Genomic DNA, 65,110 nt, shown 5'->3' on the forward strand with positions numbered 1-65,110 from the left:
TTAAGGTCATACTTGACTATAGAGATAGTTGGAGAGGAGGCTGGGCTATAGAAAACCTTGTCTAAGAAAAAAAAAAGAAGTAAAAACAAAACACAAAGATCCCCACCCACTTGACGAATGGGGAAAGATTAGCGTGAAATACATTCATGTCCTGAAGTGATGGTGCCAACCTGTCACCCGCTGTCCCTCTACAGCCTAAGAGCAAGCAGATTAGAGCTGCGAGTGGGCCCCAAACTAAGCCGCATAGTGGAAGCTTAGCGGATGGCCGAGAGGTGACCACCCCGCCTCGTGTTTTGTCTGTCCCGCAGGGCCTGCCGCCGAGGACAGCTGTCATGTCCTCCACCGTCAACAACGGGGCTGCCGGCATGCCATCCCCGCCCGACGCCGCCAACGGCTTCCCGCAGCCCGGAGCCTCGTCCGGGACCTGGCCGCGCGCGGAGGAGGAGCTGCGCGCCGCCGAGCCCGGCCTGGTGAAGCGCGCACACCGGGAGATCCTGGACCACGAGCGCAAGCGGCGCGTGGAGCTCAAGTGCATGGAGCTACAGGAGATGATGGAGGAGCAGGGGTGAGCCGGGAAGGACGAGAGGGGCGGGGTCAGACCACGTTCGAGACGCCGCGGGGAGCTGTCAGGGGCGGGGCGGGCCCGTGGTGGGCGTGGTGGTGGGCGGGGCCAGGACAAGGAGGGGTAGGACCGCGGTTACGCTACACTCCGGGACTTGGCGCAGCAGGGCGGGGCAGAGACAGACAGGGGGCGTGGTTGGATATAGTAAGCGGAATCAGAGACAGGTGAGGCGGGGCGAGGCGGGGGACTGAGTACCTGGTGAGGGCGAGTCCAGAGTAGTGGCGTGGTTGGTTTATGCTCTAGTCATGAAGAAGCGGATAGGGCGGAGCTAGACAGGGGATACCGTTGGTATGTGGTCTCGATGGGCATGGCCGGTCTATGCAGCGGCTCTGACCAAGGGATGGTCAGGCAGTGCCCAGAGACCGGATACAGAGGAGAGGCAGGACTAGTCAGAGTTACTGGCTGGGGAGAGATAGGATGAAGCCAGAGTAGGGGTGTAGATGTAAGTGGTCGGGCTGTGCTTTTGAGCTTGGTGAAGAAGGGCGGAGTAGGAGTGCGGCCAAACACTGCAAAGGGGTGTGGACAGGTGATAGTCGAGTGTTGCCCCCGGGAGGAGTGCTGAAGCTATTAGTCTGGACTGGGGAGCGGCTGTGTCTAGAGTGCGATGTGGTGAGACTGTGAACTTGGCAGTGGTAGAGTTGCACCCAGGGACTTGGTGTGTCAGAGCTGCACTACAGAGCTTAGTACACCAACAAGGGGCTTGGCTGTTCTAATTGAGGCAGTCTGACTGGATATGGTGGAGCTGTGCCCAGGATATTGGTGCAACAGGATAGGGCATGTCCGAGACCAACACTAGGCAGGGAGCTTGGTCTTGCATTGTGAGTGGATCTAGAAGCAAGACTGGGATGTGGCCAGGGCCTGATCAGGCTTGTGGCAGGTCCCATGTCTGATGAGACTGATTGAAGGTCGATCTTAGTCTGCAACACTGGTATGGGAGGGACCAGAAACGTCTGGCAGAACAAAGGCAGGGTTGGAGTAGGGAGGGGTGTTCAGGGAGACCTAGGTACCTGAGTTGGAGTTGAATCTAAAGAGCACTGGGAGCCAACAACCTCATCTGGCAAGGAAGCAGGGTCTGGACCAGCTAAGTGGAGCTGCAAGCCCAGGTCACCTTCATTTATCTGTTAGTACAGACAACTTAGAAACTGTCTCTGAAGATGTAGATTAAGCTCCAACTCACAGAAGCCACAGAGACGAGGTGCATTCTCCATGTCCTAGATATATCCAGTGTTGTGAAGCATATATAAACATAAATGACAGCTCAAGGCCTCCATTTCCACAATCTATTAAATGGATAGGGATGCCAAGCCAGGCAAGAAAACACAAGGGTCCTTCTAAGTATGCAGGCTTCCTGCAGCTTCTGCTAAGTCATCATGACCTTTAACACTGCAAGCTGAGCTTTCCCCTTGAACTAGTCACTGGGATGAATAATGCTGGGATGGGAAGTCACTCCTGTCGTCAGTCACACACACAAACTCACACACACCCTTAAGCACTCACACACACACCAGCACGCACATACACAAACATACACAGGATCACACACACAGGCATACACCCAGAGACACTCTTGCACTCATGGACACACATGCCCCAGTAAATACACTCACACTCACAAATACACACACATGCATGCAAGCACACACAACACACACACACACACACACACACACACACACACACACACACACTCTTTTTTGTTTTTGTTTTTTTGAGACAGGGTTTCTCTGTGTAACCTTGGAGCCTATCCTGGCACTCTGTAGATCATGCTGGCCTCAAACTCACAGAGATCCACCTGTCTCTGCCTCCTGAGTGCTGGGATTAAAGGCATGCACCACCACCGCTCAGATCACACATTTTAAAAAATAAAAAGAATAAATTTAAAGTGCTAGGTGGTGGTAGTGCACACCCTTAATCCCAACACTTGGGAAGCAGAAGCAGGCAGATCTCTGTGAGTTCAAGGCCAGCCTGGACTATAAAGTGAGTTCCAGGACAGCCAGGTCTACAAAGAGAAACCCTGTCTTGAAAAACCAATAAATAAATATAAATAAAGGGCATGCTTGGGTTTTGCTTTAAAAAATAAGCTTTTGAAAGCCATGTTAGTCTTGTGTAAAATGTTTGTTGAAGAAAAGATAAGCAAGAAACAAGAGGGAAAGGCATACCATTTCCATGAGCAGGCTGAGTGGTGAGGGCTGTGCCTGCCATAGGAAGAGGCAGTGGATCCTGAGCAGAAGACAAAGGAAGATAAGACCCTCTCTCCTCCCCCATTCCTATTCTGTCACCATGTCTTCCATTATGAAGAATGAAAACCGAAGATTCATTCACTGACAGCCACGGACATCTGTTAGTGCTGCATCAGACATAAACTGTGTGTACACAGTCATGCGGGCAGCCTGTGATTCCAGCTCTGAAATGCTAAGGCGGGAGTATAATAGGGTAGAGAGCAGCTTAGATTACAAGTGAGTTGCAAGCTAGCCTGAACTACATAGCAAGACTCTATCACCAAAACAGATAGATAGATAGATAGATAGATAGATAGATAGATAGATAGATAGATAGTTGAGGAGCTGGAGAGATGGCTCAGCAGTTAAGAGCACCAGCTGTTCTTCCAAGGACCTGGGTTTGATTCTCAGCATCCTCACAGTGGTTCATAACCATCTGTAACTCCAGTTGCAGGGATCTGTTGTCTCCTAGAATCTGGCCTCTTAGGGCACCAGACATGCATGTGGATCTCAGATATACATACAGGCAAAACACTCACACATAGAATAGTAATTCAAACTTTTAAATGTTTGTTAGATGAGCCTAATAAACATTATTAAGAAAGGTGAGAGGGAGAAGAAAAATACAAAATACAGAGAGGAAAGGGGAAGGAATGGAGAAAGGAAGGAGAAGAGAAGAACGTGTGGGGAAGGGGGGAAGGAAGGAAGGGGAAAAGGGAAAGGAGGAGGGGAAGGATGGAGAGGAGAAGAGAGGAGGGGACTGAAAGAAAGCAAAAGATAGGGTGAGGAGGGGAGAGAAGAGAAGGGAAGGGAGGGGGTACATTGAGAGAGAATAACAAAACTCCTACAAAAAAAAGTTACCAATGAGAGAATGCACTGTGACCAAGGACTGGAGAGCAGGTGGGAGGGAGCTGAAGTGGTGACCTAAAATTAGCAGCAAGCCCTCACGGTCCCCGTGCCCACAGGTACTCAGAGGAGGAGATCCAACAGAAGGTGGGGACCTTCCGGCAGATGCTGATGGAGAAGGAGGGAGTAGTGACCAGGGAGGACCGGCCTGGGGCCCACATGTGAGTATTTGCCTGGGTGACAGAACGGGCATTTCATGCTGCAACTGGGTGTCGGCGGGGGGCGGGGGGGTTGTCCAGATGTACTATTAGAGGTTGGGGTGAGTGAGGGAGAGGTCAAGGACTCTGTCAATTGGAAGTTCTGGCCTAGCCCAGAGTACAGGTATGGACACCTGAGGTCCCAGAGGGCCATTTTCTGGGTCCTGTATATGGGTCAGCAGTAGGAGGGCCCAGATCTCAAATCAAGGATGATATCAACAAGCCAGGGTGCTTCAGAGATGTTCAGACCCCAACATTACCACTGACTTGTTTGACCATGAGCAAGCTACAAGTTAACCTGTGGGTTAGTTATTCCCACCTGTGAAATGAACTCCAGGGGAAGCATGTGACGTGCCTTAGATTGTAGAAACCCAAATGCCAATGGGAAGGGGGCTAGCTCAGCTGTCAAGCACCTGCCTAGAATCCCCAATGAGGGGCTGGGGTGTGGCTCAGCTGTCAAGCACCTGCCTAGAATCCCCAGTGAGGGGCTGGGGTGTGGCTCAGTGGTAGAGCCCCTGCCTAATGTGGCTCAGCATTAGAGCTCTTGCCTAGCATGTCGAAGGCCCTAAATTCAAGTCCCAGCATAGGAAGGAAAAAATATGTGTAGAAAATGGTTCGGGTTGAATTAGGGAGATGGCGAAGTGTAGCCCATCCCCATGCCACACAGTGTACTCAGCTAATTCTACAGGCTACATTCAGAGGATAACCCCCTTGGTAACAGTCCTTTCCCTGAGGTTGTGCAAAGAGGCTGTGGGAAAGGCTCCTGCTCTTTCTCTTCGCAGTGGGACCAGCTCAGGAGTAGGTACCTTCCTGAGTCCCCAAACTTCTGTACACTTCTGTTCGACAAAAACTTGATCAGTGATTCTAGATTCTGAAACAGGAGGACTGTCAAACTACATAGTGAGTTCAAGACCAGCCTGGGATACTTGGGAGGCAGAGGCAAGTGGATCTTTCAGTTAAAGGCCAGCCTTGTCTACAGAGTGAGCTCCAGAACAGCCAGAGCTGGAACACAGAGAAACCCTGTCTCGAAAAAAACAACAAATAAGAAAACACTCTCCAAGGCTCTATGAGCAATTATGGTTGCTAGGGAAGGAAGAAACATTTTGGTTTTGTTTTAACATTTATTTACTTAGTGTGTGTGTGTGCTCACATGCTTACACAAGTGTGTGTGCATGTGCATGAGTATGTCAGTGTACGTGCATGCCCGGGTGTGCTTGTGGAGGTCAGAGGACAACTTATGGGAGTTACTTGTCTCCTTCCACCATGTTGGTGCTGTCCGTGGTACTGAAACCGAGCTTGTCTGCTTAAGGATAGAAGGGTAAGGAAGGGCTTGCCACTGTCTGGCCACATATGAACCTGGAATATGAGCCAGTTTTCACATCTTTGATGCCTAGGTAAGAGAGATAGACACTCCATACATCTCTCAAAATCTCTAAGTCCAAGGATACCATCCTGGCTGCTGGATCCCAGCTGTATGACTTGGGCAGACCTTGACTTTTCTGGATTTTCATATCTTTATATTTAAAATAAAGGTACTGATGCCCACCACATAGGCTATCCCAGTGGTAGAGCACTTGCCGAGAATCCCTCAGGGAAGATCTGGGACATGAATCAGCTGTAGAGTGCTTGCCTAGAGCACCCCCACAAGGCTCTGAGGGTGTGGCTTAATTTTGAAGCCCTTTGTAGTATGCAGGAGGCTCTATTTCCATTTCCAGCATGAGAAAAACATAAATGAATGTAAGTGTGTGGATCAATACCTGGCACATGGCAGACACGCATCACTGTGCTGGGTGGCCACTGCCATCATCTATGTGCTGCCAACAATGCCATATGCTCAATTATCTTTGACTTATTCCCTTCTGCCTGGCTGTCTCCATGCTGCCTGCCAACTGCCAGACTCCATAGAGCCCCCAGTCCCTGCATTTATGCCTAGGTCTCCAATCTTGACCTTCCATGATTTATAGACTACTGTTTGGGGGCATGTTAGGTAAGTTCTCTACCACACAAATATGCCCCTGGCCCCCAAATTTGGAATCTCCTAAGTTAAACACTAAGAGGAGATGGCTGGGGAGTTGGCACAGTGATTGGAAGCACTCGTTGCAGAGGACCCAGGTTCAAATCCCAGTACCCACATGGTGGCTCACAGCCATCCCTAACTCCAGTTCCAGAGGACCTGATGTGCTTCTCTGACCTCCATGGGCTTAAAGCATGTACATGGTGCACATATAGACAGGCAAGCAAAACACACACACACACACACACACACACACACACACACACACACACACATAAAATAAAATAAATAAAACTAATTACAAAATTAAACAATGGAGGCACACCTAGAATGAAGAGGCTCCGCCCTGAGAACCTTTGAGGGTCACTAGGAGCTCACACTGGCTTCAGGACAGAGGTGGTATCATCCCTAGAAATCGACCAGCACCACCACCACCCCACCCCCCACCCTTGGGTTAACGGACTGATTTGAGCGATTGTTTCTCTCCAGACTACCATCAGAATATTATACTGCCGCCATGTCTAGAAATGACCCTACAGAATCCAGAAGAAGGCTTTTGACAGGAAGCAGAATATGATCACATGTTATTTAGAGATGTTTCCCTGGAAACGTTGGAAGGTGGATCCCTTGGGTGTCGGGAACACAGTGTTTTTCCCTTTCCAGACCCGAGGTCAAAGTATGTGACACAGACAACTCGGGCTGTTTTGTTCATAGTATAGGAGGTTTAATCATTGTGGCAGAGGAAGCATGTAGGAATAGATGGAGCCAGAAACTAGCAGACAGACAGGGATAGAAAAGGACAACGTAAGTCTATCAAAGACATTCCCCACAATGACCCACTTCCTCCAGCTGGCCCTGCCTCCCAAAGCTCACGACCTCCCAACAGCTTACTTATTCATACTTTTAATTTTTGGTTGTGTGTGCGTGTGCATACGTGTGCATGCAAATGTGCATGTTCCATGGCATGCATATGAAAAACGACTTGCAGGGGTCAGCTCTCTCTTTTCACTATGTGGGCACCAGGGATTGAACTCAGGTCATCAGACTTGCAGCCAGATATTCTGTTTCAGAGAGAGAGAGAGAGAGAGTTTCACAGTTATATAATATAGCACAGTGTTTGGGGAAAGCAGGCTTGCAGAAGCAATGTTTACAAGCTACTTTCTAACACAGTGTGAACAAAGTCTAGTCATTTTCTCCACACGTCTAATTTTAGACGTGGTGTGACCTCCCTGTACCTCATCATTTTATCTGTGAGATAGGAATTTTAATGATGACTCCCATGTCAAAGGCTTGTTCTGAATACTCAATGATTAAATGAGATAAATACATGGAAAGTGCTCCCAATACTGCCTGGCCCCGGGACTAGCAATTATCATAATAGACATAGGATCAATGTTTGCCCTGCACTTCGAGGCACGAGATGAAAGAATACAGGCCTGATTCTTCCCTGTTTTTACTGCCGTTGAAGGCCCGTGTAAGGCCAGGTGGCATGGTGACTGAGTGTATGAGGAGAGAAGAAATATCCTTTGCCCAGAATCCCACCACTATTTTGGCTTGCTCCTCTTCTGCTTGGACCAATATGCTCCTGGCTAATGGAAAACAAAAGCAGTTAAGTAAACAGTGTTGACATCCCAGCCAGTGGGTAAAGGTGTTTGCCATCAAACCTGATGACCCGAGTTTGATCCCTGGGACTAACATAGTGGATAAATAGAATAAAGTCCAGCAAGTCATCCTCTGACCTCCACAGGCACAATTGTAGCACATATGCTCACCACACACACACACACACACACACACACACACACACACACACACACACACACTAAATGTAATAAAAATTACCCCCAAAGTCTCTTTTTGATTAAAAACAAAAGTTGGCATGAAGAACAGCCAGTGAGAAGCAAGTGTGTGTGTGTGTGTGTGTGTGTGTGTGTGTAGGCCACAGATCAGCATTGTTATCTTCCTCAGTTTCTATCTACCTTGTATTTTGTGACAGAATCTCTCACTGACTGGGAGCTCACCATTAGGCTAGACTGTCTGGGCAGCACATTCCAAAGGTCCTCCTGTCTCTCTCTCTCCTCAATGCTGGGCTCATTTGAGCACATCCTTATACCCAGATTTTTACGTAGGTTCTGGGGTTGAACTTGGGTTCTTATGCTTACATAGCAAGTCCCTTACCAACTAAGTCATCTCCCCTTTTCCCTCTCCATTTTTAGTTTCTTTAAGAATAGGTTTCAAGGGGGCTGGAGAGATAGCTCAGAGGTTAAGAGCACCAGCTTCTCATCCAGAGGCCCTGAGCAACCACATGGTGGCTCACAACCATCTGTAATGAGGCCTGGTGCCCTCTTCTGGTGTGCAGATATACATGGAAGCAGAATGTTGTATACATATTAAATAAATAAAATTTTTTTAAAAAGAATAGGTTTCATGTAGCCTATACCGGCCTCTAACTTGCTGACCTGCAACTCCTGATCCTCCTGCCTCCACCTCCCAAATGCTGGCATCACAGGTAAATGCCGCTGCATCTGACTCAATACACCCTTTCCCTGCATAGCCAACTATCTCTGCCTATGGTGGTCACCTGTGTGGTGGGACGACACTCCCATCCTCCCATACCCATCTCCCTATTCCATAGACACAATGAACCATCAACTAGGGGACAAACATGGATTTAAGAGCAAGACATGTTAAGTAAATCTGGTGTTTGGTACACGAAGCAACAGCAACACAAAAAAATAAAAGTTAAAAAGTAATGATAAACGGGGGCTGGGGAGATGATGGCTCAGTGAGTAAAATACTTGCTGCAAATGTGTAAGGAACTGCATTTGGATTCTCAGCATATCTCTGCAAGATGAGCACCAGAGAGGCAGAAACACGTGGGTCCCAGGGGTTTGCTGGCTAGCTAGTTAGTTCTACCAGTGAGCTCCAGGTTCAGTGAGAGGTCTTTGTCCCCAAAAACTAAGGTGGAGAAGCTGGAAAGATGGCTCAGAGCACTTGATACTCGTGCAGAGAACTGGGATTCAGCTCCAGCACCCACATGCTAGCTCACAACCATCCCTACCTTCAGTTCCAGGGAATCCAACGCCCTCTTCTGGCCTCTACAGGCACTGCATGCACATGGTGTGCAGGCAAAACAATCACACAAAATAAATTTCTTCAAATACAGTTGAGAGTTATAGAGGAAGACATCCTGGAGATGGAGCCATCAGAGAAGGAATCCCAGAGAAGGGAGAAGAAGCAGAGAGCAAAAGGTGCATGAAGGACTCCAGTGTCAACCTAACTGGGCAGTTACAAAGACCAGAAAGGTCCTGTATCAGGCATTGCCCAAAGGGAACCACTTGGTTTTGTAAATAACCTTCATCATGTTCAAGTCTGTATCAGATGAAGCTCCCTCCTCCCACCAGCTCACCCACAAGCTACTTGTGATGCCCTTACCTTTAGCTAAAGACTGTTTTTTACATGCCAGGCATTTGTGTGGCTGAGGAGCTGTGTGGGTGGTGATGGACCTTAGAACTCAAGAGGGCTGGACATGTTATTGGAGGGAGACAAGGACAGATGGGAGGAACCCACCAGCTTCAAGATGAGCAAGAGCAGAGAAGTTTGAATTAAAGGATGTGGGGGTGTCTGGTTCTGTGGAGGCAGGAGGATCACATTAGTCTATCACCCCCCCAAAAGCTTCCCAAATATCTGTGTGGTGGCTCCAAGGCTGTCAGGGACAGCTTGGTGTTTCCAAGTTGGATCATAATTATTGTTACTCAATTTGCTAGGGACTGATTTCAGGGCCTCACACTAAAGAAGAGCTCTACCACTGAGCCATGCCCCCAGCTTCTCACTGGGGGATTCTAGGCAGGTGCTCTACACTGAGTCACACCCCAGCCCCTCACTGGGGGATTCTAGGCAGGGGCTCTACCACTGAGTCACACCCCCAGCCCACTCACTGGGGATTCTAGGCAGGGGCTCTACCACTGAGCCACACCCCAGCCCCTCACTGGGGGATTCTAGGCAGGTAATCTACCACTGAGCCACACCCCAGCCCCTCACTGGGGGATTCTAGGCAGGGGCTCTACCTCTAAGCCACCCTCACAGCCCTGTTTTTACTTTTTAGTTTGAGACCAGGTTTCCTCTAAATTGCCAGAGATGGTATATGCATGTGTATTCATGTATGTAAGCATATGCTCACACCCATGTGTGTACATGTGAAAGCCAGAAGACAATGGGATGTCTTCCTCTATTTTTCTCTACATGAGTTTTTTTGTGGCAGGGTTTTTCTGTACCTGGTACTCACCACTTCTGTTGGACAGGCTGGAGCCTCAGGGCTCTTCCTGTCTCCAACTCCTACCTCTAGGATTACAGGTGTGTGCTATCATGCCTGGGTTTTTATGTGGATGCTAGAGATCCAAACTCTAGTCCTATTGTTGTGCAGTAAGCTATCTGCTAAGCCTCAGCCCTTTTATTTCTTACTTTTTACATTTATTTTGAGAGTGACAAAGGGAAAGAGAAAGGGGAGGGGTAGAAAATGTAATCTCAAGCATGTGTATGGAGGTCAGAGGTCAGAGGACAGTTTGCAGGGGTCAGTTCTCTCCCTCCATCATGAGGGCATTGGGGATCCACCTCAGGTCCTCAGGGTTGGAAGCACATGCCTTTACCTACTGAGACATTTTCTCAGCCTTTAGTTATCTGTTTATTTAGTTAGTTAGCTGTCGAGACAGGCTTTCTATAGATTGGGTCAGGCATACCCTGAACTTGTGTGTAGTCCAGCTGACCTCAAACTCGGGATCCTCCTGCCTCCTCTCCCTGAATACTGGGATTACAAGTATTTACCCCATGCCTGGTGTAAAGCCTTTCTTTACCCTGTCACCACAGTCAGCCTTTGTATGCTGTTTTTGAGTTCCTTCCAGGAAGAGGCATCTGTGATGTGTAAATAAGCCAGAACTGATGCCCCCTGTGAAGTAATCCCTACTAGGGAATGCCCTCCCTGGTCATGGACAAGGCCTGTGTGTCTGGAGCTTCAGAAGGAGTCTTCCTTAGTCCTCTGCTCCAAGCCAGGGGTTCTCTCTTCCCCCCTGTGGAGATAAGGTTCCCTGCGGTCAGCCAGCACAGGCATTTCTGGATTCAAATCTATTTTGAGAATCCAAAGCTGGTACCCTTGTCTTGGCCTCTCGCCTCTGTACGGGAAAGGGCAAGCTGTGTGTGGGTGGCCCGAGAGAGTGTGGGTGTGGGTGCTGAAGCCAGGGCACTGTCTCCACCAGCATGGAAGGTGATGAAGGTGGGGATGAGGGGGAGGGGCCACCACCCTGGAGACAGGTCTGTGGAAGGTCATTTGTAGTCTTGTTCAATTAAAAAGAAAGAATGGGGGGGAGAGATAAAAAGAAAGAGAAAGGAAAGAAGGGAGGGAGGGAGGGAGGGAGAGGGAGGAGAGAGAGAGAGAGAGAGAGAGAGAGAGAGAGAGAGAGAGAGAGAGAAACGGGGCTACCGACATGGCACAGAGAGTAAAGTAAGGGAGCTTGGCACTAAACCTAACGATCTGAGCTTGATACCCAGAGTTCACACTGTGGGAGTAGAAGTGATGATAACAGGCTCTGTTCTGACGGTCATATTCACAGTGGCGTATGTGAGCCCCACTCCCATATATAAGTAAATAAATAAATGTTTAAAAATGTTTTTAAGAAAAATACTCAAAAAAAAGGAAGGAAAAGAGGAAAAATAGTCCATTCTTAAGTTGAAGAAGAGGGTCGGTCAGGGGTCTAATCAGGCCCCAGGTCACGCTGTAGTTTAGGGACAGAATCCTCACGACGACAAGGGCTCCTGTGCATCCCTGAGAGGATGCCTGGGGTGAGGCTCTGTCTGGGGAGTTGGGAGCAGGGACAGGAATTGTCACGCTCCTGCTGGGCGAAATGGAGAGTTCTGAGATACTGTGCGGGGTGGGGAGTGGATCCAGGGCTGGAGGTGACAGAGAGCTGAGGCCCCCACCCTCACCCTCCAGGCGCCAGCCGAGATTGATGAAGACAGGCGGCAGCTGGAGCTTCGAGGTGCGGAAGGCCTCTGGAGGCTGTGGAGGGGAGGGAGGGTGAGAGGAGAGGCTATGAATATTTCAGAGGCTGAGGCCAAGGCTGAAGGGAAGGGAGGTGGGGGGTAGCTCAGGGATCTGGAGAGGCAGATGCCAGCCATGGGGGAGGGGCCCTTTGAAATAGTAGGGAATCCAGCAGAGGGGAAGGGAGGACAGTAGGGACACCAGGGTAGGACAGCGGTGCTGACAGGTACGGGGAGGAGACGTGGTGAGGGATAAGGGGGGGCTCAATGAACAGAACAGATCTAATTGTTTTGTTGTTGTTTGAGATCTCATGTAACCCAGCTGGCCTTGAAAGTCCCATGTATCTTCATCCTGCCTCCAGCCCCAAAGTATTGGGATTGCAGGTGTGCCTACCACACCCAGTTTAGGTGGCATTGCCTCATGAAGACTCTACCAACGCTGCATCCCCAGTATTTGGTTTGGCGTGTGCGTGTGCGTGTGTGTGTGTGTGTGTGTGTGTGTGTATGTGTGTGTTGTGTGTGTGTGTGTGTTACTGAGGATGGAACCCAGGGTCTCCCTATTGCTCAGTGCTATGCAGTTGACACTGGAAGCTGCATCCCCAGCCATTTATTTCTAGTTTGTTTGTTTGTTCTTAGCTAGGTTGACCAGACAGGCCTTGAACTTGAAATCCTTCTGTTTCAGCATTCCTGGTAGTGGATGTAACAAGCCTGCACTACCGAGCTTAGGGTTTCTTTGTCTTTTGCAAACCACTGCCTCAGAGTCTGGGCTACTCAAATCTTCATCAGACCCTTCAGGGCTGGGGATGGCAAGCCCCCTGGTCTGCAAGCACAGCCCTCTCTCCCCAGCCGCATACAACCCAGAGGACATAGGGCAGGCCATGGCCAGGCTGCAGCAGCGGGAAGGCCATTCCTCGGAGGCGGATGGGCAGCGTCATTGTTTCTCCTTAGCGTGGCAGAGACCCCGAGGAGAATGGACGGCTTGGAGCCGGGCCTGGAGTACCCACCCTTCGATGAGGAGGACGGCCCGGTGGATTGCGACTGCCCGGTCGCCTGCTACCGCGGGCACCGGGGGTACAGGTGAGCGGCCGCCGCGGCAGAGGGGAGGGCAACACGGGGCCGCCTCTCTCACCGCCCCCGCCGCCCCTTCTCGCCCAGGACCAAGCACTGGTCCAGCAGCTCCGCATCGCCCCCTCCCAAGAAGAAGAAGAAAAAGAAAGGCACTCATCGGAGGAGCCGGTGAGAGCGGCGCATGGTCCTAAGGCGAGGCGGGGAGGGGCCTTGGGGATACGGGGGACACAGATGCTACCCACCCGCTTGGATCCCTAGCCTGCAGCATAACCCCTCCACTTCTCAGTCCCGCCCATTCGATAAGCCCCGCCCCGCTGTAAGTCCCACCCCCACTGGGTATGACAGTCCTCCCAGGGTTCAAGTAAACCCCATTCCAAGTGTGGGTATTCCTGGGAAGGGGGTCATTACTGGCCCTCAACTACAACTCCCCCGTTTCTATGTCCTCTCCCTCCTCTGTCCTGAGGTACAAGCTGGGGCCACTAGCTAACCCGGTCCATCTGTCTGTCCTTTCTTTCTGGCATTCACCTTCAGCAAAAAGAGGAGACTAGAGTCAGAATGCAGGTCAGTGATGGAGGGGACAGGGACAGGGTGGGGGTAGGGCTGGGGCCCAGGGGGGAAGCACCTGTGGGTGGGGAAGAAAAGGCCATCTTCCAGAGACAAGAGGCCTGGCACCTTAGGGGTTGGACACAGGACTTTCTGGTGCCAGTGTTTGCAAGGGCTGGAGACATCTCAGAGCTGGTGAGTTTGCCTAGTGCAAGGCCCTGGGTTCTGTCTCCAGCACCATAAGAAAACCAGATTCGAAGAAGATTTCTTCCCGAGTCAGGCATGGTGGCACACACCTTTAATTCCAGCACAGGCAGAAGCAGGCAGATCTGTTGAGTTGGAGGCCAGGCTGGTCTACAGAGTGAGTTCCAGGACAACCAAAGATGCACAGAGAAACCATGTCTCAAAAAAACCAATAAATAAAAAAAAGAAAAAACCAATAAATAAATAAATAAATAAATAAATAAATAAATAAAATCTTCCCTTCCCCTATACAAGATAGGGGGCACACTCTTGTGATCCCACCACTTGGGGGGCCAAGGTAGAAAGACCATGAATGCAAAGCTAGCCTGGGCTACACAGCAAAGCCTGTCTCCAAAACAAGCCAAAAATAACCAAGCCAACAACACCACAAAGGAACTGAGGAGCTGGGCTCTCTGGCCCGCCTAGACAAGGTGGCATGTCCCAGAAGTCAGTGAAAAATCCTGACTCAGAAAACACAGGGGCTGGTGAGATGACTCAGCAATGAAAGAAACTGTAACCACCCCTGACGACCTGTGTAGAGTCACCCTGATGACCTGTGTAGAATCACCCCTGATGACCTGTGTAGAGTCACCAGGACCTACCTAGTGGAAGAAGAGAACTTTTCAGAGGCTGTCCTCTGTGTTCCATGCATGCTCCATGTCATGTGTACATACGCAATAAATAAACATATGTGGTTAGTACCTCATAAATGATGTCCAAGGTTGACCTCTGGGCTCTACGTGCTCACACACACACACACACACACACACACACACACACACACACACGAGAAAGGTGGATAATGAGTAGGCAGTAGTATCAATTTTAGGAGTCTTTGCCAATCTGATCTGTAGGCTTTCTATACAAGGTCATTCTATGCAAGGGACTATGGGCTTCATAGCCTGCCACCTCTTCCCAACTTCCACACCCCAAGACCCTTCAGCCATACCCATCCTCTCCCCTCTGCCCCCAGCTCACTAGTGGCTCACCCCTGTGTCCACAGCTGTGGGAGTGCTTCCCCCCTGCGCAAGAAGAAGAAGGGTGTGAAGAAGCACCGCCGAGATAGGTAATTTGACCTCTCTCCTTCACACACCCCTGCCTCCTGCGGCCTGTCTCATTCCCTAGGCTGTGCCCCTCAGGTGCTGTTCCCAAGGAGACTCAGAAGAATTTGTCTGTCACTCCACAGGTCTGATTCTGGGTCCCGGAGGAAGAGACGGTACAGGTGAGCTGTGCACACAGAGGTTGCCAGACTTTTCTAGGGACCAAAGCCACTAGAAGGGGGGCGGGACCTGAGTCCAGTCTGGCTCCATCCTCCACTTCAGGGTTCTTTCACTGAGGCAAACGGGGCCGGAGGACAGGCCAGCCTTTGCCTGCTTCAGTTCAACTTCCATGTAAAAGCCCCAAGGATTTCCAGAAAGAACTGCAAGCCCTGATGTGCCCTCTTCAAAGGTGGAAGCATCAGGACCCCGAGCTGGGGTGGCTCAGCAGGTAGAAGATGGGGGTGGCCAGGCTAGAGCTAGAGGTGGAGTCTCTGGCAGACAGATTGTTAGCCCTCTACAGGTCTGACTGCCTGGCTTTAGGGATGGCTGGAGGAAGAGGGGCCCAGGCAGAAGTTAGTCAACTCAGTGTCAGGGATCAAAAGGTGTAGGCCAGTTGCACCCTTACCCTGGGAGCCAGACTCCTCCCTGCAGTCCTAGCTATAGTCTCCAGGCTTTGGTAAATTCCAATTACCAAAGGCTATTTGTACCTAGTAGCATGGAAGCTGGAAAATTTTTCACCCTACCCTTCCTATTTTCCCTATTTCTGCCCTCCTCCCTCCCAAGATGGAAGGATAGTGTGGGCCTTTGCTTCCCCCTAGTGGCCACCATCCTATGTACAGCCCTATGACCAGGACAGGACATGTAAGGGAGCTACTACTGCCTACATCAGTTTTCCTTGTGAAACTGAGACCCAAAGCAAGCTGAATGAACCCTTCCATCCGGCCCTTTCCTAAATTTTGGTGTTTGTTTTATTTGTTTGGGACTTGGAAGGATTTCATGCCATCAGAGAGGTTGCTACCTGGGGATGAGAGATGGAGTGAGATCCTGTGTTTTTATGGAAAGCAGAAGGTTACAGACTGGGCATGTGTGGCTCAGTGATAGAGGGCCCCAGCACCACATACATACACACTCCTCTTCATGAAGCCTAGCTGTACCCTGTGGGGTGAGATGGGCAGCCAGGGAGGTTTAGGCCTAAGAGAAGAGCAGATTGAAGTTCCCTATCTGAGCTCAGCTGGGCCCCAGAGCACTATGGTCACTCTCGTGCCACAGTGCTCAGACCTGGTCTCTGCTTCCTACAGATCTCGAAGCCTCAAGAGCAAAAGAAAAGAAAAAAACAAAGAGCGTAAGAGGTAAGAGCACTCAGCTGTACTCCTCCCCCATCCAGGAACCTGGGCCTCTAGCACCCCAAAGCCAAGCTCTTGAACTTACCTCAAACCAAACCTCCAAGGGCAACTTGAGCTAAAAAGGATTGTCCCCTAATCCTGCCAGATAGACAAGTAAAAAATGTGCTGAGGAAGCCTGTGAGCCAGTGGCCACTGAGGACTGGTGGAGCCTAGGCTCCTTGCCCCAATCTGTCCTTTCTGCCCTTTGACCTTTTCACCCACACCCCTCCATTCTAAGAAGACCAGGGAGAGATGAGATTTGTAAATTGGGGCTGTCTCCAGGAAAAGACACATTTCCCTAACTCTCAGAGATGAGTTTTGGGGACCCCACACCCAGCCCCAGCCCCATTCAGGTAATGTTTTGTAGGAGACTGTGCTGGGGGTGGGGCTGATCCCACAGTGTTTTCCTCAGTTACTTACCCCAAATCCCCGAGGTCAGGCCAGGCAACACCATGGTCAAAAGAGATAACATTTCAGTCCGGCTGACTCCCTTGCCCACACCAGGCCTCACACTGAATCCCCAGGCAGAAGGTCTCACCACCACAGCAGCGTCAGTTCCCACAGCCCCTCGATGACATCACACTACAGCGACTCCGGATCACCCAGCAGGTAGGCTGAACCCCGGGGTAGGCTCAAGAGGTGATCTTGGAGGGTTGGGTGGGGGCTGGAGATTAGCCCCGCTGGTAGAGTGCTTGCTTGCCTGGGTGCACGAAGTTCTGGCTTTGACCACCGCCCCAGGACTGCAGAATCCAATTGTGGTGGTGCACTCCTGCAATCCCTGCATTTTAGACTAGATGTAGAGTTGAAGGACAGCCTGGGCTACAGGAGACCCTGTCTCGAGGGGGGGGGGAATGAATTTAGCTCAACTCGGGGATAGAGGGGAGTGTTGTGTCCCTAAGGGCAGAGGTGCAGGGCCAGTACCCAGGACCAAAGGTCATCAGCCAGAAGTAAGCTTGTGCCTATCTGGAGGAAAAGCCTAAATGGGAAGTCAAGGCAGTGCTGGACTGGCCCTGTCTGTGGAAGCGCGAGCTGGGAACCAGGCTTCCTGCAGAGGGGGCGTCCCACGCCGGCTCCCCCCATCCCTCCGCTCCCCCAGGCTGAGCCCCAAGCATCGAGATGACGGGCGGAAGACGGGCAGCCAGCGATCCAGCGGGAGCCGGTCGCCGTCCCCATCGGGCGGCAGCGGATGGGGGTCGCCCCAGCAGAACGGAGGCAGCAGGCAACGCAGCGGAGCGCACGGGGGCCGCCCCGGCTCAGCGCACAGCCCGCCCGATGTACGTACGCTTGGCTTTGCCGAGGGTTCGCCACACCGCTTTCGCGGGCTGCGCCGTGCAGGGTTGGGGCGGGATAGCCGGCGGGGCGGGGCCGTCGATGGGTCACGGGTGGCCCGACCGACACTGTCTCCCTTCCCAGCCCTCCGACCTGTGCTCCGCAAGGGGCATCGGGGCCGGGAGTCACCTGGAATGCTCATTTGGATGTCGGTTGGATGTTGTTCCCACCTGGGCCTGGTGGTCTGGTGAGGGGTTAGGGGTGGGGACCTGCAGGCCTGGGCCACTTTCGTGCTTGGCAAAGTGAAGATCAGAGAAGGCCTAACCGTAGGGATAGTTGGGATACGCTGCTGGTGATGAACCGAGGTTTCTTGCCTTCCGGGACCAGGCGTGGACAGGAAACACGTCAGTCAGGACCTGGATGAAGGGACTCAAACTCCAGTGGGTGTCATGTGACATCCAAGCCCTTACCCCTTCTCTGAGTCCTTCCCTCCCCAACCCCTCCCATTACTCCTTTCCACTTCTCTTGGGGCCTGCAATGAGCTTCTTTTGTGCATGGCCCCAGCACTGCCCAATTTGGACCAGTGTCTCCAACCTGCCAACCTCATTTCCCAGGCTTGACACTACCGAGAAACCCAAAACACTCCTATCATTATGGTCCCCACCACAAGCTGTCCCCACCAGCCCTAGGGAAGGACACAATCACCTCTAGATCTTCAGGCAGGTGAGGTGATCCTAGGAGCCCGAACTAAACACTGACTTTTTATTCCCCACGTGGGCCACACAAAGGTCTATAGACACCATCTGTCTGTCAGAGTATGAGGCTGAGGCCTGTCAAGGAGGGGGTGCTGCGGTGCTGACAGGGCCACTGGATGTGCTCAGGAACTTGGGGTAGAATAGCAGGACCCTTTCCACACCCACAATGCATGGCCCAAGACGTCTCATCCAAGTGGTGAGCCGCCCCTCCCCAGACCACGGGTCTCAGCAGCCAACATGAACCTGTACTCGTCAGTTTCATTTTGATTTTTTTTATTTGTTTGCTTTCTTTCACTCCCTTCGTTTTCTGAAATACTCTTCCTCCTGAGGTGTCAGAGAGGAAGGTGAAGGGAGGTAGGACACAAAGCTTTTGTTATCAGAATTTCTGTGGAAGAGCCTGCCTCTAAACTGTCCTAGAAAGACTACCTGGTTCTCGGCCTAGCTACTGGGGCTTTTGTTAGGCCACCAGTTGAGAAGGGCACTGATGTCCCTTGGATCTGTCTTCAGAGTATGAGAGGGCAACCAGCAGGGGATGGAACTGATAAGCTAACCTAAAAAGAAATATGATGAGCCCCAAACTTCCTGAGCACAAAGACCAAGGGGCACAGTCTCTCTCATCTGTGGCCTCCTTCAAGACCCCAAAACACAGGGATTTTTTTTTCCCAAACCAAGGCTGAAAGTAGGTCCCATTCTATTTCTGATCCCTTCTGTGGGGTCTTGGAAATCTGAACAACTTCTTTGCCCACTGCCCCTTGCTGGGTGCTGTACACGGGTAAACAAAGTGAATACAGTAACTAGATGTGTCCAGGTGCAGACAAAGCGGCCACTGTGAGTAAATGACTGTGCAGGAGTCAGCAGCTGGCCTAGGCAGCATTCATTTGGGCAGCATCTCCTGCCCAAAATGGGACTCCAGTCTCACATAGCCATAGGAGCTTGCCAAGGACATTATTTACTCTTATTACAAAGAATAGCTCAGAATCTTAGTCCTCACCCTTGCATCCTGCACAGTCTGAGACTTTGAACATCCCAAGTCTGCAACCTACACACCAATCCTCTTTTCCTTTAAAAAAGAAAGAAAGAAAGAAAGAAAGAAAGAAAGAAAGAAAGAAAGAAAAAGACTTTTTTGGTAGAGGGGTTGTTGAGCAGGCTGGTTCTCCTGTACCCGAAAGGTGAGGTGGAGGGAGTCTGGGGGTCAATAGCTTTCACCATTTTGAAAAAAAAGTCTTCAGCATAAGCACTGGGGGGGTAGGAGTTTATGACATTATCTCTAAGAAAAAGAGAGAGAAAGATACAGAAAAAAAGAGCTCAACATTTTTTTAACCCCGCCTATGTCTTTGTTTGTTTTTTAGCCTCCCATTTGAAACGTGGTAATACTATAATTCCATATCTTGTTTAGCTGAGGGTGGGGGAGTTTACATAATTTTTCCTGTTATTTTGGTTTTTTTGTTTGTTTGTATTTCCTTTTTCTTTATTTAAAAAAACAATTTTGTAATGTACCAAAATGCAAGCTATCTTTCTGGGTTTGTTTTGGGTTTTGTTTTTTTCCCTTTTCTCTCTCTTCTGTGTTCTAGAACTTTGCTTTTGTGTGTGTTACTGTGGAAGCCTTTCTTCTAATGCAGAGATGATGTGTGAATTTCAAGTCTACACTAGTCATGGCCATATCTTTATATACTTTCTTCTCTTGTGATCAGAATTTAAAAGGGAACACAACTCCAAATACAAATGGTAGCCATACCAACAACACCTGCTAAATAAGAAAGGGCAACTAGCCCTCTTGTTAACCCCAGGGAGCATACTGGAATTAGCTCAGGTTTTAAATTAGCAACACTGGTGTTTCTGAGTCCATAAAGGACCTTGCAAGAAGCTAGGGACCATACAGGGAGAAGGGGCTTGTCCTGTGTTACTAATTGGGTGCTGTGGACAGGCAGGGGAAGCCAGTGTCAGGCACCAGCTCCTTACAAGACTGGAGGAGTGGGTCTGAAGGCAGCTGCAAATTTAACTCAGGTAAAGCTGTCCAAGCTAGACAATCTAGGCTACAGAGAAGAACTGTTCTCATTTGGGAACAAGCCATTGCTCCAGACAATTCTCCATCTGAAAAATAACCATGCCTGGTGGTGTCCACACTGAATCCTAGCACTTGGAAGGCTGAGGAAAGAGGGTAACAAGGTCAAAGCCAGCCAAGGTCGAGCTTGGTAACTTAGTCTGAGAAAGAAAATCAAAAGTAAAGAGAGAGAGAGAGAGAGAGAGAGAGAGAGAGAGAGAGAGAGAGAGAACGCTTGGGATGGAGCCCAGTAATTGAGTGCTGCCCTACCCATGTGGTTCATTCACCATAGGAAAAACAAGGATGAGAGTAGAGTGATGATGTGGATTTAGCTGGTGGTGTTTGCCTTGGATTGGATCCCTAGCATCACAGGAAATCTGGGGATAGTGGTGCACACTTGTAATCCCTGCACTTGAGAGGTAGATGCAGGAGAATCAGGTATTCAAAGCCAGACTCAGCTACATAGTGAGTTCCAGGCTATCCTGTTATATGTGAGTGTCTGTCTCAAAAAGCAGCTGAATAGCCGGGCATTGGTGGCTCACGCTTTTAATCCCAGCACTCGGGAGGCAGAGGCAGGCAGATCTCTGTGAGTTTGAGGCCAGTCTGGTCTCCAGAACGAGTGCCAGGATAGGCTCCAAAGCTACACAGAGAAACCCAGTCTCCAAAAACCAAAAAAAAAAAAAAAAAAAAAAGCAGCTGAATAGCAAAGCCGTGGGGCTTATCTGAGAGGCAAGATCCAGTTTCCAAATTAAACTTATGGTTGTTTTTCCTTTTAAATATGCACCTCCCCTCCCACCCTCTTCATCCTCCCTCACTGGCCTCATTTAACCAGCCTTTCTCTCTGCCTGGCCTTTCTATACCCCCCCCCCATCTTTCTGTGCCTGTCTATCTTCTCTTTCCATCTCCCTTCTCCTGATTTGAGTCTCTCTCCCAAGCAACCTTACCTTCTCTATCCACCCTGTGGTTTCTGCTTTCATTAGCTGCTGCATGCATGCCCTCTGGGGAGTTTGTATGTAGAGAATTAAGGAAACTTGGCTATTGGAGCCTGGAGTCAAAGATTTTTAAAATAAATAATGAATCTAACAGAGATGGGCTGACAAGTGGCCCCTTCCATCACTGAGGCGACACCCAGAAGCCACAGGGCAGAGTTTCCCCCTCTGCAGGGGTCCATTTGGAATCACCATTGTCCTGCATTCCCTATGCAAAGACCTTCCTTTTTTTAAAATTGTTGCATCTCCATCCCTGACCACTGAGAAGGTAGGTATCCCAGCCCAGCTATGCACTTGCTCTCTTGCTCCCATCTCAGATAAGACCGGCCATTCTGCTTAGTTTCAATCTCTCTCTCTCTCTCTCTCTCTCTCTCTCTCTCTCTCTCTCTCTGTCTGTCTCTCTCTCTCTGTCTCTCTCTCTCTCTGTCTCCTCTCTCCTTTGCTCTGGGTTGATTTGGTTTGGTTTTTAAAATTTTCTCTTTCCTCTCTTTCATTTGCACTTTTTCCCAATGAGCCACCACCTAGCTGTTCCCCAGTCCTTAACCCCTGGTGACTTTGCAGGTTCATCTTTCTCTCCTCCTCATCTACCCTGCCTCTGCTTCTTCCTCTCCACCTCCTGATCCTGGTCCCCAGGCCTCCTTCACTTTCACTCATTCTCATTTTGTTGGCTGAATGCATTTGTGTGTGGTTTAACATTTAATCTTTGTGTCTCTTCCTGTACTGTGTGCTTGGGGATGATTTGATTGCTGCTGTCTGGAGTGGTTGCTGAAGTCCCCCCCCCCCGCCTTCATCCTTGCCAGCTTCTAGCTAGGGGCTTTGACCACACACATTCCAGTTCTCCAGGGCCCACCTAGACAGTAAACAGCAGAAGAGTGGGCTCTGAGAACCTCTTGGCCTCCAGATCCGGAAGGAAGTTCTGGCTGAGAATCGAGTTCAAAGTTAAGTCCCATTACACCCTTTGGGGCTGACTATGCCAGGCTGAATCTAGACTTAGACCAAGACCTTTAAGGCAGCAAAATGGAGCTTGGGGTTGCAAGCTTCAGGGGCCAGGATACCAATGAGCATCAGTACCACTGAGAGTCACAGCTCCGTGGTTTAGGTGTGATAAGGGAGTGAGTTCAGAGAGTCTAGAGCAGGCACTAAACTTTGAGAACTTACTTGGCCAAAACTCTCTGGAAGTGATGTCAGAATGGGATGAAATCTTAGCTTACCTACCCCCAGAACAGGGGCTCCTCCAAGTCCCCAGAGTCTTTTCCTCTTCTGAACTTCTGGATGGGAGCAGTTTAATGGTGTCTCTTGGTGCAGAATGATCCAGAAGTGACAATTGCTAGTGGCCAAAATGACTCTGGGTAGAATGAACATCCTATCACATGAGACTTGTGATTGCCACTCCTGTGCTCAGCTAGCTGCTTGGAAAGTGGCAGTCAGAAGTAGACCCTTAGGAACACCACCACCTCATCCTTTTTCCACTGGCTTCCGGTACTACCTGAAGGTAGTCACGGAAGTGTGAGCTCCCGATAGCTATTTTGAGGTCTCGGTAACCCTCCATCTTCAACTTCAAGGAAAGGGATGGATACTTCTGTGTTTATCCCAGGGAAGGGTTGGGGCAGTTCACTTCTCAGAATCTCTAGCTATCTTGGATGGTGATTGCTGGAAGGGAGATGACAAAGTTGTTCTACACAGGGGAATAAATACCACTAGTCTGAAAGGGGGAAGTGTCCCAGCATGATGTGAACTTGGAGGCTCTGCCCTTCAAGACTTCCTGGATCTCAAGAAGGGGAAACACAGTGAGAAAGAAGCAAGCAGGCATCAGTCCTGCGATATATGGGGGACACAGTGGCAAAGCACTCCAGGTGTCTTCTTGCCTTTGTCTATCCCACTGTCCCCTTTCTCTATCCTTCAATTGTTCGTTCTCCTTGATCTCAAATTTGTCTTTTACAAGTTAAAAAAATGATGCCATTAGCAAAGCCAAGAAAATAACAAGTATATAAAGTGCTTGCTTTGCAAGCATGAGGACATGAGTTCAAGCCCCAGAACCCACATTAGAAAGTAAGAGATGATGGCCTGTGCTTGTGCTTCTAATCCCAGATCTGGGAAGGCTGAGACAGAACAATCCTTGGGGCTTTCTGATCAATCAGCCTCACTTAACTGAATAGCTCTGGATCCTCAAAATAGCTCAGTGGGTAAAGATGCTTGCCACTCAGGCTAGTGGCCTGAGTTCAATGCCTGGATTCACATGGTAGAAAGAGAAAACCAGCCTCTTCAAGTGTCCTCTGCATGTGTACACACACACACACACACACACACACACACACACACACACACACACATGAAAGGAAGGAAGGAAGGAAGAAAGAGAAAGAAAGAAAGAAAGAAAGAAAGAAAGAAAAAGAAAAAGAAAAAGAAATTCCATATTCCCTGGCTTTCACTCAACCCCTAGGAAGAATGAGGCCCAGCCAAGCCAAGGACAAGGCACAGCCTCTGGCAGGATCACGGTGACCTTTTCTTGGCAGTTTCTGCAGGGATGAAGGGGCTGGCCTCCCCCAAGGACTCCCTGACAGCACTGTCTTCCCATCTCTGCAATCCCAGGCTGCAGGGGACTAGACCCTTTCCACCTGACCCCAGCCCTTGTTCTGATCCTTTGAGTCTATTGGGGGTCTTATAGGTCAACTCAACAAAGATTCTGGCCATCCCCATTTTATCAGTGGGGAAGCAGAGCCTACCTAGTATGAGACTTAGCATAAACTCTCATAACCAATTTGAATTCTCTCAACGGGTTCTTCTTGGGCTAGGAAGAGGTCAGTAGGCTCTAAAGAAATCGGAGGAAAGTGATGGGGAACTGAAACTTTTAAACATTACCAGATAAGAAGCCACAATTTTGGCTTGGATTTCAATGGTTGGGGACAGAAACATACTGGGAGTATTCAGCTGTGCAGTCAAGACCCTTTCTATTCCTGATACTCTACCCCATTTGCAGTGTGAGACAGTGGAAAGTTAAGATGGTTTTGCATGGGACTGAGGGTGTAATTCAGTTGCCAGTGTTTGCCTAGCATGCATGAAACATTGGGTTATAAGCCAAACAACTCATAAATCAGGCATGATGATTCATGTCTGTAACCCTGGCACTCGTGGAGGTAGAGACAGGAAGAACACAAGTTCAATGTCAGGCAACATGTGTCCACCGATGCAATAGTGGCGTGACTGAGGGGTAAGCAACCACCTTCTGCTGAATTGAGTTCATCTTCACAAAAAAAAAAAAATTTAGTTAAAAATACATTTAAGAAGTTCAAGGTCGCCGGGCCTTGGTGGCGCACGCCTTTAATCCCAGCACTTGGGAGGCAGAGGCAGGTGGATCTCTGTGAGTTGGAGGCCAGCCTGGTCTCCAGAGCAAGTGCCAGGATAGGCTCCAAAGCTAAACAGAGAAACCCTGTCTCAAAAAAAAAAAAAAATGTTGAAGGTCAACTTTGACTATAAATTGAATCCTAACTGAGCTACCCGGTATCCTGTTAAAAGAAAAGTGATAAAAAGGCATCTGGGACTGTAGCTCAGTGACAGAGCATGCCTGGCCCGCCTGAGGCCCTAGGTTCAGTCTCCATTACTGACAGGGGAGAGGTGGGAGAGGGTCCTGCATGTCTATGGAAAGGAGTATCGTGGGCCTGATCTCCCGCCTTGCCTTGAGTCAGATCTCTAGATCAGATACAGAGTGTGGCCCTGATGCCAATATGCAGCCCTTCACCACTGACCTTGCTGCCTCCCCTGACTAGAGTAGCCTTAGAGGAGGGGTCTGTGGTGGCCCTGAGCTGTGAGTTACCATGCATCTGTTCCTAAGGCTCCCTTACCTGATATCTCTGTTTACTATAACAAGCTGGCCACCCTGGGCTAGGATGTCTTTCTCGTTTGCCTCCCACACGGAAATTCAATGAGAGAACCCTGGTACAGACTGCCGGCTGTGAAAGGTGTCTGCTCGGGGACGGGGACGGGGAGGACAGCTGACGGTTCTCCTTGGGGTGTCCATTGAGAATGAAACACTGGGCATGTTATAATCTGAGCATGTAGTCCAGCACCTGACGTGCAAAGGCAGGGATTCTCAGGTGTTCCAGGTTATCTTTGGTTACACAGAGAATTTGAGGCCAGTCTGGGCTTCATGAGACCCTGTCTGAATTTAAAAAAAAAAAAAAATGAGACTGGGAATATAGCTCAGTCAGTAGAGTGCTTGCTTAACATGCAGGCGTGAAGCCATAGGAACACCTGCATAAGGTCTGCACAAGAACACCTGTAACCCCAGCACTCAGGTAGTCAAGGGAGGAGAATCAGAAGTTCAACTATAGCAAGAGTTCAGAGTTCCAGGCCAACCTTAGCTACATGAGACCTTGTCTAAAATAAAAATAATTAGCCTCCAGTTCTTCTAGCCTAAGCTGCTCAGAAAGTGAAGACTGCTCTGTGGGGCAAGCAACTACCAGATCATAGCAACTCTGGGCAACTATGCCTGCCTCTGCTTTTGAAAAAAGACTAGCTCTCCCAGGAGAAGTCTTCATGGCCTCATTGACTCCCACAGAATACTCACCAGCCATGATTAGTATTCATTGGTTGCTTCGGCCACAAGCTGTACATTTCCAGCAATGAGGCCCACTTCCTGGCTCTAGAGCTTTGTTGGACTCTATGGAGCCCTTCAGAGAGAGGTCTGGGCCCCTGGGCCCCTCTGCCAGAAACATCCAGAGCCAGGCAAATGCAATCATGTTTTATTATCTGTGACAGTAAGATACCCTGAAGGAGCCAAAGAGACAGCTGAATGAACTCAGTTCAGATCCCTCTAGCACCTGGAACTCCCTGATTGGCCCTTAGTGAGGCTAATCCCTCATTCCTCAATCAACAGTATCAAGGATTTAGTGTCATGTTTAATGCTAAAAATTGAGATTATACCAAACATAGTACACACCTGTAATCCCAGCATTCAGGAGACTGAGGCAAGAGGATCTTAAGTTCAAGGAAGTCTTGTGAAACTTTGTCTAAAAATAAAACAAGCTGGGCATGGTGGTGCATGTTAGTAATCCCAGCACTTAAGAGGTGGCAGTTGGAGGATCTTGAGTCCAAGGTCTGAGTCTAAGGTCATCTGGCGCTGCATACTGAATTCTAATTCCAAGCCAGCCTATGCTACATGAGATCTGTCAAAAAAGAGAAAAGAAAGAGAATAAAAGGATATATATATATATATATATATATATATATATACATACATATATATATATATATATAGTTGTGCATGACTGGCATGATTGTAAATGCCTTTAATCCCAGCACTGAGAGGCAAAAGCTAGTGGATCTCAAGGTTGGCCGAGGCTACATAGTGAGACTCTGGCTCAAACAAGCAAACCTGAGATTACAGGCAGCAGATCTGCAAACAGAATAGTACCATCTGCCCTTGCAAGGTTGGGGCCCAAGGTCAGGAGGGGCCTTCTGTGCAGGGGTGGGTGGGGAGGCTGGGGAGGGCACAATCAGAGAATCCTGAACTATTTACCCTGAAAGAAGCATTGGGAAGCAAAAGGCCAAACCCTGTTGTGCGAATGGGAAAACTGAGGCCTAGACTGGGGAAATTAATTTGTCCAGGGGCCCCATGGTGCTGAGGTAGTAGCAGGCTCTCAGATTCCTAGTTCCCAGACAGGGACCTCTGGATGGTGTCAGGTTACCTTTCTGGTCCTAAATCACTCTTGGAAAAAATAAATAAATAAGTTAACAGCCCTGTCCAGACATCAGCCAAGGGCACTGGCTGAGGCCCAAGGAGCTGGACACCCTGGTCCTCTAGAGGTGGATCGGCCTCTCTTGGGCCTGAAGTTGGGGTGGTTGCGTTTCTCTCTCTCTCTCTATCTCTCTTGCATTTTTGTGACTCTAATGATGAACTCATGCTACCACGCTTTTCCCTTCTCTTACACAACTCACCTACTAAAGGAGGAAGTGCCACTTTATTGGTAAGTGGACGTTAACCGAGAGGGACTTAAAAAAAAAAAATCAGAACGTTTAAAAAAAAAAAGAAATGAAATGAAATGAAAAAAAAAGAAAAAAGAAAAAGAAAAGAGAGAAACAGAAAGACAGTTGGTCAGCTACTGAACACCCCTGAGCTCTTGGCAGGGACGCAAAAACAAAGTCAAATATTAACAGAAAGAAAAGAAAAAAAAATGTCAGGTTCCCCAGCAGATCATTTTGGTTTGGGTATATAATGACATTTGTGGTTTTTTTGTTTCCGTTATTATTATTATTACTATTATTTTGATTTTCTTTTTTTATTTCTGTTTTGACTCCTTTTCTTCGGTTAAATTTTGAGTTCAGTTATCTTGCCCCCTCCCCATCTGTGTGCAGTGTGACACCCGCCCCCTCCATGCCCTTTACCCTGGTGGGGGGAGCCTGGCCCTGGTGGGCTGACCCTGGCTTGACCTACCAGTGTCGTCCCTCTCTTCTCTCTACTGGGGGGGAATCGTCTGTCCCCCGTGAGGGGACAATGCCAGCCCCTCTGGTGTCCCATCCTGGAGCTCCCCCCCCGCAGCCCCCGCCCCCTCCGCTCCGTCCCTCTTGTGTTATGCATGCCGAGAACCTTGCATGGTCTGCTATGTTGAGGCCAGAAGGTGAACACTCAGGAGAGGTAGAGGCAGGGCAGGCGCGGGAACCGTGTGTGCGATGCTCCGGGGCTGCAGCCCGCGGCCTAGGCCCGGTGAAAGCCCTCTCTCCTTTTCTCCCCCCACCCCGCTGCCCTCTCACGTCCCCCCTCGGTCCCGCCTCTTTTTCTGTGCACCTCTCCGTCTGGCTTGCACCCCGTTCTGCTTCCCCGCCCCGCCCCGCCCGTGCCCCGCGTCCGTCCGTCCTCTGCATCCACAACCCTCTCTGCCCCCGTCCCTCTGCATCCCTCCCTGCCCCCCTCCCCCGCCCCCTCCGTGCCCTTCTCTGCCGTCAGAAGCCCAGCTCGCCCCGGGCCTGCGACAAGGTGGCCGCCGCGCCCACGCCGCCCGCGCGTGGGAAGGACAGCCAGAGCCCGCGCTCCGCGCCGTCGTCGCAGGGCCGCGGGGCCGCGCGTCGGAGGGGCGGCCAGACGCCGTCGCCGGCGGAGGAGGAGGCGGCGATCGCGATCCTCGGCCAACGCGCCCCGCCGCAGGGGGCGCCGGCGTGCCAAACCCGCGCCGCCCCGGGGCTCGTCCCGCTCGCTCAGCGGGGCTCGCTCCAGCAGCGAGTCAGGAGGCGGCGCCCCGGGTCCAGGCCCGGAGCCGGGCTCCGAGCGAGGTCACAGCGGACACGGGAAACGGTGAGTACGCCTCCGCCTGCGCCGCACAGCAGCGCCCTTCGCTGGTCACCCCACCCCGCACTCTGTCGGCACCCCTCGCGCAGCCCCCGAACCCAGCACCTCCAACCGCCCCTGGCAGGTCACCCCACGTGGGATCCCCAGGTCGCCCCTTGGATGCGGTGAAATCCTCCTCTGCATCCACAACCCTCTCTGCCCCCGTCCCTCTGCATTTGGACTCCGCGTTTCCTCCGCGCTGGACTCAGGGTCCCCGCGGCCACCCACACGCGGCGGCCTTCGTCTCTCCTGCCCGCACCACTGAGCCCGCCCCGCGCTCCCTCCTCTAGGGCAAAGGAGCGAGCCCCGCGCGCGAGACCCACCAGCACCTCGCCATCCCCGGCCGCGCACGGCCGGCGGGGTGGTCCGGAGGGGAACAGCTCATCGCGCAGCCCTGGCCCGCACCCGGGGTCCTGGAGCTCCAGCCGCTCGCCGTCCAAATCCCGCTCACGCTCCCCGGACAAAAGGACGCGAAGTCCCAGCCCCTCCCCGTCGCCCAAGAAACCTCTAGGCCGGTAAGTGTGCGGACGGGACCGGGACCGAGGCGGCGGGACGGGGCAGGTGGCAGACAGCCCGGCCTGGGGCCCAGCTGGCGGCGACCCCTCACCACGAGCCGGTCCCACAGGGATAAAGACAGCGAGGGCCGTGTGAGGCACGCAGACACCGAGGCCGCCCGCACCCGACGTCGCTCTCGCAGCTACTCGCCCATCCGAAAGCGGCGCCGAGACTCGCCCAGTTTCATGGAGCCAAGGCGCATCACCAGGTACAAAGGGACCGGGGTGAGGTGGGAGTAGGACTGCTGGCTCTAGTCGGTGGCCAGGGATGTCAGGGAGTCAAGGTTCTCAGGCCTGGGGGCCTCCTAGAGTGCACCGATTCTGAGCCAAAGGAAAAAAGGGGGGGGGGTTGCCAATTGGAGAAAAACTAAGAGTGAAGGGCTGAGGGAAGAGAAACCAGTGGATTCAGGGGTCATCCAAGAGCTGGGGAGGAACAAGGGTGCCAAGGCATCCGGATGCCTTGGGAAGGAAAGGTGCCATGGATCCGAGCTGGTCAGTATTTGGGTCGGGGTGGTCCCCCCACGGGCATGGAGTTCAGCTCTGGGACATTCCACTCATCATCTGGAGCCCCTCCTTTCCCCGCCCCCCTCCCCTTATCTATCACATCTTCAGTGATACGTACTTTCTCCTTCATCTCAAGGAACCTCCTGCTCCGTGGCCTGTGGCCAGCCTGGGGGCCGTGTGGACCGGGCTCCACAGGCAGCCCAAGTGATGTCCATGTGAGCTAGTCTGGTAGTGGTCAGCTATCCGTCGTCTGCGTCTCCTTTTCTCACTAACCTCCCAGCACCCTGGGGAATTGGTGGAGGGGGCAGAGCATCCTAGTATCTGGGGCAGCTGTCTGAGGAGCCCCATGCAGAATGAGGGGTGTGGCTGATTTGATGGAAGACTAGAGGGGTCTGAGTCTGCAGATGAAATCACCCTAAAGCTGGGACTGGTGACTCAGGCCTCTCATCCCAGCTACTAAGTAGGCTGAGGCAGAAGGGGTGGAAAATTCGAGGTTAGCCTGAGGAACCTAGCAAGGCCTTGTCTCAACACAAAAAGATTGATAGACTGTTTTGCCCCCATTGGAGGAATAGGGCCATGACTCAGTAATAGAGCACCTGCCTAAAATCCCCCAGTGAGAAGCTGGGGTGTGGCTCAGTGGTAGAGTCCCTGCCTAGAATCCCCCAGTGAGGGGCTGGGGTGTGACTCAGTGGTAGAGCACCTGCCTAGAATTCCCCAGAGAGGGGCTGGGGTGTGACTCAGTGTAGAGCACCTGCCTAGAATTCCCCAGAGAGGGGCTGGGGTGTGACTCAGTGTAGAGCACCTGCCTAGAATTCCCCAGTGAGGGGCTAAGGGCATTGCTCAGTGGTAGAGCACCTGCCTAGTATGTGTGAGGCCCTAGATTTAATCCCTAGTACCAGCAAATTAAAAACCACCCTGCAGCCCAGGATCACCCCAGTATGAACAGGCAGAGCACTGAGCCCAGCATTACCCTGCCTTCCCGAGGCACCTCGGGGAGACTGATGTACCTTCATGGTCAGATGTGTATAACTAGCCGACATCTGTAAGAATCCTTTTAACTCCAACTCTTGATTCTCAAACTAGTTCTCCTTAGTCCTTGACAACCTGGATCTCCAAGAAGGCAGTATGGGTTCCTCCTTACTCACAGCTAAAGGCCAGACCACCACAATAGCAATAGCCCCTAGAAAGGTTACATACTCTCGTTACACACAGTTACATCTTAGGACTGAGGATCCTAAGATGGCCATGATCTCACATCTTCCATCTAGCACCTACCTCAGCCCCTCTGCCCCAGGCTGCCTCCTCCTCCCACTAATGCACACCTATTTTTCTTCCTCAGAATTAACCCTTGTAATGGGGCATTATAACTCCTTAACCACTTTCTTTGCTTTTCTCTGGGTCATAGCCTCCTGCCTTCAAACTAACGCTGGGGCCGGCAGAGGGTGGGGGGTGGGGGTAGCTGAGTAAAGGGTTGGGGTGGAGGGGGCAAAGGGGAATAGGCTGAAACAGAGACAGCAGTGGCCAAGGGTCTCCTCCTTGTTCTCTTTGAGTGACCTTAAAAATCTGAATCTTCAGCCAGCACTTGGGATGCAAAGACTAATGGATCTCTGTGAGTTCAAGGCCAGCCTGGTCCACAGAGTGATTACAGGATAGCCAGTGCTACACAGAGAAACCTTGTCTCAGAGAAGAAAAACAAGAACAAAACCTTAAATCTTTTTGGAACAGGGCTTAGCCATAATACTTGCAAGCAAAGAAGACATCCCTGCACTTTTTTACGGCTGCGGCTCAGTTAAGGGAGTGCATGCGTGGCATGCAGGGACTGCAGTGTTCAGCCCTCAGCATGCACAGATGCTGAGGTAACCCTGCAGCCCCAGCACTCCATACACTAAAGGCAGAAAGAACAGTAGGTGTCGGGTTTGGTACAGGAAACTCTATCTCAAAAATCAAAGTTTGATTCTTGGTGGACATAATGGTACTTACATACCTGTGATCCCAGAACTCAGAAGTTGAGGACGATTGAAGATTACAGGCTAGCCTGAGCTTCATGGTGACTATGTCTAAAATAAAGCAAGAAAAGGAAGAATGAAGAGAAGGAGGAAGAGAGAGAAAGTCAGTTGTGGTGGTACATGTCTGTGAATATAGCACTGAGGAGGTAGAGACAGGAGAATCAGGAGTTCAAGGCTACACAGTGAGGTCAGCCTGATCTATATAAATCCTTCCTTGGAAATAAAAATTAAATCAAGTTTTGGGTTAAAGGGATGGCTCAGGGGTTAAAAGCATGCACTGCCCTTTCAGAGGATCTGAGTTTGAATCCCAGGGTACACATGGGACCCAACAACCTCTGCTCTTCATGCCCTGCACATGTATGCATACCCCCACATACAGACGCACAACTAAAAATATTTTTTTTAAAGAAAAAGTTTTGCCAGGTGGTGATGGTGCATGCCTTTAATCCCAGCACTTGGGAGGCAGAGGCAGGCAGATTTCTATGAGTTTGAGGCCAACGTGGTCTATAAAGCTACACAGAGAAACCCTGCCTTAAAAGAGAGAGAGAGAAAGAGAGAGAGAGAGAGAGAGAGAGAGAGAGAGAGAGAGAGAGAGAAAAGAAGAAAGAAAAAGTTTCATAAAGTTCAGGGTGTACCTCAGTGGTACTAGTAAGGTCCTGGTTTCTTTCTACCTCCAGCATTGACAAACAGGAGAAAGGGAACACACACACACACACACACACACACACACACACAATAAACTTTCATTTTTTTCAGAAAAATATTTCTTAGCACATACTCAGGTCAATAAAGAACTTGGAAAATCAATATGAATTAATATGAATTTGGCAAAGGACACAGAAGTTTGGAACTGGAGTTGTCCCTGAGGCCAAGTCTCAGGGGGAACTTAGGCAGGAAGCCCTTGCCACTGCTGTGATGGGAACTGAGGCCAAGTGAGGGCCATGGATGGGCCGAGCTTGGGGTTCTGGGTGGGCTAGAATCAACTTTATCTCTCTTACAGTGCCCGAAAGCGTCCCATCCCCTACTACCGACCCAGCCCCTCCTCTTCCTCCAGCTGCTTGAGCAGTGACTACTCAAGCCGGAGCCACAGCAGGAGCCCAAGCCCAGGCCACAGCCACGGAAGCTACAGCAGCCACAGTCATGGGACTCGCAGCCGCTCATGCAGCGTCTCCAGGAGCCGCAGTCCCAGCTACCACAGCAGGAGCAGCTCTGAGAGTGGGGGCTTCTAAGTTTAGACGGACATATCTGGGGTTAGAAGGCCCTGGCACAAGGAGAGGCTGGGGCTCTGAGACCTGAGAAGAGGGGTCTGTACCCCCATACTGCTACAGAGGTTCCCGGCTTGGGGGGCAGCACGTGGGCAAGTGGGAGCTTCTTCTAAGGTGGGTGTCACACCCACAGGAAGGAATCAAATTGTCTTGTCCCTAAAGTGTGCCCATCCCACGGTCTGCCCACCCACCATGTCCAGGGAACAAAGAGCCTTTTCGAACACAAGGATTAGATCACCATGCCCCTCTTCTGCTTGAGGCCAGCTTACCAACCTGGGGCCCATTGCCTGGGCATGACACAAAAGTCCTCTGTTGGCTGTCACCTCACCTCAGCTCAGTGGACCCCTGCACAGCTTGGAAAGTGCCAAGCCTGGGACCTTCCGCTCCTCTTTATCTCCCACAGAGTGGATCTGTAGACAGCGAAGTGAGCCAGATCTAAGAGGGAAGGAAGGCCCACCTAACTCTTGGTGTATTGCCAGGCAGGATGAGGTGTTCACACTGGGCCCCGTCTCTCTCCCTTGCCCTCATACCAAGCTGTAGGCCAAGGCCACACCATCCAGGCCTTCGGCAGCAGCACAAAAGGTGGCATATTCTGCATCTGTATCTAACCCTGCTGTCAAAGACGGGGGAATTCAGGGGCTGGGGGATGAGGCTCAGTTGGTAGAGTGCTTGCCTAGCATGCATGAAGTCCTGGGTTCCACCCCAAACAAAGCATAAAACCAAGCATGCTGGTGCATGCCTGTAATCCCAGCACTCTGGAGGTAGAGGCAGGAGGACCAGGAGTTCAAGGTCATTTTAGGCTACATAGTGAGTTTGAATCCAGCCTGGGGTACCAGAGACCCTGTCTCAGAAGTGAGAAAGAGGCTGGGGATTCAGGTCAGAAGACAAAAAAGAACACGGGTAGAAAGCCAAGGAATTTTGTTTAGCGTGGGCCCAAACAATGCAGTCAGATGACAAGGCAGGTCAAGGGCTACTGGGAGAGAGAGACTGACTGCTATCTGAGTTATGGGCCAAAGAATGACCCATGACCCATGAGCCAATAATAGCTCCTGGTCACAAGCATAGGATAGCATGCAGTGCACTTCGGAGCCTGCCCAAGGGAGGCCTTGCTACCAGGCTTCAATAGGTCAGGGTTGGTCAAGGCTTTCAGAACAGGAGTGGTAGGTTTCAGCCAAAGCCCTCAACCTGGAGCATGATGGGGAAGCAGTGGTCCCCTCTAGCCCTCTTCTGTGGCACCCAGCCCTCCCCCTGCTGGGGCCCTCAGGGATCTCGAAGTCTTCCTTGGCCCAATAGGGCAGATGCCCTGGGCTCTGGTGGGAGGGAGGAGTCTGGGGTCTGATCCGGGTTCCCACCCTCTCTCAGTTTCCCCTTCCCTCTTTCTCCGCAGTGCGGGAAAAAAAAAATTGGACTGTAATAAATACACTAGGTGCCCGGATAACAGGCTGAGTGAGACTGGGTCTCTATGACTGCGACCATCAGGGGAAGGTTAGGGAGGAGGGAAGAGGACTGGGGTCCTTTCCTGGGAGGACCCACTGGGGTTCATATTCCTCCTGAGACCCCACTGAGAAGAGATGGCATCAAGGAACCCTGCCCCATCATCATGTCCATGTCTGCCTCTGAGCGAGAGACTGCATAGCCTCCTGTAGGTCAAGTGGGGAGGAAGATGGAGCCAAGAGAACTTCCTCCCTGCCTGGGGGCCTTGTGGGCTGCTTGTTAAAATTGTGTGTGTGTGTGCAAGATTGTGGGGGTGCACGCGTGTGGAGGTCAGAGGGCGATCCTTCCCCTTTACAGGAGCTCCAGCTCCATCACAGGGCACGAAAGACAAGCACTCTTCCCCTGCAGAGCCTGCTCTCTAGCTAGCCCCGGTTTGTTTGTTTTGTTTTTTTCTCTCTCCCTTCTTCCTTTGTCTCAAAATGGTGGACTTGAACCTCTGCATGCGTGTGGTGTGTGTAATGGGAGTGTGATATGTAATGTATGTGGTCTGTAGTGTGTGTATAATGAGTGTGGTGTGTGTAGTGTGTATGTGTGTGTGTAGAGTGTGTGTGGTGTGTAGTGTGTAGTAAGTAATGTATGTGGTCTGTGGTATGTAATGTGTAGTGTGGTGTGTGTGTGGTGTGTGTACTGTGTGGGTGGGTGTGTGGCTGTAGTGTGTGTGTGGTGTGTAACAAATGTGATATGTAGTATGTGTGGTGTGTAGTGTGCACGCATACTATGTGTGTGAGAGACAAAGACCAACATGAAGTGTCTTTGCTCTGTTTGAGCGTCTCCATCCCAATCAGAGTCAGGGTCTCTCACTGACACTGGAGCTTACTAACTGGCTGTCAAGCTCCTAGGATCCCTTGTCTATGCTTCACTACCCTACACGCAGCACTAGGGCTACAGATCCTCCCAACACTAGGGTTACAGATGTCTGCCACCATACCTGGCGTTTACATGGGTGAGAGAGATACAAACTCAGGTCTTCATGTTTGCTCAGCCAGTACTTTGCCTGAGACACTACCTGGTGCCGAGTCAAGCATTTCCTGGGAATGTGGCAGAAATGAAGAGCCCGCCTTGCAGCGTAACAAGCCCTTGCCCACACTTGGCAGGCAGGCCATATTGGGTCTCACAGAAAGACACTCTGAAGTGTTTCAAAGCCTCCTTATCAAGAACATGGTTCCAGCCAGGTGTGGTGGTGCTGGACTATAAGCTCAATGCTCAGAAGGCAGAGATAGGAGGATGGAGAATTGGTGGCCAATTTGGGGTTTACATAGCAAAGCTATCTTTTAAAAAGAATTACACACATTGCCAGGTGTTGGTGACTCAGGCCTTTAAACCCAGGACTTGGGAGGCAGAAGCAGGTGGATCTCTGTGAGTACAAGGTCAGACTAGTCTATGTACTGAATTCCAGAACAGCCAGGGCTACACAGATAGATTGTATCAAAAAAACAAAAAGTGTCACACACACACACACACACACACACACACACACACACACACACACACTCCATCTTGGCTGAGGGCGTAGCTGATATGATGCCCTGTTGGCTCCTTGTCTCTGGGTTAGCCACATGATAGGCAATGTCCTTTGTGTCCAGTCCCTAGAGCCTGTCAGCACATAAACCTTTATCTGGTTTCTTCTCCTCAAAACTGGAAGGATCACCTGAACTAGCCAGAAGCTCTGCTCCTGATCCAAGTTGTCTGAAGAAGCCCTGGTGATATCATTTTTAGCCCTTTAGATAAATTAAAAAACAAATGAGCTAAGCATGTGGCTCAGTGGTAGAGCCCCTGCCTAGAATCCCCCAGTGAGGGCCTGGGGTGTGGCTCAGTGGTAGAGCCCCTGCCTAGAATCCCCCAGTGAGGGGCTGGGGTGTGGCTCAGTGGTAGAGCACCTGCCTAGAATCCCCCAGTGAGGGGCTGGGTGTGGCTCAGTGGTAGAGAGCACCTGCCTAGAATCCCCCAGTGAGGGGCTGGGGTGTGGTTCAGTGGTGGAGCTCTTAAAGAGCCTAACATTTAAGAGTCTCTGGATTATATGCCCAGCAAAACACACACACACACACACACACACACACACACACACACACACACACACGGCTTCTCTCCTATTTTCTCTTTTTCCTTTTTCTTTTGATTTTTAGTTTATTGATTTCATTCCCTGTGTGTGTGAGTGTCTGGGCTGAACATATTATGTGCAACTCATGCCTTGTGATCTCCAAGGTCAGATCACTGGAACTGCAGTTATGGATGGTTGTGAGCCACCCTGTGGATGCTGGGAATTAAACCCCAGTCCTCTGCAAAAAGCAACAAGTGCTCTTAAACACTAAGCCATCTCTCCAGCCCCTATTTTCTATTTTTAAATTTCATTTGTCTATATATGATGGGATACATGCCACAATGTACATGTGGATGCCAGAGGACAAACTTTGTGGAGTCGGTTCCCTCCTCCCACCCATAACATGGCTTCCCAGAATCACACTCAAGTTACCAAGCTAATTTTGGCCTTTTTCTGCTGAGCCATCTCAGTGCCCCATGCTAATGTTTCTTTGAAAGCACAGAGATCTCCACACTGCCAGATTCCCAGACCAAACAACCAAAGGAAACAGGAAATATCCCCTACCATCGTTACAGTGTAATTTCCAAAACACACCCCCAACTATTCATTTAATGCTGATCCCCTAAACATTCCTTTAAAATAAAATAGGACTTTGAAAAAAAAAGTGTGTGTGCGAGTGCGCGCGGGTGTGTGTACATGCATGCAGTGCCCACGGAGGCCAGAAAAGGTGTTGGACCTCCTAGAGGTGGAATTACAAGGAATTGTGCGCCTCTGACACGTGTGCTGAGAACAGAACTCAAGTCCGCTGCAAGAGCAGAGAACCATCAAGATGAGCCATCTCTCCAGCCCTCACCCTCCAACAGTTCTGGAGTCCTTGTGTGCTCAGCTCAGCCCCTGCCTCTGAACAGGGCCGTCTAAATGAATGACACTGCCTTTTCTGCCGATCCATGACCAAGAAGTTCATAGGCCTTGCAGTAACTCCAACCTGGAAATCGCTCTGTAGACCAGGCTGGTCTCGAACTCACAGAGATCCGCCTGCCTCTGCCTCCCGAGTGCTGAGATTAAAGGCGTGCGCAACCAACGCCCGGCCCAACCTTATCTCTCCAACTACCTCAGTCCATAGCTGTCAAAGACGCCTCCCAGGCCTCTCCATCTTCACAGCTCGAGTGAGTTCATTGCGCAGGCCCTCCCCATCCGCTTGGCCACGTCCTACTCCGTGGAGCTGTGCAGATGCCCGGATGTACCTGCTGCCACCTCCTCTGCATTCCTCTGGGCACCTGCTTGGGGCTCCAGACTCTCGTCGCAGAAGGACGCTCGTAGACATATCTATCCCTCTCCGAAGCCCTGAGAGTCCGAGGCAGGCTCAGCGTCTATTCCCTGCATCCCGACCCCCACACTGGTGTAGCCGCCTCTGAAGGGTTTGTGGATGAAAGAATGAAAGCCAAAGGAACAAAAACAAGGGTGTTGGCAGCGTGGGGGCACTAGAGGGCGACAGAGGGCGAGGGAACGGAGATTTAGGGGACACTTCCCTACCGGAGGGAGTCCAGGAAACTGGACTGAGGCTCAGCTTGCCCTCTTCTCTGTTCCTCCTGGTACCGAGAGAGAAAATACGACAGGATCAGGGCACGAAAACAGGAAATCTATCCCCGCCTCGGTTGTCGGTTGCCAGGAGACTGGGAGGGACTGACCCTCCCTAGGTTTGGAATCAGCTCTTATGGTTTGGGGGTGTAGCCAGTCTTGGTCAATAACTATCTAATGGGGTTCATATGAAGCACACCAACGTTTCTATTCAAACACACAATAGCAGGAGGCCACAAACACGTGTGTGTGTGTGTGTGTGTGTGTGTGTGTGTGTGTGTGTGTGTGTGTGTGTCCATTGGGGAGTGGATGTACATGTATGTGTATGTGGAAAAGCACATATGTGTGCCTGTGGAGACCAGAGGAAGGCTTGAGTGTGGTTCCTCAGGTGCCAGCCTCTTTGGTTTGTTGTTTGTTTGTTTGTTTGAAAGATCGTGTCTCATTCACCCAGAGCTCAGCCTGGCTGACCTACATGGCCCAGGTATCCTTGTGTTTCCACTTCCCTGCTACCAGAATTACAAGCTTACATCACCATGCCTGGCTTCTTTTCATGTGAGTGCTAGGAATCGAACTCAGGTCTTCATATTTGCAAAACTAGCACCTTACCAATGAAACTATCTCCCTGGGTCCCCAGGGTTCCTGTGTCCTTAATCGGTTTAATCAATTTCCTAAATTCAAAGCCTCTAGGTTAACTCAGTGCATAAATCAGGTTCAGTCTACTGCTGTCTCTAATCCTTGTCTCCCTGGAGTACCTCCAGAAACAGACTCCCTCCCAAGCCTACTTCTGTCATCGAAAAGTACTCATTCAATAAACTTGGCTCCTAGTCACCATCTACCCAGCAAGTCACAAGATAGGGTGCCCCACTCAGGGCCCCACTTCCACCCAACTGACTTTTAAGGCTGCCTGGGGGACACCCAAGCTCATCATGAGACTGGACTGCTTATCTCATTGGTTCAGGGAGTTCTTACTGTATCCTTCTTCTCTTGACTTTACAGTCATTTCTACTGTTTATTTTGTTCTGTTGATTTTTCGGGACAGGGTTTCTCTGTGTAGCCCTGACTGTCCTGGAACTCTCTATGTAGACCAAGCTGGCCTTAAACTCAGAGATCTGCCTGCCTCTGCCTCCTGAATGCCAGGATTAAAAGTGTGCACCACCACTACCCGACCAATTGTTAAAAATAATTTGTTATTTTTTGTACATTGGCATGAGGGTCTCAGATCTCCTGGAACTGGAGCCACAAACAGTTGTGAGCTGTCATGTGGGTTCTGAGAATTGAACCAGGGTCTTCTATAAGAGCAGCCAGTGCACTTAACTGCTGAGCTATCTCTGCAGCTCAATTTTTGTTTTGTTTTTTAATTGGGGTCTCACTATGTAGCACTAGCTGACACAGAACTCACTATGAAGACCAGTCTGGTCTAGAACTCACAGAGATCTGCCTGCCTCAGCCTCCCAAGTGCTGGGATTAAAGTCTTGAGCCACCACATCTGACTGTATTGTTTATTTTTGAGATGGAGGTCTCATATAGCCAAAGCTATCCTCTAACTTGATATGAATTCTTGACACTCTAATTTATACCCATATATGCCATCAGGGCCAGTTTATGGTTCATGTGTTCCTGGTGCCTGAGGAGGTCAGAAAAAGGCATCAGATCATCATGCTATCTGTGAGGAACACGTTGTCAAGTGGACACACACAGGATCATAGCAGTGGGGGAGGAGGATAGGCTCGACTGCTCTGGCAAATGGGTCAAGGAGCAGGAGCAGGACTGAGTGATGGAAGTCTCAGAAGAAACTCCAGGGTGAGAGGGTGAGGGATACAGCTCAGCTGATGTAGGGCTCGCCTAACATGTGTGAAGTCCTGGGTTCCATCCCCAGAATCACATAAAACTGGGTATAGTAGCATATATCTGTAATCTCAGGTAGAGGCAGGAGGATTAAAATGTCAAAGTCCTGAGGTCTGGTGATGCACACCTTTCATTCACGCACTCAGGAGGCCGGGGCAGCAAGAGCTCTGTGAGTTCTAAGCCAGACAGAACTGCAAAGGGAGAACCTGTCTGATGGGGATGGGGGATCAAAGTCATCTTCTGCTACAGAATTGAGATCCTGGCTAGGCTAGCCTGGACTACATGAGAACCTGTTTCAAAAAAAAAAAAAAAAAAAAAAAAAAGAGGGGCATGGGCTGGCGGGGGTAGCTCAAAGAGTAAGAGCTCTTGCTCTTGCAGAGGACCAGGGTTCCGGTCCCAATACCCATATGGTGGTCCACAAGTGTCTGTAGTTCCAATTTTAGAAGAGACAATAATACCCTCTTTTAATATGGAATGAACACTTACATACACCCTGGCAAAACACTCATATACCTAAATTTTTAAATAAAATACAGCACTTTAAAAAAAAAAAAGAAGCGAACAGGGACATGGTAGAATGTCTGAAATCAATCCAGCACTCAGGCAGTGGATGCAGGAGGATCAGAAATACAAGCTCATCCTGGGCTACCTGGGAAGTGAAAGGCTGGGCTGGAATGAAGAAAGGAAAGAAAGAAGTGTCAAGCTGATGAAGGCAATTTCAGCTAAACCACCTAGAAGGATTTTTAATTTTCTTTTCTTTTTGGTTAGAAGAATTCTTAATTTTCTTTTCTTCCTTTCTTTCTTTCTTTTTTTGGTGTGGTTTTGTTTTGTTTGTTTTTTGCTGTTGTTTGGTTGGTTTGGTTTGGTTTCTCGAGACAGGGTTTTTCTGGGTAGCTGTGGCTGTCTGGAAACTCAATCTGTGGACCAGGCTGGCCCGCCTCTGTCTCCTGAATGCAGGGACTAAAGGCGTGCACCACCACCACCCAGCTTAATTAATTTTCTTATATTTATTTATTTGTGTGTGCACATGAGTGAGTGTGCAGGTATATCACATATACTGTGGCACACGTATGAAATGTCAGAGGACAGCTTGTAGGAGTTCTGTTCTCTCCTTTCACTATATGAGACTCAGGAATCGAACTCAGCTCTCCGGGCTTAGCAGCGAGTGCCCTTACCTCCTGAGCCACCTCAATGGCCCTTTACCTGGAGTCTTGCTGGAAGGCAGGCTGGGGTGGTGGACAGTGCCGGGGGTGGCGGAGGGTGAAGCTCCTGATTGGATATGAGGGTCCACACAAAACTCACTTAGCGTGTCTTTGCTAAAACTGAATTTAAGGGAAGGTAAAGCAGGACCTAGAAAAGATCCAAGTTTGGTCAAGCGGTCACTGGCTTCCCATACACGTCCTCCAGTCCTTCAGCCTTCATAGAACAGAGAAGAAGCATGCAGCACTGGGGCGGGGGTGGGGGGTGGAGTGAGGATGGCAGAGGAGAAACTTGATTCACAACCTGGAGCCTTCCAGAACATCCAGTCCAATGGTCTCATTGTGCAGATGAAGCAAATGAGTCACATTTGCTGGCCTCCGGCCAAGGTCAAAAGCATTCAGGCCCTGAGACTCCTGAGCTAGACAGATTCTCTCTCACACAGCCAAGAACAGTTGGGTTGGAGGATGGCTCCCCAGCCCTGTCTCCTGTCTCTTTATTGATCCCTTCTCAGTGATGATGGGGGTAGTCGACCTCCAGGCCAGCCTGAAATCAGAGGTGTGGCCCTGACTGGAGGCAGAACTCCGGAGAGGGACTTCCAGAGAGACATGCTGAGATGTTCCTGGAAAGACCCCGGACAGCCCCCAAGTCGAGTGTGCCATACTGATGACTAGGCTTATTTCTGGTCCCCAGTAAATCTGGTGACTAGTATAATCCATCAGCTGTCAGGCCTCTGCCTGGCAGCTCCCTGAAGACTCCAGAGAGTTCTCTGAGGCTGAGCCAGAAAGGGAGGGGCTGGCTGGGGTGCAGCTGGCAGAGGCCTGTCAAGGGCGTGTCTAACATGGCCAAATATTCAGGCATCTTTACAAAGGGGAGAGGCACTCCCTGCTCAGAGTACCCCAGACTCTGGGGTTACAGACAAGAGGAGGGAGGAATCCCATGGAGGAAACCCTGGATCCTGAAGAGGAATGAAAGGGATAGGGTTATGCCGCTTGCCTCAGAGTTCAGGGAACCCTCTAGATGACAATGTTATTCTTTTTCTCCCCCTCTCCCTTCATTCCCTCTCTGTGTACAGCTCTGGCTGTCCTGGAATTCTCTCTGCAGACCAGGCTAGTCCTAAATTCACAGAGATCTGCCTGCTTCTGTATCCCCGATGCTAGAAGTCCAGACCACCACATTCCCCCTATACCTCCCTCTTTCATTCCTACCCACCCTTACTTCTCTCTGTGTCTTTTGACTTTTTTTTTCCTTAGATTTTTTTTATGTGTATGGGTGTGTATTTAAGTCCAGAAGAGGGCTTGAATTTCTTAGAGCTGGAGTTAGGGATTGGCATTTGAACCTATGTCCTCTAGAAGAGCAGACAGTGTTCCTTACTGCTGAGATAACCACTGAACTGTCTTTTATTTTTTAAAAGATTTATTTATCACATATACAATGTTCTGCCTGCATGCCAGAAGAGGGCACCAGATTGAATTGTAGATGGTTGTGAGCCACCACCATGTGGTTGCTGGGAACTGAACTCAGGACCTCTGGAAGAGCAGTCAGTGCTCTTAACCTCTGAGCCATCTCTCCAGCCCCTGAACTGTCTTTCCAGCTCCCTTTGTTTGCTTTTTATTTTGAGACATGGTCTCACTCTATAACCTAAGTAGGCCTTAAACTTTCGACCCATCTGTGTGTATGTATGTATATATTTCTTTTTTTCTGTTTTTTGTTTTGTTTTTTGTTTTTCGAGATAGAGTTTCTCTGTGTAGCTTTGGAGGCTGTCCTAGAACCCGCTCTGTACACCAGGCTGGTCTCAAACTCACAGAGATCCACCTGCCTCTGCCTCCCTAGTGCTGGGATTAAAAGCGTGCCAACGCCAGACTCAATATATATTTTTAATTTCTTTACTTTTGTCTTATGTGCATTGGTGTTCTGCCTGCTTTTATGTTTGTGTGAGGGTGTCGGGTCCCCAGGAACTGGAGTTAGAAGTACAGGCAGTTGTTAATCACCACGTGGGTACTGGGAATTGAACCTGGGTCCTCTGGAAGAGCCACCAGTGCTCCAACTAAGAAATGACATTCTTAGAAGCTATTTTGACATGTCATAAAACACATCCAAAAGCCTAGATATCCAAAATGAAAGAACGCAAACTGGGTATGGTGACACACACCCATAATTCCAGCACTTGGAAGGCAAAGGCAGAAAAATGTTCCAAGTTTGAAACCAACCTAGTTTACACAGTGAGCTCCAGGCCAGTTGGGGCTTCATAGTGAAAGCCTGCAGTGAGAGCCTCTCTCAAAAAACAGACAGAACAAAATGAAAAGAAATACAGCATGCCAGCACACTGGACACATCTCATGGCATTTGGGACCCAGCACAACTTTGCAAGATGGGCAAATAAGAATCAAAAAAAATTAAGATTAAAAATAAAAGGGGTAGTGGTGGCACACATCTTTAATCCCAGCACTTGGGAGGCAGAGGCAGGAGGATCTCAGTGAGTTCCAGGACAGCCTGGTCTACAGAGTGAGTGCCAGGACAGCTGGAGGTGTTATACAGAGAAACCCTGTCTTAAAACCTCATCATCATCATCATCATCATCATCATCATCATCATCACAATAATAATAATAATAATAATAATAATAATAATAATAATAATAATTTTATTATTAGTAGTACCAGACCGGAAGTGGTGGTACACGCCTTTAATCCCAGCACTCAAGAGGCAGAGACCAGGCGGATCCTCTGTGAGTTGAGATCAGCCTGGTCTACAGAGTGAGTTCCAGGACAGCCAGGGCTACACAGAGAAACCCTGTCTTGAAAAATAACAACAACAACAAAAAGCTATTGAGATGGCTCAGTGGGTATAGGTGTTTGCCGCCAAGCCTACTGATCTGAGTTCAATCCCAGGGACCCCCACAATGGAAGGAAAGAACTGACTCTGGCAAGTTGTTCCTTGGCTTCCAAACATAGGCCATGGCTTATGTGCTCCCCTTCAAATAAAACTACTTAAAAGAATCTTTAATAGGCATATGTAGTAGCCTTGGTTTTCAGATCATGAAATATAGGTTTAAGAGGCCATCAGACCAATGCCCAGTTTCAAGCCCAGCCCAGCCTGTCTGACCCCAAAACCCAGTTTCTCCCCCACCTCATCTGAGACTTTACAGAGCTACCAGGGCCCTACCCTTGTGGTGGGGCAGGTTGGTCATAAAACCGGTCTGTTGAAGATAAGTTGGAATCAGGCATGGATGTACACTTGTCATCCCAGCACTGGGGAGGCTAAGGTAGAAAGGTTACCACACTAGACACCAGCTTATATTGCACAGTGAGGTTCAGGCTAGCCTGAGCTATGTAAGGAGACATTGTAGAAAGAAAGAAAAAAAGAAAGAAAGAAAGAAAGAAAGAAAGAAAGAAAGAAAGAAAGAAAGAAAGAAAGAAAGGAAAAGAGTAAATAAAGAAGTGGCTGGGCTGTGGTGGCGCACACCATTGATCCCAGCACTCAGGAAATAGGGGCAGGCAGATCTCTGTGAGTTCGAGGCCAACCTGTTCTACAGAGTAAGTTCCAGGACAGCCAAGACTACACAGAGAACTCTGTCTTGAAAAACAAAAAACAAACAACAACAACAAAAAAAAAATGAGAGGCTTGAGAGCTAGCTTAGCAATTAAGAGTATTTGGTCACCAACACCCACTTTGGTATTGGTGGCTCACAACCACCTATCATTCCAGTTCCAGGGGTCCAACACCCTTTTCTGCACTAATCAGGTACCAGGCATGAACATGATACACAAACATACATGCAGGCAAATAGTCCATACAAATAAAGTTTTAAAAATTGAAAATATATTTTAAGGACTGTTTAGAAGCGCTGGAGAGTTGGCTCAGTGGTTAAGAGCACTTGCTCTTGTGAAGGACCATGTGTGACTCCCAGCACCCAGGCTCATCATTTCCTCAGGCACCAGGCATGCATGTGGCACACAGACAGATATGCATGCAACACACTAATATGAATAAAATAAATCTAATTAAAAAAAGAATTGGCCAGGTGTGGTAACACATGCGTTTAATCCCAGCACTCAGGAGACAGAGGCAAGCAGATCACTGTGAGTTCGAGGCCAACCTGGTCTACAGAGTGAGTTGCAGGACAGCCAGGGCTACACAGAGAAACCCTGTCATGCGGCACACTCCTTTAATCCCAGCACTCAGGAAGCAAAGGCCAACTAGTCTCTGTGGGTTCATATCCAGCCTGCTCTACATAACAAATTCCAGGCCATACAGGGCTACATAGTGAGATAGTATCTCCAAAAATAACAACAAACAAAATTCCAAAACCTACAAAAAATAAAATAAACATAAATAGATGGTGGATGAAGAGAGTCAACTCATGAAAGCAGTCCTCCGGCTTCTACACCAAGGTTATCAGGTGTGTAAATCATAGATAGACACAATAACAATCCAACAGTTGCTTTTGTTGTGACAGTCCCTTGTGTGTGTTTGTATGTGCACTCCTGGGTGAGTTCGCCACGGTACACTTGTGAAGGTGAGAGGACAATTGGTGTGAATTCATTTCTCTCCTGAAAAAAGAAAGCTGGATGTATGATGGTTTGTGGGTGCAATCCCAGGGCATGGGAAGGAACAGTGGGGAAGCTAAGGACAGACTCTGATACACTATAGTATGAGCCAGCCTGGGCTAGATGAGACCCAGTTTCAAAATTAAAAAAAAAAAAAAAAAAAGAAGAAGGATCTGAATTCTGAGTGAGTGAACACGGTGACTGAATACCCGCCCCACATTGCACAACCTCTCTTGGCTACAGCATCAAGCAGAACTACTCCTTGCCCTGGTTTAAAGAAAGATGAAGGAAGCAGCCTGTGTCTACAAAGAGCTGGCAGCCCCCACCTCCCAAGCGAGGCTGGGTCATGTTTAAGAGCATCCATGACCACACTTGACAGCACCTTCTAGGGTAGGGCACCTGGAACTCCAGTCTGGGCTAATGTGGGCAGGCAGGGGCTGGTGAGCCTTCTCAAAGCCCACTGACCTCACCACAGATTTATGGAGCTGAGCATGGGCGGGGCTGGGAACAAAGGCCTGGGATTCCTGAACCACATCTTGGGGAGGAGATGGGGTGACCAGGAGTTCCCAGTTACAACATGACCCAGCAAAGGAGAAGACAGACTTGGTTCCTAAGAGACCTCCAACATTTCAAAGGCCTTTCTGAGGTGACCCAGCTCTACCCCAGGAGGTGTATAGGAAACACAGCTCTCCCACACAAGGAAACTTGGGGGGCTGGCAATGGCTCAGCAAGTAAAGGCTCTTGCTATCTAAATTTGGTCCCAGGTTTCACACGGGAGATGGAGGGAATCTACTCCCACCGGCTGTTCTCTGACCCTTAACATACATGCACACGCACACAAATAAATGCAATAAAACAACACAAAGGAAACCGAAATCAGACTGGTGAACAGGCCTCTAATCCACACTTCAAGGAGGTTGAGTGAGGAGGAAAACAAGTTCAAGGCCGGTGTGTGCTACAGAGTGAGTTTAAAGCCAGCCTGAGCGACTTAGTGGGACCCTGACTCAAAAGGTAAAACAGAAGCTGGAGAAATGACACAGTGGGTAAAATCACTTGCTTCAGGGACTGGAGAGATGGTTCAGCAGCTAAGAGTACTTGCTGCTCTAGCAGAGGACCAGAGTTTAGCTTCCATCCACATGCAGCTCACAACCCTCTAAAACCCAGTTCCAGGGAGGCTTCTTCTGGCCTCCTCAGCACCAGGAACATACATGGTACACTTACACATGCACATACATACATGCAGGCAAACACCCTTACACATAAATAAAAATAGCCTTTTTGTTTGTTTTTTGAGACAGGGTTTCTCTGTGTAGCCCTGTCTGTCCTGGAACTCACTCTGTAGACCAGGCTGGCTTTGAACTCCCAGAGATCTGCCTGTCTCTGCCTCCCAAGTGCTGGCTGGGATTAAAGGCATGAAAAATGTCTTTAAAAACAACAACAACAAAACAACCATACTACCTGATAACCTGCATTCTATTTCCCAGAACCCATAAAAGGTGAAAGGAGAACCCACATACCTGCCATGACACGCATGCTTCCCCGTCACACTTGAGTGCATGCTCCTGCTTACACACATAATAACAATAACAATAATCATAATAAATTAGCTGAGTGATAAATGGTGGCGCATGCCTTTAATCCCAGCATTTGGGAGGCAAAAGCAGGCAGATCTCTGTGAGTTCAAGGCCAGCCTGGTCTACAGAGTGAGTGCCAGGACAACCAGGGCTACACAGAGAAACCCTGTCTCTAAAAACAAACAAGCAAACAAAAAATAATAAATTAAATAAATTATTTAAAAAGTAAAATGACCGGGCTGGAGAGATGGCTCAGAGGTTAAGAGCACTAACTGCTCTTCCAGAGGACCTGAGTTCAATTCCCAGCAACCACATGGTGGCTCACAACCATCCGTTATGAGATCTGGTGCCCTCTTCTGGTGTGCAGATATACATGGAAGCAGAATGCTGTATACGTAATAAATAAATAAAATCTTTAAAAAAAAAAGTAAAATGACCAATGATGATAAAGCTCAGCAGTGTCATGCCTGCCTAGAATCCTCCAGTGAGGGGCTGGGGTGTGGCTCAGTGGTAGAGCCCCTGCCTAGAGTCCCCCAGTGAGGGGCTGGGGGTGTGGCTCAGTGGTAGAGCCCCTGCCTAGAATCCCCCAGTGAGGGGCTGGGGCATGGCTCAGTGGTAGAGTGCTTGTCTAGTATTTAAACTGTACTTCAGTATCTTTAGCCTTGAACAGCTGTGGTAGCACAGACCTATATTCCATTACTGAGAGACATGAGCAGCAGAGTCACCATAACTTTGGAACCAGCCTGGTTTGTCAGGCCCACCTTTTGAGGGATAGGGATGACTAAACAGTACCAATTGTCTAAACAAGGTGGATAACAAATAACCAATAATTAATCATGACTCACCAGGCCCTGGGCTACATCTTCACTTATATGAAGTCACTGGATTCTCATGCCAGCGCAGTGACATCAGCTTTTATTACCATCCTCTCCATTTCCATTTGGCAGAGGGAGAGAGTAAAGAACAGAGAATCTGACTTCTACAGACTCCCCCACTGGGCACAGAATCTGTGAACTCAAGCAGTTTGGTGGTCTGTCAGAGCTGACACACCCAATGAGCCCACCAGCTGTTTAATGTCTCACTACACAGTGTGTGGTATGTGTGGCAGATGTTTAGGATTCCAGTCCTTCACAGGAATAAACAGGACTTAAGGTCATCCTTGGCTACGGAGAGAATCCCAGGCTAGCCTGGGCTACATGAGACCCACTCTCAAAAACAAAAACCAAGAGGCTGGGAAGATGCCAAAATGGATAAAGAGCTGACTGTGCAAGCGTGGGGACTGAGTTTGGGTCCACAGTGTATAAACTGAGGACATGACAGCTCCAAGGTATGGTTGAAGGGAAGGTTTGTTTTTATTGTAGTTATGAGGAAGAGAACAGCCAGAAGCATCTGGAAGAGTCCAGAGCAGAGAGAGAAAGTAGTAGACTGAACATGACCAGCAAATTGGGGTGGGGGAGGTGAGAGAGGAAAGCAAAAAGAGTGGGGGCAAAGGAGACTAAGAGAGAGGGGGTCAAGAGAGAAAGAGAAAACAGGGAGAGGACCAGGAGAAGGCACAGGTGGAATAGGAGGGTTATAGGGCAATGGGAAGCTGGGGCGAGAAGCCCACTAACTGGAGAACTTTAGGGTAGAGGGTGAGATGAGAAGAGCCAGCATTCCCTAACAGGTACTTGTGATGTTGCATGAGCCTGGAGGCCAGCAAGCCGCTTTGGGATGCTAATAGGCACGACAGATAGCTCTTTGTTCCGAGTTTCTTTTGTACCGGACACACAGCACTTATATAAAAGCTGAATCTGGCTAGTCATAGCGGGGCACGCCTTTAATCCCAGCAGAGGCAGGCAGATCTCTGAATTTGAGACCAGCCTAGTCTACAGAGTGAGTTCCAGGACAGTCAGGACTACACAAAGAAACCCTGTGTTTGGGGGAGGGGGCTGAGTGTGGCCACCTGTGCGGCTAATTCCTGTGCTGAGCTGGAAGGGTGGGGCAATTACAGAGACAGGAGGGCAGTATGGGGCTCCAGTATGCCCAGCCAGTTTGCAAGCTCCAGAGTCAATAAAAGACCCTGTGAAGGAAGGAAAGAAGGAAAGAAGGAAGGAAGGAAGGAAGGAAGGAAGGAAGGAAGGAAGGAGAAAGAAAGAAAGAAAGAAAGAAAGAAAGAAAGAAAGAAAGAAAGAAAGAAAGAAAGAAAGAAAGAAAAATCTATCAGGGCCAGATAGTTCAGTGGACGAAGGCACCTGCCACCAAGCCTTTGCTCCCCAGGATACACATGGTAGGAGAGAGCTGACTGTTGCTGGTAGCCCTGAGACCTCCACAGGTGTGCATGGCATGTGTGTGTCTACACAGGCGTCCCTCTGGTTCAGACCAGACTCAGTTGTTTCCCAGTTGGACACAAAGGACCTAACTTCCAACCGTAGTCTCAAAAGAAGGATGGGACAGGGCCGCAGGCCACCGCCCTTCAGCCCAGGCAGTGAATGCCCGACAGTGGGAACAGCTCCAGCTACCGGTATTACAGTCATTTGTTTTCTTCAACTAGAGAAGTTTCCAGATGGGGGCAGAACCTTCCTGGCCCCGCCTGCCTGTCCCCTTTGTAAGCTTAGGGGGAGGAATGCAGCGGGGAGGGCCGGCCCCTAGACGGTCATTGCCATTAATAGAGACCTGAAGCACCGCCTGCTAAAAATACCCGGCTGGACACCCATAAAAGCACGGCCGGGGCTCCAGTTCGGCACTTCTCGGATCATCTGCCCTGACCCGCACAGCCAAGAACATGACCGAGCGCCGCGTGCCCTTCTCGCTGCTGCGGAGCCCCAGCTGGGAACCATTCCGGGACTGGTACCCGGCCCACAGCCGCCTCTTCGACCAAGCCTTCGGGGTGCCCCGCTTGCCGGATGAGTGGTCGCAGTGGTTCAGCGCCGCTGGTTGGCCCGGCTACGTGCGCCCACTGCCCGCCGCGACCGCCGAGGGACCCGCGGCGGTGGCCCTGGCCGCGCCCCTGGCCGCGCCCGCCTTCCACCGTGCGCTCAACCGGCAGCTGAGCAGCGGAGTCTCGGAGATCCGGCAGACGGCCGATCGCTGGCGCGTGTCCCTGGACGTCAACCACTTCGCTCCGGAGGAGCTCACGGTCAAGACCAAGGAAGGCGTGGTGGAGATCACCGGTGAGTCCCCCTTGTCCCCACAGGGAGAAGCCAGCGGGCTGAGCGCCCCGGTGGCTGTACCGGGTGGGCGGGGGGAGGGTGTGAAGCCAAGAGGGATGGGAGCCTGGAAAGCTAGAAAGGAGCTCCGAGACCGGGAGGCCAGTGTCGTTCTCCCTGGCCAGCTTCCCTTGCTGCGGAACCCGGGCGCAGGCTGCGCCTAAGAGCCTGTCATCCTCGCTGATAAGGACCAACAGCTGGGGGTATAGCTCAGGGCAGAGCCTGGCCTGGCCTACGGGAAGCCCCGGGTTCTACGCACAGCAACGCACCCTCTGGAAGACCCCATTCCCAAATAAGGAAGTGCCAGGACTCCTGCCAGTGTCCCCGGTCCCAGCCACGGAGGGGGCCGGCACACAGCTCTGAGTGCGCCTGCGCTGGTGTCCAGCCTGGATCAGAGCCAAGCCCAGTATCCCAAATCCCAGAAACGAACTTTCTGGAAAGTTTTAAGATGACTCCAGGGAGTCAGGCATCTCACCGCACTCTCGTGTGTGTGCTGCCTTGGAGTCCCAGCCACTCCTTAGCAGGTGGTGGGGTCTGCTACCACACAGCAGAGGCTTGTCTCTGACCTCCTTCTGTCCCACCCGCAGGCAAGCACGAAGAAAGGCAGGACGAACATGGCTACATCTCCCGGTGCTTTACCCGGAAATACACGTGAGTTCTGGTTCCTTGCGTGGCTGGGTGGAGGAAAGCGGACCCAGGGAGGAGAACAGAGGGGCCGGGATCTGGAGGGATGTGTAACCCTTGTCCTGTTTTTCTTCTTGTCCAGGCTGCCTCCCGGTGTGGACCCCACCCTGGTGTCCTCTTCCCTGTCCCCTGAGGGCACACTTACCGTGGAGGCTCCGCTGCCCAAAACAGCCACACAATCCGCGGAGATCACCATTCCGGTCACTTTCGAGGCCCGCGCCCAAATTGGGGGCCAGGAAGCTGGGAAGTCGGAACAGTCTGGAGCCAAGTAGAAGCCATCAGCCTGCTGCATCCCCAACAGCCATCACTCGCCACCCCTCTCTATCAGTCTTTATGCTCTTTTGATACATGTACTTTCTGTTTTTCTCAAATAAAAGTTGGAAGCTACTGCTTGCCACCGTCTCAGACCCCGGTGTTTCTGGCGGGCTAGGGATGAGTGCTCCTTTGGTGTCTTTGCGATGGGCTCAGCCCCTTCTTGGGTTCAGCCTAACATTTCCCTAGGAAGAAGGAAAAAAATGATAATCTGGAGATTAAAATTTTACCAGGGTGGGGCTGGGCATGATGGTGCATGCCTGTAATTCCAGCACCCAGAAGCTGATGCAGGAGCATGGTGAATTTGAAGCCAGCCTGGACTACAGAGTGAGTTCCAGGAGTGCCCGGGCCACATACTTGTTGTCTCCAAAACAAAACAAAAAACAGGAGCTGGGGATGTAGTTCACAAGAGTGATTGTATGGCATGAGGCACTGTTTGACACCGCCCCCCACCCCCGCCCCAGCTTGCACACACACATCCAAAAGCATGGTAACGCATACCTGTAAGTCCAGCATTACAGAGGATCAGAAGTTTAAGGTTATCCTTGGCTATATAGCCAGTTTGAGGTCAGCATGGGACACATGAAAACTATGTCTCAAAAGGAAATTAATGGGGAATTGGAGAGATGGCTCAGAGGTTAAGAGCAGTAGCTGCTCTTCCACAGGCCCTGGGTTCAATTCCCAGTACCCACTTAGCAGCTCACAACTGTCTATAACTCCAGTGCCAGGGGACCTGATACCCTCACACAGACATACATGCAGGCAAAACACTAATGCTCATAAAATAAAAGTAAACAAATTTTAAAACAATAAAGAACAAGGCAAACCTACCACTTGTCAGGTCCAAAGGAAACTCCTCTCCCCCAAGTTCTGGCACTATTCACCTTTATTAAAGGAGTAATTTTTTTGCTATTAGCATAGCAAAGTGCATGCTAGCCTGCAGGCTTCCTCAGGATTACAACAAGTATGTGTGGCTCCTCCGCAGCTTCTCAGTGCTCTAGAACCCTCTCTCGGTCATCTCTCTCTTATGATGTCTTCCTCTCTTCATCTCCCTGCCCCCTCCTCTCACAGCTAGGTCCAGTCTGCTGGCCATGTTCAATCTACTACTTTCTCTCCCCACTCTGAGCTCTTCCAGTACAGCCTCAGCTGTACACCCTCATATCTACAAGAAAACCCTTTCCCACAATTATTCCTTGCATCAGCTGAAACCCTTAATTTATACACTAGTTCACACCTATGGATCTCAGCACTTAGGAGGTATAAGCAGGAGCATCAGGAATTCAAAGTCAGCCTTAGCTATAAAGCAAGTTCAATGCCAGCCTGTTTAGAGGCTCTGTCAATACAGCAACAACAAAATAAACAAGTAAAAATAAAAAAATATTATTAAAAGCAACAATCATCAAGAGCTGAGTTATGGAGAAGGTCATGGAGAAGGCACAAGGGGTGTGGCAATTCCAGGCAGTTTCCTGAGGTGTTGGACTACCCAAAACTCCCCCCCACTCCCCCATCCTCCACCCCCACCCCATGCAGATGCCTACAGAATGAAACCTGAGCTCTGAGCTCTGAGCAGAGAATAAGGATAGTGTTTGATGTTTTGGTCAAAATTGACAGTGATCCTGGCATCTGCTTTCTCTGGAGAGCTTGCCTTGACTAGCCCAGGAAAAAAGCAATTACACAGGCAAAGCTCCACCCTTGTTTGCTTTGCTCTATCCATCCATCACCCTCCAGTAGGCCCAGGGAGGGATTTGAGGGACCCTCGGGGGCTTTGGAGCCCAGGGCCACATAACCTAAGGAACCGGGACTTGAGGGATTGCTCATAGTCTGCTGTCTCAGAGGATCTGAATTCAGTTCTCAGCACTCATATCAGGTGCTCAACAAGCTCCTGTAACTCCAGCTCCAGGGCCTCTGAAGGCACCCACATACTTATGCACACACACAGGATTTTAAAACATCTAAGAATTTTTATTGTTATAATAATTTATATTATTTTATTATTATTATTATTATTATTATTATTATTATTATTATTATTATTCCATGGATGCAGCCAGTGGTACAGATCTGTAATCCTAGCACTCAGGAGTCAGAGACAAGAGGATATAATACTCCAGCCTAGCCTGAGCTATATGGTAAGACCTGTCTCAAAAAAAACCAAACCTAATCTGGAAAGATGGCCTAGCACTTGCTGCCAAGCCTGATGATCCTACCTAGTAGAAGAAAACCTACTCCCAAAAGTTTTCCTCTGACCTTCACATGCTCACCATGGCACACTCACATTCGAGTCCACACAAATACACAAGCACACAAAGTAAATGAACAAAAAATAAGAAGAAAAAAGCCAATCTAGCTTTAGTACATAAGTCAGTGGTTGAGTGCTTGCCAAGCATGTATGGAAGCCTGGGTTCCATCCCCAGCACCAAATCAACTGGGTGTGATGGTGACTGTCTGTAATATCAGCACTGCCAACCCAGCCATTAGGTTTAGGAGTTCAATGCCAGCCTCAGCTACAAAGAGAGTTAGAGGCTATATGAGACCTTCTCAAAAAGAAGAGACAAGAGCTTTGTATAATGGTGCATGCTTGTAGTCCTGGTGCCTGGAAGGCAAAGACAATAGGACCTTGAGTTCAAGACTAGCCTGGGGAACACAGTGAGGCTCTTAGGAAAAAATGAAGGCCAGGGGGGATGACTCAGCGGTCAAGCACTTGTCATGCAAGCATGAAGACCAGAGTTCAGATCGCTAGAATCCACACAAATGCCTGAGCCCACTTGTAATCCCAGCCTTGGAAGTGGAGATAGGGGACTTGTCTGGCTAGGGCAATCTGGCTTGGAAGACCAGCCCGGTCCAGCTCTGAGTTTGATTAAGCTGTCTCAATGAATAAGGTAGAAGCAATGGAGAATGATTTCCAGCCTCAATCTCAAGCTTCCACATATACATACAACTACATGTATCCACACCAATGTGTACAATTGTTCTCAGATGTGCCCTACACACACACACACACACACACACACACACACTCCTTCCTAAACCCACAGCCCTGCTTTCCCAGGGTCCATGGGAGGAGCAGTTTCCTGCAGGGACCTATCTGGCACACCCTGTCTGCTGCCACCACCAACTCCCCCACTCTCTCATCTCTCAGCTTCTTTGCTGTGCAGTCCCTGGAGCAGGCATGAAGCCAGGGCAGGTCCTGGCAGAAGGAATTATTCTGGTCCAGCTGGCAGTACCAGTCTGAGCCCGTCACTCAGAGCTCTGCCCTACCTTCTTATCACTTCCACTCACTGGCCAGGGCTGTTCAGTACAGGTCCATCTTGAGATCCTAAACAGCCTCACTCAGCATAAGACACCTCTCCATCAGTCGTCTCCTGGTTGACTCCACACGCCCAAGGCAGAGTGTGGAGAATCAGGCTGGCTTGGTCCCAGGCTGGATCTGAGGGACCAGCTGTCTTGTGGCTGGCACTAAGGATGTCCTGGCTTGCAGAGGTGTGACTGCATCAGAGATGGCTATAGCAAGGCTGCCCTGAGGTGCCCTTGGAGTGTCTCCTCAGATAACTCTGCAGTAAGATACAGTCACTCCCACTTAACAACAGCGTACACAGAGAAAAACAACTTGGTACAGCAAGACTCAGAGAAGTGACAGATTTGCTGGAGGGGTGTGGCCAGAGACAGGAAGACAGATTAGCCCAAGTTCAGAGGCAAGGGAAATGAAGAGAAATGGGCTCCATAGTTTGAAATATATATATATATATATATATACATATATATATATATATATGAGAGAGAGATTGTATTTGTAAATACCTATGTGTATAAATTTATTTTATGTGTACCGGTGTTATAGATGTTTGATTAAGCATCATGTACACATACATGTACGCCACATGCATGCCTGGTGCTTTGGAGGCCAGAAGAGAGCATCAGATCCCTTGGAACTGGAGCTAGAGATGGTTGTGAGCCACCATGTGGAGGCTGAGAATCAAACCCAGGTCCTCTGGGAGAACAACAGATCTCTTTTTTTCTCTTCCCGAGACAGGGTTTCTCTGTGTAGCTCTCGCTGTCCTGGAACTCACTCTGTAGACCAGGCTGGGCCTTGGACTCAGAGATCCACCTGCCTGTCTCCTGAGTGCTGGCTGCAACAAGTGCTCTTACACTCTTAACCACCTCTCCAGCCCCTAGATACATTCTTTAAAATGTTTTCACATGGCACACAAGTTTTTCAAGTGGACAAGAAGAATTAGTCTCACATACGACATCTTACAATCTCTGTCTTTTGGGTGACAGCTTCAGTGTTTTCAGCTCCCACCAGACGTTTATCCAGAAAGTGTATTACAGTGGAGATGAAGACTTTGATAGGATAAGGGAGTGGGGGTTGGGCTTTCTTGGTGATTAATTGTTGTACCTTCTGGAGGGTGCAGGTGGAGTTGTGAGGCTCTTGTAGGGAGACCTTGGCCCTGTGGGAATTCTAACACATGGTCAGCCTCTTTACCAGCTCTGTATAGCTTCTGGGTCCAAACTGTATTAGAAACATTATCTCCCTGTTCCCCCTCAGGTTGTTGGGAAGACGTTCAGACCCTGTGTGCTTCCCAAAAGAAACCCACAGTCTTTCAAAACAAGAAGTGGATTCTGCTGGAAGAAACTGGCAAGGAAAAACTTCCTCAGTACAAGAGCATTAGTCTAGGTTTCAAGATGGCCAAAGAGACCATGGAGGGCACCTGCATAGACAGGGAATGCCCCTTCACTGGTAACATCTCCATCCGAGGTCAGAGCTTGTCTGGTGTAGTGACCAAGATGAAGATTCAGAGGACCACTGTCATTCTCTCTGACTATCTCTACTACATCTGTAAGTCCATTTGCTTTGAGAAACACCACAAAAAAACATATCTGTGCAAACCTGTCCCCCTGATTCAGGGATGTGCAAATCGGCAACACTGTCACCATGGGACAGTGCAGGCCCCTGAGCAAGACAGTGCACTTCAATGTGATCAGGGTCACCAAGGCTGCCGACACCAAGAAGTTCCAGAAGTTCTGAGAGGACTCTGGCCAACTCCCTAGAACAAATAGTTATTTTCCAACTGAAAAAAGAAAAGAAACACTATCTCCATTCATATTACTTTTTGTTACAAATCTAACAGAGGGGAGGGCTTCTGGTGTATTTAGGCCCAAGTTTTACAAAACAGAGGCTGAAGAGATAGCTCAGTGCTTAAGAGCACTGACTGCTCTTGCAGAGGACCCAGGTTCAATCGCCAGCACCCCACACTGTGGTTCAGGGGGCCCAATACCCATGGCAAAACATCAATGCACATAAAATAAAATAAGTTTTACAGAACAGAATTTGATTAAGAAAATGACGTGGTGGTGGTGGGGATATCCCTTCTCTGTACCCAGGGGCTGCTATGCACACAGCCACAGGCCACCTAGGGCAGAGGCAGCCATATAACTACAGAGTAGTCAACTGCTGTGACTAGGGTCAACAAGAGACAAGGCCAAGGTCACACCTGGATTTTGCCTCAGTTTCATAAATCTTAGCATGCACATAGTCCAGGGTTCAGTCCCCCAAACCCCAAATAAATACATTCTAATTCAGCTTCTCTTAGACTTTTGTGGCGGGAAAAAGTAAGAGATATTGTCTGCAAGCCCTGCCTGGGCATCCACACAGGGAGCGAGAGCTTTGGTCCCAGGCCTCAGGGAGATGCCCGAATTCCATGCCTAGCGGCGTTGTCCCATCAAAGAAGTAGAGTTTGCATCAGGAAGAATCCCATGCCCTTCCCAGAGTGCAGCATGAGAATCTAGAGGTGGTAAGATCTCCACTATCTGGTGTTTTTCCTGCACCAGGAGCCGGGACTGATGGAATGTCTCTGTGGCCTCAGGAGACCTTGCTTAGCACCACGCAGTCAGTGATGTCAGCTAAACCAAGTTTTAGGGACCTAGGGGTGGCAAAAGGAGACAGTTCAGTCTCTCCAAAAAGCAAAAGAATCCTGCTTAGGGACACCCTAAGATCAGCTGCATTCTGAGGGGGTTCCCATATTCTGACAGGCAAACTGACCAGGTTGAGAGGAAAGAGCCAAGGGCTCTGTGGCAAGACAGCTCCCGACACGAGGTCCACCTCATCATCTAGGATCTAAGGGGCTCGATGCTGGTGCACTTACTTCCTCACTTCTGTTAACCTTCTGGTCACTGTCTCTGACAAATCCATAAGCACCAGGTTTAAAATTCTCTGCAGGCAACCCGGGCTCCCCCACCTCAGGATGTCTTTCATGAGGTGTCCACACCCACTCCTGGGACCACATTCCATTTGAATGCTATATACTATGTTTCCATAAATTGTTCTAGGACCCCATTATGTCCATTTTGTCAGTGTCAAGTCTTGTCATCCTCTAAACCCGGGAACTTGTACATTCTCCTGCTCTTTACAGTGCTCCCAGCTTTCAAATTCCAGGGCCTGAGCCCTGGTAGCTGCCATCTTGAATCTCTGTGACACCAAAGCCAACTCCTTCTTCAGCACCTTTGGTGCACAGGCCCATATGGCCTTATTTTGGTATTGCTACTGTTATTATTGGTTGAGTGATTTTCTGTCTTTTTGAGACAGGGTCTTTCCGTGTAGTCCAGGCTGCTCTTGAACTCACAGACATCTTCTTGCCTCTGCCTCCCAAGTGCTAGAATTAAATGCATACAGTATCTTTAGCTAACCTGTTCTTTAAAATTATTTTATTATTTATTATTATTATTATTTATTATTATTATTATTATTATTATTATTATTATTATTATTATTATTGTTTCTTTGAGACAGAGTTTCTCTGTGTAGCTTTGGAGGCTGTCCTGGCACTCGCTCTGTAGACCAAGCTGGCCTCAAACTCACAGAGATCCGCCTGCCTCTGCCTCCCGAGTGCTGGGATTAAAGGAGAGCGCCACCGCCCCGGGCTTTCTTTGAAATTGCTACATATATATTGCACAACAGGTCCTGTGCTTTTCTATGCCTCTCCTAGTGTTCACATCTGCTCTCCAAGCCAGTATCTCCCCTGGGCCTAAATCCATGCTTGTAACGGGAGGATGAAGGAAACCATCTAAAAGAGGCATTATGGGGGCTGGGACTCAACTAATGCAGTGCTTCTCTAGTGTATGTGAAGTCCTAGGATCCATGCCCAGCCTTGAGACCCCTCACAGTGCTTAGACTGAGTAATCCCAGCACTCTCGAGGTGGAGCCAGGAGGATCGGAAGTCAAAGGCCAACGTTTGACTGCATAGAGTTTGAAGCCAGTCTGGGCTGCATGGGACAGGAGGTACCTCCTGTTAGGTTTCAAACCTGGACAAATGGCTAAGGTGTCTATTTAACATATCAGAGTGAAACTGGCCTCTAAGTTCTCCCTGCATCCCTCAGTCCCTACCTGTTACAGGGCCCTCCTGGCTGGCACACCCCACCCCCATCCTAAACTCCAGCCCAGGGGCTGGACTGCCTTTCCCTATATAATCCAACCATTTTGGTTACCTGGTCCCTTTCCTCTACTCTTTGGGCCTCCTGGCTGCTCTCTCCCCCTCCCCCTCCCTCACATGGCTCAAGGTAGTGTCACTCTGGACTCTCCCTGTCCTTGCCTCTGGCTATGCTCTCCCACATATCTATAATAAATTTTCTCTTCCACCACACCTAAGAGCAGTCCTTTCCTTTTTATGCCTTTTTTTTTTTCATCCATTGGAACCTGAGACCAGTCATGTTTCTCCCCCCGCCTTTTTTTTTTTTGTGGTGGTGGTTGTGGTTTTTTTGAGACAGGATTTCTCTGTGAAACAAACAGCCTTGGCTGTCCTGGAACTTGCTTTGTAGAACAGCCTGGCTTTGAACTCATAGAGACCTGCCTAATTCTGCCTCCTGAATGCTGGGATTAAAGGCATGTGCCACCATACCCAGCCCCCCCCCTTTTTTTTTATTTCTCTTTTTTTCAAACCATTCTATGTGCCAATATATTAGCTATGGTTTGTTAACTTGCCTGGATTCAGAAAGCAAAGCCAGCCTTAAACTATAGAGATCAGGTGCTGGTGTTACACACCTTTAATCCCAGGACTCAGGAGAAAGGCAGATAGGTCTCTGAGTCCAAGACCACCCTGGGCTACCGGAGAGTGAATCATAACTCAAGCCTTTAATCCCAGGATTTGAGAGGTATAAAAGGTAGAGGCATTCAGCCTGAGAGTTAGTCTCTAGCCACATTGAGGAGGGCATAGCAGTCTGAGTGAATCGGAGGAGCAGTGAAGTCGAGAGCAGTTTGAGGATTGCTCCTTTGAGCTGAGGTAGAGGTAAGAGCTAGTGGCTGACTGCTTTGCTTTTCTAATCTTCAGCTTGAAGCTTTAATAAATCATAAATAACTTATCACCACAATTCTGCCCAGGATTTGAAGGGGAAAGGTCTGTGTTTAAACACTTGGCCCTCAGCAGGTGGCGCTGATTTGGCAATTTTTAGGAGCGGGAGCTTGCTGGAGGAGACATGGCCCAGAGTTCAGGCCTAGCCTGAGTTCAGTTTTCTGACCTCTGATTGTCAGGGTTGTCAGTCCATTGCAAAGGTAGAAATCAAGCCGGCTGGAGTCTATACGGACCTCCCTCTAAGTTTGTCCCTTCTCTGGATTCTCCTTAGCCCACTTCAGCTCTCTGTCCAGCCTAGACCTCCTCAGAACTCTTGATAACTGCACTCTGTCTCACTCTGACTTCTACCCACTTAACTCTGTCCCACACTGTCCCAGCTAGTGGTGTCACTAGCTAGGTGTTACTGTTTACTTGCTTATGTATTGAACTTTTTTATTTTTAATGCACAAACTTTTGGTAGGACGTTCTACTCCTAGGAGTCTACTGAATACATTCTTTTTTTTTAAAAGATTTATTTATTATGTATACAGTGTTCTGCCTGCATGTATGCCTGCAGGCTAGAAGAGGGCACCAGATCTCATAATGGATGGTTGTGAGCCACCATGTGGGTGCTGGGTTTGAACTCGGGTCCTCTGGAATAGCAGTGGGTGCTCTTAACTGCTGAGCCATCTCTCTAGCACCTGTTTATTGGACTTTTAAAGGCTAATAGACTTAAAATCTTCATTTATAAATAGATGATAGATAGAATAGATAGATAGATAGATAGATAGATAGATAGATAGATAGATAGATAAAGATTTCTGTAACCCTGGCTTCCAATTTGCTAAATAGCCTGGAATATGACTCTGAACTTCTGATCTTCCTGCTTTCGCCTGTTGAGTGCAGGAATTACAAGTTTGTGTCACTGTCCCTGATGTATGCAGTGCTGAAGATGGGAGCCAGGGCTTCATGCATGCTACCTTCCAGGAGCAAGCACTCTTTTACCAGCCCCTTGAAGACCAGGCCTTGAACTCTGCTAGTACCTGAATTCAAGGGGCACAGGCAAAGAAACCAAGATAATCAGAACAGTGATGCTGCATGCCTTTCATCTCAGCACACAAAAGGCAGAGGTGGTCAGATCTACGTGAGTTTGAGGCCAGCCTGGTCTTCAGAGCAAGGTCCAGGACAGCTGAGGCTACCAGAGCAACCCTGTCTGGAAAAACAACAAAGAAACCAAGTTAACCACTCTGTGGGCAAATGGGGGGAAAGTTTATTCCAAACTGCCCAGGCTCTCTCTCAGGAAAGCAGGGAGAATCGAGTGGAGGCAAATCTTCATGCTGATAAGCAGATGGGAGGAAGGGAGCCTGTGAGCTGGGGTCTTGGGCTCTGAAGTCTACGACAAGTCTATCACAAGGCCTGAGGGAGCCTTAGGCTTGCATGGACCTTGTTATGCTGGTGGGCACAGCAGGCATGCATTAATGCAAGAGCAATATGTCCCTAGTTTCTTTTGGATCAGACAGTATTCATATGGCTTATCTTTCAGGGGTGTTCTGAAGCCCCAGGGCCATGGCCTGGGTGGGGGAGGGTGAGTTCTAAGGGAAAGTCTCTGAACCTCAGAAGGTAGGCTGAATGTCCCAGGGCTGAGCAAGTCCTACCTAGGGAAGAGGTCCTCTTTTACCAGGCTTTGAGACTGCCCCTGATGATGCTCATATTCCTAGCACCCTGCCATCAGAAGTCCCCAGATGCTCTCCCAGACACTCCACAGTACCCAGACTAGAGAAGAAATGGAGGCAAATGCCCAGTTTTATGGTCTGGGAAGATAGCCCAGTTGGTGAAGTGCTTGTCTAGCAAGCATGGGGACCTAAGTTCGATCCTTCTGGGGGATTTTACCCATGTAAAAATCTGGGTGTGGTGAAGCTGGGCAGTGGTGGCACACGCCTTTAATCCCAGCACTTGGGAGGCAGAGGCAGGCAGATCTCTGTGAGTTCGAGACCAGTCTGGTCTACAAGAGCTAGTTCCAGGACAACCTCCAAAGCCGCAGAGAAACCCTGTCTTGGGGGAAAAAAAAATCTGGATGTGGTGTAGGATGCTTGTAACCCCATACCAGTGAGGCAGAAATAGCATATTCCAGAAGCTCTCTGGCAGCTAAGCTTAATCAGTAAGTGCTATGCCAACAAGGGAACATGTTTTAAAGGAGGTAGACTGCCATTTTTGGACACTAACACTATCTTCTGGCCTCTACATACAGGCATGCCCTGCCCCCACATGGGAGGGAAAAGGGAGTGGAGAAAGAGGAAGGGAGGGAGAAAGAGAAAGAAAAAAAAAAGAGAGATCTTCAGTTATTGAAGATCTGGACAGTGGTGGTACATGCCTTTAATCCCAGCACTCAGGAGGCAGAGGCAGGCGGATCTCTGTGAATTCGAGGCCAGCCTGGTCTACAAGAGCTAGTTCCAGAACAGCCAATGCTACATAGAGAAACTATGTCTGATCTTGAAAATGTCCCTGCTGTGAGACTGGCTGTGCTCAGGCCTCTTGGCTGCCAGCCCATTCTGTTATTGTAGGTCTGGCAGCACATCTGGACTCTAGGCCTTTGTCCTTCCCTGGGGCATCTTCCAGATAGGAATTGTTGATTACTGTATCTAATGCTGTTCAGAGCCAGCACCTGCTAGTTGTCAATCATTCAGCAGCAGCCCTACGCCACTAAGAGGCAGCAGAGGACCATTCAAGTACTGTGAGCATTGGAGACAAACTGCCTGAGCTCAAATCTCTGAGACCTGGCCACTTTTTCTGTATGTTTTAAATTTTTATTTATTTATTTTTAAGACAAGGTTTCTCTGTGTAGCCCTGGCTGTCCTGGAACTCACTCTGTAGACCAGGTTGGCCTCAAACTCATATGGATCCACCTGGCTCTGTGTCCTGAGTGTCATTCACTCATTTTTAATTATCGGTATATGCATGTGAGTGCAGGTGTCAGAGGAGACCAGAGACATGGCATTCCCTGGAGGTGGAGTTATAGATGATTGTGAGCATGGGTGCTGGAAACTCAGCTCAGGCTTCTGCAACAGTGGTATACATTCTAAACAGCTGGGGCAACTCTCCAGCCCTAGTGTTTGTTTTTCAAGACAAACTTTCTCTGGGTAGCTCCGTCTGTCCTAGAACTCACTCTGTTCCATGTGCTAGGACACCGGGCTGGCCTCAAACTCAGTAATCCAGCTGCCTCTGTCTCCTGAGTGCTGGGATTAAAGGTGTGCGCCACCACCAACCCCTGCCTCCTTTTTAAAAAATAATTTTAAAAATTTTATGTATATGTAGCTATGTGTTATGAATGCATCACCTGCAGAGGCCAGAAGAGGCTCCCCTGGAGCTGGAGTTACAAGTAGCTTAAGCCAACAGAAGTGAGTACTGGAAACTAAATTTGCTAGAGCAAATAAAGAGGGGGAGGCAAGGAGGAGAGGGGAGGCGGGGAGGGGAGGGGAGGGGAAAGCAGGGGGGAGTCTGGATGGCTCAATAATTAAAAGCTTTATTTGATTTTTTTTTTTTGAGACAAGGTCTCTCTATGTAGCCCTGGCTGTCCTGGAACTTGCTCTATAAGTCGGGTTGGCCTCAAACTTCAGCCTCCCAGGTGCTGGGATTAAAAACACGCACCACCACACCCAGCTTCAGCTACCCCGCCGCTTTAAAAAGAATCTCAACTGCTGCTGGTGGTGGTGATGGTGGTAAATGCTTGGAGGCAGAGGCAGGCAGATCTCTGAATATAAAGGGCTTATAAAGCAAGTTCCAGGACAGCCAGGGCTACACAGAGAATCCCCGTCTAAAAACAAAACAAAACAAAACAAAAATTAACAAAACCCCAAATAAATAAAAACAAAACAAAACAAAACAAAAAAAACACACAGGTCTCATGCAGCACAGTGTTGAACTTGCCAAGTAACCTAGAGCGATTTTGTGTTCCTAATCCTCTTGCCTCTACTATCATAGGCATGTTTTACAGGAGACTTATGTGGGGGTGGGACCAAAGGTTTCGTGAGTTCCAGGCAAGCACTCTACCAACTGAGATACCTGTTTTTGTCTCAGGTTGGTCTTGAACTCCTGATCCTCCTGCCTCTGTCTCCCAAATGGTGGGATTAGAAGTGTACATGACCTGTCGGGTAGTGGTGGTATATGCCTTTAGTCTGAGATCTGCCTGCTTCCTCTGCTTTCACCACTGCCTCGCCTAGCCCTATCTTCCTAATTCTACGTTAGGAGATGACACGTGAAGGGCCCTCACTCCTCTCTTCGTCTGACCTCGTTGCAAGCTGATTGCTAACTGGCCACCATTCACTTAAGGCTGTGAATGTCTGGTCAGAGCTGGCCTCGGGGCTTCAGCTGTGCGGCGCACGCCCACCGTAGTGCCCGGCCACAGGGCCAGCGTGCCAGGGGATGAAAATGGACACATTCGCCACCCACCTTTGAGCCCTCCCAAAGAGCCTGTGCACTGGGCTGCAAAAATACTGAGCCCTGGCTCCCCACTTCATGACTCAGGAACTTTGTAGCCACCTTGGGGTGGCTTCCGGAAGGTAACCTGGAGACGAGGAACAGCGTCAAGCCTCGGAAGCCAGAGAGCGGTTCCTATGGCAACCCTGACGGCGGGGACCACCTGGAACTCGATGCCCCATCCTCCAAGATCACGTCCTTCCAGGGACAACCCCCCGTGGAGGTTTTTACGCCCTAAAAAAAGCCCGGAGCAGATTTTTCAGTAAAGACTGCAAAGGCGAAGACTGAGGGGAGAAAGAGGACCCGAAAGCCGGGCTAAGCTCCCGCATTAGCAGGCGCTCAGGCCGGCTCAGCAGGCAGATTCCAGAGCAGGGACGCGAGTCCCAGCAACAGCCCTGCCATTGGCATGGAGACAAAATGCTGGCTTGTGATTGGCTCTTGCCCTGCGTAGGTTGGAAGGAGAGCGCCTGGAGCGCTGGGGCAGGGCTGAGCCGCGGCCCCGCCTAGCTCACATCCGGGTACCTGGACATCCCGAAATGGCCAGAGGTGGGGTAGTGGTCACCGTGGGAATGCCTGGCTCTCCTGTGCGCACACGCAGGCAGCACGATTCTTCGTCTCAAGTCCAGGTGTTTGGGGAGGCGGTAATCAGACACCGGGAATGGAGATCTCAGATGGGCCGGATCGAGCTCGCTACTGCCCACAGGGTCTGGGCGTTAGCCGGGAGCTGGAAGCTCCTGGAAGCAGATACCCGCACATACAGGCACAGCTGCAGAACCTGCAGAGTCCACCAGGAGGAGGCAGAGGACGACGGTGCCGGAGTCTCTGAGGGTTATGGGGAACAAATCCCAGGAAAACTCCTGAATTTAAGCATCCCCAACTCCAGGGCCTTGCATT

General features: G+C 49.8%; 2 protein-coding genes, 1 long non-coding RNA gene and 1 pseudogene across 3 annotated transcripts; 3 read left to right on the plus strand and 1 right to left on the minus strand.

Annotated features, from left to right (window-relative positions):
• Positions 1-332: 332 nt before the first annotated feature.
• LOC113835688 (serine/arginine repetitive matrix protein 3-like) lies at positions 333-32,929 on the plus strand. Its single transcript, XM_027416191.2, is given in 15 exon segments — positions 333-565; positions 3,807-3,908; positions 12,937-13,065; positions 13,144-13,224; positions 13,588-13,617; positions 14,846-14,908; positions 15,029-15,064; positions 16,181-16,231; positions 16,769-16,873; positions 17,361-17,538; positions 28,259-28,371; positions 28,373-28,603; positions 28,927-29,151; positions 29,262-29,399; positions 32,701-32,929. Coding segments are annotated over 15 exon segments (1,944 nt in total).
• Positions 26,042-38,110, minus strand: LOC118238664. The gene is made up of 2 exons (XR_004769533.1): positions 37,609-38,110; positions 26,042-26,480 (listed from the first exon to the last, which is right to left on the minus strand). It is a non-coding gene; the product is annotated as an uncharacterized LOC118238664 (long non-coding RNA).
• An 11,740-nt stretch (positions 38,111-49,850) lies between these two features.
• Hspb1 (heat shock protein family B (small) member 1) lies at positions 49,851-51,505 on the plus strand. Its single transcript, XM_027416193.2, has 3 exons — positions 49,851-50,390; positions 51,014-51,077; positions 51,193-51,505. Exons 1-3 carry the CDS (start codon positions 50,003-50,005, stop codon positions 51,380-51,382), a joined length of 642 nt encoding a protein of 213 aa, XP_027271994.1. The 5' UTR covers positions 49,851-50,002; the 3' UTR covers positions 51,383-51,505.
• Positions 51,506-51,909: 404 nt separating this feature from the next.
• LOC100763765 lies at positions 51,910-56,448 on the plus strand (annotated as a pseudogene).
• The last annotated feature ends 8,662 nt before the right edge of the window (positions 56,449-65,110 follow it).

This window comes from Cricetulus griseus, chromosome 4 (genome assembly GCF_003668045.3).
Source record: "Cricetulus griseus strain 17A/GY chromosome 4, alternate assembly CriGri-PICRH-1.0, whole genome shotgun sequence".
Classification (NCBI taxonomy): domain Eukaryota; kingdom Metazoa; phylum Chordata; class Mammalia; order Rodentia; family Cricetidae; genus Cricetulus; species Cricetulus griseus.

Coding starts and splice junctions, on each gene's coding strand:
- Hspb1 (XM_027416193.2), top strand. CDS start 50,003: ATGACCGAGCGCCGCGTGCCCTTCTCGCTGCTGCGGAGCCCCAGCTGG. Junction 50,391..51,013: donor AGGCGTGGTGGAGATCACCG/GTGAGTCCCCCT, acceptor TCCCACCCGCAG/GCAAGCACGAAGAAAGGCAG. Junction 51,078..51,192: donor TGCTTTACCCGGAAATACAC/GTGAGTTCTGGT, acceptor CTTCTTGTCCAG/GCTGCCTCCCGGTGTGGACC.